Below are 72089 nucleotides of genomic sequence, written 5' to 3'. Positions count from 1 at the left end.
TGTATTTATAGGGAGAATGAAATATAGTTTACTTTTTTTCTTTTATTATAAGGTTGAGATGGATCCTTCCTAATTCGAATAAGTTAGAATTAGATATGATAAGCCCGACTTTTTCTTATTAGTTTCAATTAACATGTGTATTTGCACATTTTTTGCATGTTATTTTTTAATTAAATCTTATTTTCATCCAAACTTATATTCATGAAGGTTGTGTGCCTTTTATGTTTAGTTAAAGTAATTAATAGGTTAGGGTAAAAGCAAAAGAAGTAGGTTTTTGAATTCGGATTTGGTTGGTCAAAAGGCTCCTATTTATTTTGGGCATTAGCTAAGTTCAAAATAATATTTTCTAAAAAAAAGTTCACCATAATCTAAAACTTGAAATAAAATGCTATAGAAAGAAAAAAAGACGAATGGAGTAAAGTTTTGGGTTTTATAAACTCATCTTTCTCAACAAAAAGAAAAAAAAATTTTAGAGATCCTCCATCCACACACACAAACCTTGGAGAGATATAACACCCCAATATCCTTTTCTCATCCAAAAAATTCTAGACAATATACTCTCATACAAAAAAAAAAAAAAATACAGAGAGAATGACGTAAGTTTTAACGTCATGATGTACTTACGTCATGATGATCAACAATATAAATTAAAGTAACATATCTTGATCCATGATGTTGATCTAGTAAAGGATTGTGTTTCCCTCTCTCAGTTTTCCTTTAAAACTTAATTAGGTTTCTTGATGAGGAGAAAAGAACTACTTAATAAATCAGAGAAAGAATCAATCCTTATGATTTTATCTTTATATAGACACTTCTTATTAAGGCGTTTAATTATGGAATCATCTTTTACTTAATTGATTCAATGAGATAATAAATCGAAGAGATAAAATAGTAAATAATGTACATGGGTCACATTAATGATAATATTAAATTTAAATAAAATCTAAGAAATGAGATACACCAAAAGTAGAATGTTGAATACTTTTTTTGCATTTGCCATTGTCCTTATATTCTCTCTGTTTTTATTAAATTTATTTTTCTTTATCAAGTGGTTTTTGTCTTTTGTTGTACGTCTATTGTTATTGTTTTTTATATATTTATTTAACTTTCTTTTCTTTTTCTTCTATGTTCATCTCCTTTTTCTTTATGTTGTCTCTTTTTAGTTCATTTGCAATCTTTCTTGAGAAAAAGTAAAAATGTATTTAGTAAAAAGAAGGTGAGATTAAAGAAAAAGAGTAATATATTTCTTATAGATAATGATATTTTTGTTATATTTATAAATAAATTGATTTATTTTTATTTATTTGAAAATAATTCTAAATATAAATATTAAATAATTAAAAACTATATACATATTAGTATAATCTAAAAATTAGTAAGATAGTGATTTTAAAATAGGTGTGAAATGAGCGTATTTAAATAAGTGATTTTAATATATTTAATCTCAATTTATTTTACCAAACTCCGCTTTTTGGGTTTTATTTTCATTTCTTTCTCCCTCTCCTCTTCTCGTTAGTATTTTATTTAATTTTTGTAATCTGTTTTTTTTTTTCTGTTGCTTTTTCAAAATATTTGTTTTTTCTAGTTATTATTTTATTTATTTCCTTCTTCAAAGGAATCACAATAGATATTAAATTGCATTTTATTTTACATTTATATTTATTTACTAAGATTTGACATATTATATTATAAAATATATTATGTTAATATTCTTAATTCTTATAGCATTTTGTAAAAAATCATACGATGATAGAATCTAAAAATATTTGGATGTGATTTTCAAGAATTCTTGAGATGAGAAATTGATTTTTTGGGAGTTAGAGATCAATTTCAAGTATGTTTTAAAATTTCTAATATACTAGTAAATATACTTATTTGTTTGTTTATTGCTTTAATTATGTTAATTAGATTGCTTATTTTATTAATGTAACTTTATATATTAAATGAATGTTTTTTAAGTAATATTTCTATAATATTTTCAACACTTCTAAGTTTATTTCTAAATCTTTAAAATTTACTCCGTTTGAGTTTTGTTAGAAGAGAGGTTTTATTCTTTTTCTTAAAGATTTGTTTTTAAGTACATTTTCCTTAAAATTTCTTGCCATGAAATCTATAAATATTTGAGAGTCCTATTTTCTAGAATTTTTTAGTTGAGAGATTATAGTCATTTGGAGTCTAAGATACTATGAAGCACAGACACAAGATATAGATACAATATACGAATACTCTAGGATACAACGATATGCCAATTTTTAAAAATCTAGGATACTGATACGTTGAAGATACGTTCTTTTTCTTAAAAAAATGTAGGATATAGATAAATTTAGCATATAAGTCAATGACAATAGTACAAAATACAATACAAACATTGAAATACAATACAAATCAACATCTAAGATGTTGAAGTAAAATAGTCAATAAAATGCAATAGAAAAATGAGTCATATTGATCGAAGAAGAAGAAGAAGATTAGCGGGAGAAGTATGAAGATAATGGAAGAACTTCTTCATTGAATTGTTGAAGATATTCAAGTGTATTATATTTTGGTGGACTTTATGGGAACTCAAATGTGAGGATGAAAATTAGATGATTCTAGGGTTTGGTCTTTTATTTTTTTCTTTTAGTTTTGGACTCGAATCGTGAGCTTTTTAAATAAGCTGCATAGTTTTAGATTGGGAAATACTAGATGAGTTGCTTATTTTTTTGATTAAGAAAAGATAAGGGTAAAAATAGAAATGTCAAATCGTGTGTAAGATATATATCTAGGAAGTATATGGAAATATCAGTATCTAACACGTGTTCACATGAAGTATCTATGTTTCATAGCCAAGATATGATCTAAAAAAAAAAAGTTAATTAAGATTTTATTTTATTTTTTTTTAAAATCTGTATTAAACGTCTATCCTAGGACGAATCTTAGAAATAGTAATATTTTCTCATTTTCTCGAGGTGAATAATTTTCTAAATTCTTATATGACTTAATTGATGGAATTATTCACTTATTTTATGGGATCATGACTTCAAATATTGGAGGAATGCCTGGTAAAATATAAGGCATTATTTTAAAATATTTTTTAAAGAATAATTTCAATTCAAAATTTAAAATTTGGCCATCATTTTCTAAATTGGTGCCGTAGGGTGCTACAATCTTCCTCATACCCAAACAACTCTTAAATTCAACTCTAGCTTTTGTTATTATTTTTATTTTCAATTTTATTTCGGTGTCCAATCATACCATAAAAAGAACCTGTGGTGACTCCTTTTCTTTCTAAATTTTTATCACTTTTCATGGAAGTCAGCCATCTAAGGCTTGTGGCGACAATAACTATTAGAGGTTTTTGGGTGTAAAAGAAATTTGTTTAAAAGGAATCGTAGGAATTAGTAAATAACATGAGTTTCCACCTTAAACTTAATTAGTAACGAGAGGAGTAATTCATCTATTTTATAGTATTAAAAAAGCTCATCTATTTTATAAATAAAACATCACAAGGTCTTTTGATTTTTCAAATGTGAGATCTTGAACATGAATATATACTAATATATATAATTGACGAAATATATGGTAAATTTGTTCAAAGTGGATGAAAATAGGTGTTTGAAAATATATTATCAAAAGGATTTCAATATGTTACAAAATCGACAATTAAAGAATATAAAAGAATCTAAAATAATAGAGAAGATCAACAATATATTTACATGGGTTCACTAACAATATGTTAGCTACGTTTACGAGGCAGAGGGAGAACAATTTTATTAGAGAGAATGTTACAAAAATACAAAACCTACATAATAAGTAACGCCTCTAGGGTTAGAGAGTTTATATAGTACACTTCTCTAAATCCTAAGTGGAGAAGAAAAAATATTAAATAATTAAATATATCAAGTACCAATTGTAATTAGGTTTAGGATTCAAGACATTCCAATAAATCGCAATTCTAATTAGGCCTAGGATTCAAGATATTCTAACAAATCTCCACCTTGACTTGAATTATCTCACACATAATAGATGTACCAAATACAACATAAAACACATTGCTAAACGTACTCATGGGTGAGAGTGACCCAAGTTATCGACTTAATAAGCCTGACATTTTGAGGACTTGACTAAATGGGAAGCTGGGAATATAACTTTACAAGATGAAATTCTCTCCTTCCCGCAGGTAAATAGATGAGTAGTTCCTTTAAGTGTTGATTTCATATCTTGAATATGGGCCCCACTCTCTCACTGGTCCGAGAGGGACTTAGTTTATGGTTGGATCATAAACAAAGGAATAAGTGGAACTTAAGGAAAAGATGTAATTACAAGAGTAAAATAATAATTCGTGAAAGATCGACGTGCTTATATTAATTATATCCATGGACACAACTTTTCCTACAGTGCATAAGAGTTAAGCTATGGTCTATAGTGTTTTTGCCCTTTAATTAATGAATCGAGGTTAATTTAATTCAGTTTTTAATTAGTTAATCTTGGATTATTGCAGCTTATAATCTCTTGTTAGCTTACCACAGACCAACTTACGTTGAAAGAAAATATGAAATGTTTAAATTTATGAGGAAAAATATTAATTGTATTCGATAGAATTAATTACATAATTTATTATAAAGTGTATTTGAATGATATTCAAATTATAACTTTATAATATGGAGAATCAATTTATTTGAACATGATTCAAATAATTAATTATTTATTTGGATGAGATCTATATAAATAAATAAATAATTTAATTTGAAAAAGATTCCAAATTAAATAAATAACGGGAGGATTAGTTTATTTGAATATGATTCAAACAATTAATTATGTGGATGATATCCATATAATTAAGTTATTTAATTTAAATAAGATTTAAATTAAATAATTGGAGAAAGAAGTAATTAATTAATTAGAATTTGATTCAAATAATTAATTATTTAATTTGGATAAAATTCAAATGAAAGATTCTGCATAATTAAATATGATTTAAATATTTTAAACCATTTAATGTGAGATAGTATTTGGATAGATATTTACTAATATTGGATATTATTAAATATTTAATTTAAAATCTCTTTAGTGTTATCACACTAGATTAGGAGTAACTCATAAATAGGGCTCTTCGGAGCCCTCATAAAACACAATCTCGCTATCTAGAAGAATAATTTATATGATTACTCTAAAACTCTCCTAGAAATCTCCCAATTTTTTTTTATAAAAGTTATATGAAATTTCTTCTTCCATATTCCCTTTATTCTTTCAAGTAGTTCCCACAAGTCGGATCCTTACTAGAGTCATAGGAAGGAAGATCTCGTGGAATTAGAAGAATTTCAAGATGGAGATTACCATTTGGAGGAAGGTTTTTTTCTACGTTTGTGGATCGACAAAGGTATGTTGCTTAACCCCTTTCTTGATTATTTGTAATTTTAATTATTTTAAGAATAAAAAAAGGGATCACGCACTTCTGCAGGGAACCAATTCCCTTCAATCGGTATCAGAGGCAATATTTGATTCTTGATTCAAATAAAAATCAAGAACGGTGGGTTGCTTTTAAAATATATGCATAAGATATATGTGATTTTAATTGTGGTTTGCGGGTTGATTGTAAAAGCTTTTGACATTTTGATTTATAGTTTTAATTGATGAGATCAATGTAAAACTAGTGTTTATGGGTATTTTTTTTTACTTAAATCGAGTCGGTAAGTTCGTGTCGTTCGTGGTAAAAAGTTGTTGTGAGAAGAACCCAGAAAAAATAAAGGCAAAACAAGAAAAAAAAACGGAGAGAATAGTGCACTTCGGTTTTTCAGGGGTAACTTTCACAAACTTATTGATTTCTAGAGTTCTAATCGTTGGATGGTGCTGAAATTTAGTTAGTCTATTTAGGACACTTAGGGTTGTTTTGAACGGTTTAATCGTCGTTTTGAGCTCTAGTTTAATCATATTTAAATATTTATTTCCTTTAGAATCTTTAAAATGAAACACATCCAAATTAAATTATTAATTCTTTGAATCCGCTTCAATTTAATTAATTAATTGTTTCTCCAATTATTTAAATTAAATAACTTAATTATATGGATCTCATCCAAATAATTAGTTATTTGAATCATATTAAAATAAATCAATCTTCAGTTATCTATTTAATTCGAATCTTTTTCAAATCAAATAATTTATCTATTTATATGGATCTCATCCAAATAAATAATTAATTATTCAAATCATATTGAAATAAGTCAATTCTCCATATTATAAACTTATAATTTGAATCTCATTCAAATAAACTTTATAACAAATTATGTAATTAAGTTTATCAAATACAATTAATATTTCGAATCATAAATTTGAACATTTCAAATTTTCTTTCAACGTAGTTGATCCTTGTTGGTCCATGCTGAGCTAGCAAGGGGACCTTATGGACCTACAGATTATAAGTTCAAATGGTCTAAGTTTAATTAATTAAACTCTTTAGTTAAATTAAGCTTCATTCATTAACTATAGGGCAAACCACTATAGACCCATAGTTTAACTCTTATGCATTGTAGGACAATTTGTGTCCATGGATATAATCAGTATAAACAAGTCAATCCTTCACGAGTTGTTCATAATTATAGGTGGTATAAATGTCCATTTTACCCCTATAATTACCTCTTTTCCTTAAGTTCCACTGATTCCTCTAATGAATAATTTGTTTATGATCCAACCATAAACTAAGTTCTTCTCGGGTTAGTGAGAGGGTGGGACCCCTTGTTCAAGACCCGAAATCAGTATTTAAGGGAACTACTCATCCACTTACCCTATGCAGAGAGGAGTGAATTCTATTTTGTGAAGTTATGTTCCCAAGGTGGCAGACTTAATAAGTCGGCAACTTGAGCCATTCTCACCCATGCAAATCAAAGGACTGACCTCACAAACAAAAGTTCATATTGTTAGGGTTGATGCTCTAAATCTCGTAGGGTTCTATAGTTTGTAAATATTGTTGAACAAATTCATTGTGTATTTAATAAAATATTTGATATTTTATTCATTGTCTAAAAACTATATGATATTTTAGTTGCATTAACCACAAACCAATAAACTAACATCTAAGGTTATCTTTGTAACTTAAACATGTATATAGAGACATATAGGTGGATCATGTTTAAGCGATAACCTAAATGGTCTGCAATAGATGGATAAAGCTGGGTACCTTATATTGGTAACACTACGAGTATGACCTGCTTTTTAGTTGTTACAATTGTTGTAAAGTGCTATAAATCATCTAATCCTAATCATTCATGTATAGACATACGAGTGGGGATATTCTATACAAAAGAGTTTGTATAAGACTGGACCACGAAATTTTTAGTCTCATTATATAATGTTGTTCATAATAGAGACTTAAATTTCACCAGGATGACCATAAGTAACATGACCTGAATCCTGAGTGAGTTGTGAACTCTTGCCTATGAGGCCGGTTCTTTCATTTGTATGGGTGAGAGTGGCCAGATCGCCGACTCAACAAGTCTACCATTTTGGGGATTTGTCTGATTGGGGAGCTGGAAATACAGCTACACAAGATGGATTTCACTTCTTCCCCGAGACAGGGGTAAACAGATAAATTGCTCCCTTAAGGGCGAATTCTGGGTCTTGAATAATGTGGCGCCACACCTTCTCCTGGCCTGAGAGGGATTTGGTCATAGTTAGACTATGATCTATCGTTCATTAGAGGGATCAGTAGTACTTAAGGAGTTAGTATCCTTCACATAAACCACTTAGGATTAAGATCGAGTCGCACATGATCATCCTCTGAAATATTAATCTCATCAATTAATGGATTTCAAAGAGAAGTTAAATATTTCGCGGTTCGATCTTATACAAACTCTTGTATAAGATATCTCCACTCTCATGTATCCACATGAACGGTTTGGATCAAACCATTTGTAACTATTACAAAGTGGGCTGTATCCATAGTGTCACCAAGATAAGACACCTAACCTTATCCATACACTATAGTCCTTTTAGGTTATCTCTTGAACATGATCTACCTTATATGTCAACTACATATAATTCAAGACTACATATGATAACCTTGGATTTTTCTGGTTAATGGATAAATTAATATTACATAAGTAATAATTAAATTAATAAACAAATAAATTACGAGATTTTAGGACACAAACCTCAATAATCTCCCACTTGCACTAAAGCGAGTAAAAAATCGATGCGACATGTATCCTAGGGCATACTCTATACCTAACATTAAAGCCTCATAGTTAATAAGTTATTTGAAATCTATTTTATATATGATGTTATTCATTAAAGAAAGATCTTAGGCTATTTTATGTAACTTGAATAATATGTGGTAGACATACCATAGAACATGTTTAGGTTCATTACTTTATCCTTCTGACACTACGGATATGATCAACTTTATAAATTTTACAAGACGTGTAAGTGCTACAAATGATTTAATTTAACTCGTTCATGTGGAGACATGCTAGTGAAGGTATTCTATACAAATAATTTGTATAAGACTAGACCACAAAATGATTAATTTTTCTTTATAATACTATTGACTGAAGAGATTAATATTTCATAGGATGACCATAAGTAACTCAACCTTAATCTTGAGTGAGTTATGAACTCCTCTTTATGAAGGCAGCTCTTTGATTTGTATGGGTGAGAATGACCTAAATCGCCAACTCATATGTAAAACCCGAACCCTAATTACTTTAAGTAAGAGTAGGTAATGTGATGTCTTCTAATGAGCTATGATGAAATCATGTCTTAGGAATTATGGAAGAAAGAAGGAAGCTATGATGTGGTAGTTTGCAATCGGGTAGCAAGCCAAGCATGAGGTGGCTGGATGAATGTTGGAAGGTCATGTTTGACATTGGAGTGCATAGTGAGCATATGGATAAGGTCATGCAATTCTTTGAGGTGTAGTGCTGAATTAACACTATGGGTGGAGTTAGGAAAGGAAAATTGGTTGAATCCTAGCCCTTCATCACATTAGTGGGCAAGGTGGCACAAGGAGATTTCATGCAGGATTTTGGACGGTGGTAAGCAGGAAGGCCGATTTCATTTAATTGGTTTGAACAAATTACTTAGGCTATTCGTGTAATTCCAGTGACATTCGAAAGCTCTGTGTGTCTTTTTCTTTGGCTGTGTTACAGGAGAGAAAACTCGTCGGAATAAGGCTGGAAGAGTAAAATAAAGACGAAAGGTTCATTTCTCGAGTGAATCTAGGCCATCAGTGAAGAATTGAAGCTCCAAGATGAATCACGAAGATTTTTGAGCTAAGAATTTGAGGTAATATTTTTAACTCAGTTATAAACAACTTTGTTGTATGAAACTTTTTAAGATGAGGCCTTGAAAGTTATATATTTTTGAAGTTTGAACTGGAAGTTGTTGAACAAGCAGGCAGATGCTTGAATTGGGGCCAATGATGAAGGTTTAAATCTCCATATCAAACGACAGGGAATTTTGAGCTAAAATTTTAAGGTAATGTTTCTAACTTGATTCTAAGCAAGTTTGTGGAAGGAATTTCCATGAGATCAGTTCTAGAAATTTAGTTATGAATTGTTGGAATTGAATCTGTAGTTTGATGCTCTAAAATTTTTCTAAGTGTGGGGAGTGTGGGCGATCAAAGGGTGCATTCTTTTGACACCCAATCCCTCCAAATTGGCTAAGTGTCCGACCCTCAAAGTGAATGGTTGGAGGAACAATGTGATGTTTTGGCATGTGAGCTTGATTTATTGAGTTTGCCTAAAAGGAAGGCTAATGTAAACACCAAGTAGTATGCTTATATATGTAGGTTCAACTCCCATTGGAAAAGCCTATCAAGCCTTAAGGAAGCAAACTTGAAGGATTTGTGAGTGACTATGAATGATTTATAAATGGTTTATAAATATTTTAATAATCCATGCTTTATTGACAGTTACTTTTATGTTGGTTATTTTACAAAAAGTTCCAAGCAACGCATTTGTCTAAATTTTATAAACGCATGCTAGTTACAAAGTTTATGAAATACGCTTTGGTACAATGGTTGAACCATGGTAGTTTTCAAAAGAAGATTCTATGGCATGTTTAAGTTACAAGTATTTGTATTGTGTTTTAAAGCATATGTGCTCTTAATGTTGTTGAGCATGCGTTAGCAAATGATATTCTTATGAAAACTATGTTTTATGAGATCAAGCTTTCAGTAAGCTTGTTTTATGAAAATGTTTTCCTATGAGGTATTTTCAGCTCAATACTGAAGTACAAAGAGAAGGTATCTGACCTGTACTGCCTAGTTTCAGTTATATTATGATTCTGATGCTGAAGTACATAGAGAAGGTATCAGAATAATTCACTCAGTTCAGTGATAAGTAGTAATATCCTGCCTTAGTTATGATTCTTGACGTCAGGATCCAGTTTGTTCTACGTGCACATATGACAGTTAATCAGTTCAGTAGGATTGAACCACGAGGGTTCTTTCCTAGCATTGGCTGAAAAGTATTGAACAAAAGGGTTCTCACCCCAGCCCAGGCTTATGTATGAGAGATCGAACAAAAGGGTTCTCTCTTAAACGTGATACCCGATGATGAGATTGAACCATGAGGGTTCTTTCCTAGCATTGGCTAAAAGGTGTTGAACAAAAGGGTTCTCACCCTAGCCCAGACTTATGTTTGAGAGATTGAACAAAAAGGTTATCTCTTGAACATGATATCCGACGTTGAGATTAAACCATGAGGGTTCTCTCTCAACCGAGAATCAGTTTAGCTATGTTTTCAGATACAATAGTTTTAAAAGTTTTATGTACACGTTTGCTTGGCATGTTTTAGTTCCAGTATTCTGTTTTCTAGCTTTCAGTTTAAGCATGAGATTTATGTTTTTATTAAGTCACTCATTGGGCGAGCAGCTCATTCTTTCAAATGTTTTTCTTTTCCCAGGTAGTGGTCATCTTCTCAGAGGTTAGCTGTCATCTTGCTCTGCCACTCAAGGACTCCAGTTAAAAGTCCAAAGTCTAAGAAGAAGTTTTAGGTATTTATTTTATAAATGTCTGTACATATGTATTGCTCATATTAGGGACTAGTAAAGTATATTGGGACCGTCGAACTCTGTATGTGTTAATATGATGTAATTATGTTGTTGTTGATCCCTGGTGTTCTGAGGTTATTTTTAAAGTTTCCTTAGTTTGGTGAATGTTATATATGTATTCCAGGGATCTAAGCAGTTTAAGGATTTTAGTTAGGCAGTAAGTGCCACAAAAGGGTTGGTAACTACTGTTGTCAAATTCACTTCTGGATTAAGAAGGGTAATCTGGGAGGGGTGTGACATCATAAGCCTACCATTTTCGGGATTTGTTTGAGTAGGGAGCTAGGAACATAGCTATACAAGATGAAATTTAGTCATTTCCGTCTTTAGGGTAAGTAGATGAATTGCTTCATTAAGTGCTGACTTGATAGGATATACTAGCATGCAACGGAAGCAAACAAAATCAATAAGCACTCTAATTACATTTAATTTGAGTTCTAAAGCATGCTATTATAGAAAATCACATGTGGGTTTCTAGTTTCACATACCTTTGATGAATTCTCCCAAATCCAAGCTGTTCTTCACGTCAATTTAGCTCCAAATTATTAGTGAACTACCAAGAGATCTTCTCTATTATTCCCAACCTTGAATTTGAATGATGAAACTCGAATTTCAGTAAATTTGCGAAGTTAGAAATGTGAGTTTTTGTGAAGAAGAAGATGAATTTCATAAAACTTTTTTCTTCAGCTTCAGAATTCTATATTTCTTCACAATTCAGGGGGTTTTAATTACCATCAGTATCCAAGCACTTATGGGGCATCTGAATACCAGCTTCCATTGTTGATTTAAGTGGGATTTGTGTGTTCATATGAGAGGAACACCTCCTCATTGGAGAAAGTGAGTGTGGAGAAAATGTGGGAAAAATCCACTTTCTCCATTTTCCAAATTTTCAATTTTCAATTTCAATTAATTCCAAATTTAAAACTGTTTTAATCAATTCATAATTTTATTAAATCAAAATCCAATTTCTTAAATTGAATTAAAATTGGAATTAATTTTGAATTTATAATTAATTAAACATAATTAATTAATTAATTAATTTAATATCAAATATTAAATTAATCACGCATCTAATTTTCAGTAAGAATCTTATTCATGTAATTAATATGTAAATTATTATTTAAATATTATAAACTCTCCAATTTTGTTTAATTTCAACAAATTAAACGTATAATTATATCATATATAGTTATATAAACCCTAATTTCAATTTGAACTTATTCAAATTCAAACCTCAAATTCAATTTCAACATCTTAAAATTGGAATTCAATTTGATATCACTCCAAATTCACTCAATTTATTAATTCAAGGTGTTCATGTTTTACGAGCTAGTAGAAGGACCTTATGGACCGACAGATAATGAGCCCCAACAATATAAGATTAATTGGTTAAAACTCTTTATTCCAAATTAGTCAGTATTCGTTAACTATCAAGTGACATCACTATAGCTCTATAGTTGCACTCTCCTCACCGTAGTTATATTTATGTCCACATAATTTAACCATAACCAGTAAGTCGACCCTTCATAGATTGTTCATAATAACGGCTAGGTCAATATGTTGTTTTACCCCCGATATTACGTCTTGTTCCTTAAGTTCCTACTGATCCTCTAATGAAAATTTGATTTATGATCCAATCACTAAACAGAATCCCTCTCGAGCCAATGAGAGGGTGGGGACCCTTGTTCAAGACCTGGATTCAGTACTTAAGAGAACAACCTTTCTTCTGTCCCTAAATCAGGTAGGCATGAATTCCGTCCTGCACCCTATGTCCCCAGTTGTCTACTCGGTCTTACCTCTGAAATGGGGGGCAACGTTGCTGAGCCAACCCTCACCTATGCAAATCTAAGGATAATCTCGAATAAACAGGAGTTTATGGTTAGCTCAGAATTAAGATCAAGTTACCTAGGTCATCTAAGTGAAATAGTCAAGTCTTAAACAGTAAATAGCGTTATAAAGTAAGAGTGACTGATTCCTTGGTCCGATCTTATGCAAACTCATTGCATAGGATGCACTCACTCCTCATGTCAATACATGAACGAATCATGATCACTTCATTTATAGCACATTTACAAGAACTTCTAACTGCTATAGAGTAGGCCGCATCCAATAGTGGTGCCAGAATAAGGCACCCAACCTTATTCATACACTATAGACCATTTTGGCTATTTACTCGAACTTGATCCATCTCTATATCTCTATATATGGTTCAAGTATTCATGTAATAGCCATGGATCTTAATTTATTGGATTTAGATTGTATGAATGCAATTTAAAGATTCATAACAACTTTATTGAAGAAATATTCAATAACATCTTTATTGATAATAGAATGTGTTTAACTTTACAAACTACGAGTTTTAGGACACACAACCCAACATGACTCTGGATCTTGACAGTGGGGCCCTTCCCTCTCATTGGCCTAAGAATGTTTTGTTTATGATAGAACTATAAACAAGTTGTTCATTAGAGGATAAGTGGGACTTAATGAGTAAGACGTAACTACTTAGGTAGAATGGTAATTTGATTCGGCTATAGTTACGAGCAATTCGTGAAGGGTTGACTTACTGATAATTAGTTATATCTATGGGTACAAAAATATATCTCTAGTGTGAAGAGTGTAGTTGTAGGTCTTTAGTGGAGTGACCTATAGTTAATGAATGTTGATTAATTTAATTTAAAAGTTTAACGTAACACCCCAATTTTTTTTTGTTAGTAATGTAATTTCAACAATTTCTTTTAGTTGGAGGTGTTTTTGGAATTTTGGACTTAAGTGTAATTGCGAGAATCTAATTATTGACATTCGAAATTATTTATGTTGAAAATGTTTAAAGAATTATGTGGATTAGGAAAAGATTAAAACAAAATAAAATATATTTTATTCTTTTTATTCATTCTTTTTTTTTTCTCTTTCCTTTTCTTTTTCTCTCCCTTCCCTTTCTTCTTCCTCGCACAGACACCCTCTCTCCAGTCTTCTTTTCTTTAGTGTCGCTCGAAACCCAACCCCTCGCCTTTCGGACCTCCAAGTCGTTGCGTCTTCTGTTGAGCCTAGTGCCCATGAACAGTCACCCCGATCCACGAGCAACGCATGCCACTAGCCGCCCCAACCGTTGATCTCCATTCCAACCGCGTCGCTTGTCATTCGTGGGTTTCGGCCAACCAGATCCCGCCGGTCAAACTGTGCCACTCAATCGTCGTGACTCTTTCCCTTAGCCGTTCGTGCCAGAGCCATCCAGCCGTCCGTGGGTTCCAGATCTACAGTCGCGCGGTCCACCTGACGAACGCGTCTTTTCCCGTTCGTGGGTTCTATGCTAGTATAAGATGATATTTGATTCCATGAGGTTGTATCTGATCTGAGGGTGTTAATACGTATATGTATGTTGTAGAGTCATGATGTTAAGATGTATATGTATGTCGTAGAACTATGATGTTGAGGTACATGTATGTTATAGAAGCATGTTGTGATACTTGTGATTTGAGATTATGATAGTATCCTAATTGATTAGTTAGATGCCCAGTAGATGTTGTATTTCCTTGGAGATTTACCAGAGATGTTGTTTCCTTCGAGATTCACTAGAGGTTATGTTTTCTTTAGGATTCACTAGAGATGGTGTGATCCTTCGTGATTCATCAGAGGTTGTGTTTCCTTCGGGATTCCCTAGAGGTGGTGGTTTCCTTCGGGATCCACCAGAGGTTGTGTTTCCTATGGATTCAATAAAGGTGGTGCTTTCCTTCAAGATTCACCAGAGGTTACGGGTCCTACAGGACTTACTAGAGGTAATGGGCATACTTAACTACAGTAGGATAAAAATCAGTTTTTCATGTATGAGTTCCATGAGAACTAGAGGAGTATTTATGTTCCACCAGAGTTAGGCATCTAGAGGGCATAAATGCCTAGACTGACCCTAGTAGTGGAGCCAGCCGCCTCGATCCTTGAGCAAGCGTGCCGCTAGCCGCCCAAGCTGTCGATCTTCACTCCAATCGCACCGCTCGTCGTTCGCAGGTTTCAACTGACCAGATCCCATCGGGCAAACCGTTTCACTCAGCCGTCGTGACTCCTTCCCCTAGTCGTTCGTGCTGGAGCTGTCTAGCCATCCGTGGGTTCCAGATCTACAGTCGCAAGCTCCACCTGACGCGCGCGTCTTTCGCCGTTCGTGCATTCCGTGCTGTTGCCCAGATCTTTCCAACCGTCACCGTCGTTCCTTTGGGTTCGCCGGATCTTGAGTTTTGAAGTAAGATCTAAATTTTTATCATGGGTTTACTAAGTATCTTGAATACCCAATAAATAATGTATTTAATTATCTCTTCAATTAGGATTTTGGATGTTGGACTTGATAGTTTGAAGGAGTTTAAGAGACTTTTAGCGTGTTGGCAAGCAAAGTTAAGGTGATTTTGGCAAGGATTTTGGTGTGATTTGGGGCTTTGTTACTTGTTTGGTTCGAGTGTAATTTATACAAATTAAGTTATTAAGTTTTGTTGTGGATTTTGGTGAGATTTTTCTCTTAGGAGTGTAAACCTAAGTATTGTGGTTTATGCACTAGAATTAAATTCCAAGATTGTGAAGATTATAAGGGTGTTGGTTTCTCGAATAATCGTTTGAGTTTAAATTCAACGTTTGGAAGTGTATTTGAATTGGACAACACCTTATGTAAGTTTATTTGGAAATATTTGGTAATATTTGGGTGTTCGGAATTAGGATTGAGTTATTAATTTTAAAGCTTGGTTTATGTTTAGGCTTGATTAAGGATTCAAGAATTTCACAAAGATTCAATTGCTTTTGGTTCGACCTAATATACAGGTAAATAATCTTACTACTAGAAACTGCCAACGGGCCAGACACTAGATGTATGCTAGCATGATAGATGGATATTATGACAGAACGATAGCATGATAGACTAATAGTATAGTATAACCGATGTTGTTCTTGTTTGAGGATCTGAAATATTAATTGTGCTCATAGATACTTGAATGCTAACATGAGATGATATTTGATTCCATAAGGTTGTATTTGATCTGAGGTTGTTGAGACGTATATGTATGTTGTAGAGCCATGATGTTAAGATGTATATGTATGTTGTAGAACTATGATGTTGAGGTATATGTATGTTATAGAACCATATTGTGATACTTATGATGTTGAGATTGTGATAGTGTCCTCATTGATTAGTTAGATGCCCACTAGATGTTGTGTTTCCTTCGGGAGTCATTAGAGGTCGTGTTATCGTTCGAGATTCACCAGAGGTTATGTTTCCTTTGGGATTCACTAGAGGTTATGTTTCCTTCGGGATTCTCTAGAGGTGGTGTGGTCCGTCGGGATTCACCAGAGGTTGTGTTTCCTTTGGGATTCACTAGAGGTGGCGGTTTCCTTCGGGATCCACCAGAGGTTATGTTTCCTTCAGGATTCAATAGAGGTGATACTTTCTTCTGAGATTCGCCAGAAGTTGTGGGTCCTATGGGACTTACTAGAGGTAGTGGGCATACTCAACTACAGTAGGATAAAAATCAGTTTTTCACGTATGAGTTCCATGAGGACTAGAGGAGTATTTATGTTCCACCAGAGGTTAGCATCTAGAGGACATAGATGTCTAACCTGACCCTAGTAGTGGAGTTACTTACTGAGTATTTTTATACTCATTCTTTCTCATATTATTGTTTCAAGTAAGGGTAGAGATGCATCAGCGACTGACAAGAGGAATCCTTGATCGAGCCACCGGAGACTAGTTTACGTGCTTCAGCTCATATTTTAACACTTCTATTATGTTTTACATTTTCAGTTTTAAGATTTAAGACTATCGCTTCAGTTTTGTTTTCAGACTTATTTATTTCTTTTCATGATTTATGGGTACCCTATCATTTGACCTTAAGTATTTGAAATTAATGCAAATATTTTTAGTTATCTCATTTATTTTTAGCATTTATTTCATTATAAAAGAATGTCGTTTTAACTTACAAGCATTCGTACGTCAGTAACGGCCTAGCTTCAGTCCTAGGCGGTCGGGTCGTTACATTTAATTAGTCAATCTCATATCATTAGATCTTCTAATTTGTAGGTTCATTAGGTCCCTTGCTAGCTCACTAAGAGTAAAACAAGGAATAATTAGTTTTGGAAGAAATTTAGTTGTTCAAATTATAAGGGAATTTAAGTTATTTTATATGATACAATTAATATAATATATACAGATACATTATATTATAAAGGTAATTTTGAATGAGATTCAAAATTAAAGTAAACAATATGAGAGAATAATGTATTTGAATAAGATTTAAATATTAAAATAACATAAATGAGATTCATATTCTAACTATAGGATAAATTTAATCTGAATGAGATTCATATTAAAACTACATATTAAATTTAATATGAATGGGATATATATTAAAACTATAAGTTAATTTAATATGAATGAGATTTATATTAAAACTGTAGTATATGAGAGAAAAATACATTTGAATATGATTCAAAGTAATATCTATTAAATATATGAAATTTAATTAATTAGTATTAGGTAATTAGATCAATTAATATTAATTTAATTTAATTTAGTTAAAAATGAACTCTCTTGCAGTTACATGGAAGTATATATGAGTTAATGAGAGAGGAGTTATCTCCCTCATGGAAAATATAGGAGTGTTCTATAGTATCAAGAACACAAAAGAAGTTGTTCTTCTGGCTCTTTGAACTTCGCTAAAGAATTCTCTTCAACTTTCACTATCTCTTATCACTCAAAATTCACAGAGAAAACAGTTCTCTATAATTTCTTCTCGTTCTTTTCTTGTAAAAAGGTTCGAACAAACTTGTTCCTTGGTGGAGAATAACGGGAAAGACGTAGTGGTGGTCTCTTATTCATGAGACCGGACAAGAATTTCTGAGATGGTTATCACAGCGGGAATTTGGAGAAGATTGAGGAATTGTCTTTAAAGGTAGCTATCTTCTCCTTGAATTCTTCAAGGTATAAAATATGCTTAATAGAATATGTTAAAGTTCTCTATGTTTTTCTATAAATTCGAAACGCAGATTAAAAACAGACGCATTCATGCGTTTTCACTTGGGTTTCGACCCCTTGAAACTGGTCTAACCAAAATTGGACTGACTAAAACTAAACCAGTCTTGAAATTGAAAACCGTGATTGAATCTTAAAGCGTGGCAGGCTGAACAACGAAATCTACGACGGTGAGCTGGGAGCGGTGATGGTAAACAGTGAATGTTTAGCTGGCAAGGAGCGGTGAACATCTGGCCAGCGAAGGGTATTGGTTTTTGAGTTGTTACAGATTTGTATCAGGTCAGTGAGGAGATACACGGATATGTCCGTATGCACATAGAGCTAAGCGAAGAGGTAGAGGTTAGTGGCATGCGTGAAAACAGATTTAGGTAGGGAGGTCCGTGCAAACGGAGTAATGGAGGTGATTTAAGTTTTGGGCAAAGGAAAGACCCACAAACAAAGACCCTCTAATTGCAAATCTAAAAAACAAATACAGACAAACCACTAAACCACAGATGAGCAAATCTGTGCGAAACTTCAGATGAATCACAAACAACATGATTCACAAATGACGGTTGTGAACCACGAATAGCAAACACGTACGATGATTGGAGCCACGAATGATGCTAGTGAACACACACGACAGACTCCAAAATGAACAAAGAACAGACTTCCAACAGTCACGAACCACTAGCAGCGAACACCCACTGGGTATGTGCAGATGAAAAAACCATGAACGAAAGTAAAGGTTGAAACCCATGATGGAAAACACACCATAGCAGCGGTGGATGTGGCTGGGTGTATCTGGGCAAAATTTCGACGAAGGCGGACTGAGAGAAGCGTAATGAGGAACCCACGAGCGATGCGGATATGGGGTAGTTAGCTATCAACTGGCTGGTGTCTAATCTGGGTTGTAGGTAACCCACAAACGATTCTGACATACAACATCCATGAACAGAAGGTATATGACAATAGGTCTGGTACAAGCGGTGCCCACAACCTTGCTGCTTCAATTGGAATTACATCTTGATCTGCCATAATTTAAATTGTTCCTCTCACTGAATTTGTCGATTGGCCAGACATTTTGAATTGTCAAACAAATGCACAATTTCAAAACTCAAATGATCAGACTCTGATACCAGTTTATTACGAAATCGACAAGTAAAGAATTCAAAAGAATTAAAATAATAGAGAATATCGACAAATAAATTTACGTAGTTTAAGATTCAAGACATTCCAACACAATATATATGATTATAATATAAGACAACAGTCTTGAAAACTACCAAATGAAAAAGAAGGATGAAACTTATGTTATACAATTTTGAGAGCATTAATACGAGAAAATTTGTAGTATTATAGTAGTATGGAATATCTTCAGTACTACATCCATTCATTGCTTGTGATAAAAATAGTATTTATTATATGAAGTTTATGAAATAAAATAAATAATAAATTAATAAATTATTTAATGATATGTCAAATAATAAAGGAAAGTAGTATGTGTTAGAAAATTTTCGGCATTCATACACCAGAAGTAACCACAACCTTGGTTATTTCATTGAAAAAAAAAAGGACAAGATTTTTTTTTTTCAATTTCATCAATGCAATTATTAATTTTTGAGATAGTAATAGATTTTTATTTATTAAATCACTAAAACTAAAGTGTTTCAAAAATTAAAGTTGACCGAATTCAAGTAAATAAAGATTTCAAAGATCAAAGGAAGCATGTGATTTAAAGAATACTAACTTTTAGTAAATGATAAATACCCGATTGAAAGACCTAAATTCTAAAAACAATAATATGGAAATAAAATTTTCTTCCATCGATTTTCTTTTTCCTAGAAAGAAGATTCTTTCTTCCATCAAGAAACTATATTGTTCAAATTTTACGAAAAAATATAACATTATTGATTCTATTGAGAAATCAACCATTAAAGATGAACCAAAAACCATAAACAGCAGAAAAATCGACATAGAAATTTAGTGGTTTACTAATAGTGTATTAACTTCATTCACGGACAGAGAATGTGAGCAGTTTTTCATTTAAAAAAAACATTAAATTGATTCAGAGGTGCTAGTACAGTTAGAGAATTTATACAGTGCACCCCTCCAAACCCTAGAACAAAAATCATAACTCATATAAATAATATAAATATAAATACAACAAAAATTTGGTGGCATTATCCTGAACCTTACAAGGGCGAGATCCCACACTTAATCATTCAAAGTGTCAGATAACAAATTCAAACATTTCAACATTGTTGAGAGATTTAACTAACATGAAAATTTTGAACTTATATCATTGTAAATCATGATGAACCACCATTAATCTCATCATGCTTTAAAGTTCAAATTTCCATCCAACATTTTAATCGTACTGAAATAACATTATAGTAAATCTTAAGAAGCAAAAGAAAAAAGAAACATGGTGGAAAGTAGGCTGTTGTTCAATAGTTTCTATCCAGAGGAAAATCCCATGGTCCATCTTGTGGTGATTGAGGAGGATTAGGCACAGCAACACTTGTATTATTCATCTCATCATGCTTCAAGTCTGTTCAAAATTTAACAACAAAATTCCTCATTTGCTAACACAATTATATATTGTGACAAATTACATATCAATCCAACTAGTTCTAAAACTAAAATTAAGTAATTATTATAACTAATAATGTTTTGTTCCATGATCCATCTTCTTTTTTTTGAAAGAGAGACTACTTAATTGCATCATGATCATATCTTCAACTAAATATATATTTGCACACGCCAATCAACTAACATAAAAATTTATATTACCGACTTTCAGGTTAGATGTCGATTTTTCATACCACAAATTTAAAAAGAAAAAAAGTTTATTTGCAAGTTTTCTAATTGATTAATTTCATTTTGATTATTAACAAATCACTGACGTATGAGTCTTATACTTTTAATTAACTAGTTAAAACCTATTCTATCATAAAAACTATCATTAAACAACTCATTAACAGATTAATAGATCACTTCGAAATGATATATACATCACACAACCTTGATGTATAAAACAAATTAAATTAAAAACCATATATTGACTCATTAAATAGTGACAACATTTTAATTGAGTACACCTTATAAATAGTAAAAAAACTAATGTGACCTTGTGATGTTGTGACCTAAAAAACATATACTTAAAAAAGATGATATTTTTATATTAGTTTAGATTTGAATCCTATTTCGAGCCTAAATTTCCATAGTTAATATTTTTTCGTTATTTATATTTCTAAATATTATTTTCTACATCTACGTCCTAAAATTAATTTTTTAGCGTCTACTCGATAGATATTTGGTTTTGAGTTTTTAATTTGTGAAATTTTACTTTAAAAATATTACTTTCATTTCTAAATTTATTTTGTTATCTACTTTCACTAATATTTTCAAATATTTTCATACTACAGGTGAAAAACATAGTAATTAAATTAGGAAAAACAAGTAAAATTTCAAAAACAAAAAATTAAAAACAAAATAGTTATCACAAACATATTTAATCTCATTTTATGATGAAATTTTATGTCACTTTGTTATTGAACTATAATATTAGATTCGATATAATATGCATTTAACTAAAAATATCACTTCATATGATCTTCACAGCTTTCAATGTGGTTTTAATATGAAGTGCAATAAAGATAGAAAAACGAAACTATAACTACTAATATATTATTGAATCAAGCATGAAAGTTAAGAGGTAAATGGCCAATTTGGACTTAAAAATACTTTTTTAAGCACTTTAGAAAGTAATCTCGAAACGATGGAAAAGATATGAGACTTAAAGTACATCAAGATGTAACGAACTTACGAGCAAAATGAGGCAGAGAAAGCAAGTTCCTTGTGGTGACATTATTGGAGGCAAAGATGACGGTAACTAAGATGAGCATTATTAGTCTGCATACAACATTGGAAGCCATATAGTTGTTGTGTGCAGCACCAAGCACAGATTGCAATGGCTATATATCATGAGAAATAATAATATAATATACTGCTTGTCTAAGCTTCTTAACTTTCTTAGCTTCCTCCTTCAATTGACTTGACTCAAAATTGTATTCAAAAGTAGATGTTAATTTTGTCAATGCACATGCATGTGTTACCTCTATATAAGAATCTTGGCTTTCAATTTTGGCTGCTTTCAGACCATTCTCTTTGGAGCCCAACTTGAGTGGGAACACTGATCCCTTACCAATAATTTTAAACTATATTATAAAAGGAAAAAAATATATATATTTCCATCCTTAAATATTTTTCGGTCAAGTTTCCATTTCGTCTCTAACACATTTAATACTTAAGTTTTGAGCTTAGTTTCTATTTAGTTTCATATTACAATTTTATCTTTGAGATTTTAGTTTTATTTCAATATAGTCTTTAGAGATTTCAAAATTTTAATTTTAACCTTGTTTTTCATTAAATACTCACTTTCACTCATTGACGTCAATGTCTATTAATTTATTTAAAATAATTATGAAGTGAAATTTTAAATTTAATTTGAATAGTAATAATAAATAGTGAAACTTAATTCATTATAATTATATTATAATTATTTTAAATTAATTAAAAAATATTAACTCTAAATATGGAAAATGAGTATTTTGTAAAAGTGAAAATATTGTTAACCTTATAATTTAAAATAATTATTTAAAATATGGAAAGTGAGTATTTAGAAAAGAAATTGAAACATAATTCAAATCTCAAGGGTAAGATTGTTAACCTTTTGAAATCTAGGGATTAAATTGAAATTGAAGCTAAAATCTAGGATTAAATGTATAATATTTTAAAATTTAAGGACCCAAATAAAAATTAGATCCATATTTTTATTTTTCAAAAAGGGTTTTGTAACACGCTTTGAAATCATCTTTTAGGGTAATTTCCAAAATCTAATATAACATGTAGGGGGCAATTGCAAATGGGTTTGATTAACTCAATGAATTCTAGTTAGCATTTTTAGAACTATATATATTCCTTCTAATACTACAACAAGTATGATAGGGAGAAGAATTATACTATTTTCTATTATGAATTTGACACTAATTTTTAATTGTTAACATGGAAGGAAAGTCGTATGAATTTGTGTTATACTGCATAATGTTTTTTTCCCTCAGTTTTTGAAGAATAAAAAATGCATTATACTTTTTTTTTTACCCTAATCCGTTGGAAATAATTTAATAATTAATTCATATGTGGATAACAAACTAAATAGTAATTACATTTGGGCTATTTAATGGACATATGAGCCCAAAACTTTCCATATAAATGTATGCCTAGCTGGCAGAGAAGAAACCATTCTATTGGTTCTAGAGAACTAAGTGAACCCTAGGATCAACTTATTTCTTCAATGTCAAGTATCATTACACTTGATGGTTTTCCACTGTAAAGTATAATGGTATAATTTGATCTCAAAAAGCATCAAATTATATGTTTTTTTATATAATTTTTATGTCAAGAAACATAATACACTTGACACTGGTGACATGTCAAGTTTATTGATTCTTGACATTGATTACGTATCATATGTGGTTACTCTTGACATTTTTTATTTGTCAAATATATTGTTATCTTGATACTAAATAAAGGAGAAGTTATTTAGTTCTTGACATAATTTCAATGTAATATATGTATCTTTTTTTTTTTTTTTTTTCAAATTAAATATCTCAATTGATATTTTGATCCTTCCTTGTATTCCAAGGATACATTTTTATCAACTAAATAAACAATATTACACATTTAAAATCTATCAAATCAATATATTCACTTAAAATTTAATATACTAAACTATCACTTTTCATACGAATAATCCTAAAATTACAATAATATTTTTCTTTCATATGTACATGAACAAAATAAAATCTCAACTATTGCTTAAGTATACACAACTAAACTGTCAACAAATACAAAAATTAATTAATTTACCCTAACAACACAACAAAGAAAGTGACAAATTGTTTAATAAGTAACCTATCAACAAAAGTACATTACTTAACATATACATAGAGCTTTGAAGTAAAAGATCGAGAACTAGTTGCTTACTTGGACAGTCATATAGTTATTGATCCAGAGAACCAGCAAAAATGATTTGCTTGCTTAAGTATAAAATAGAGAATATCAAAATAAATGATTTTGAAATCCTAAATTGAAACTTGCCAACCATATAAAGCAGAACATCCACTTAAGGTTTCAATGAGCATCTGGATGCTCACCATGACAGAATGAACCGGTGAAGGTCCAGTGCGAAAGCAGGGATTAGTCCCAAATTCCAATTTTTACAGAACATAGAATTTTCAAGAAACAAAAAACCTAGATCATGCATACATCATGCATAAAAATAAATTAAACAGAAGGAAGAAGGAAAATAAGGGTTTCTAGAAAACCTTACCCTCGAAGAACAAAAATTTCACGTGTATCCTCTTCTCCAAAACATCCACGAACCAAAAACAAACAAAAAAGACCACATCCACAAAAAGAACCTCCCGTATTCTCTATTGGGATGAGAATAACTAAGGAGTTTTGTGGGCTCTTAGTTTTAGAAGAGAAGGATAGAAGAGAAGGAGGGGGGGAGTGGGGAAGAGAGTTTTGGGAAATCTTTTGGTGTGAGAGTTCAACCAAGAATATAGAGATCCTAGAGCTTCTGTAAAATCTCAATGAAGAAGAAGCAAAAACCATCCATATCTCAACCCCACTATCACAAACGTTTAAGAGAGAAAAGAGGGGACTCCCTCCCCTATTAATTTTTAAAAATTAATATAAAAAATAATTCAATAAAATTATTTTAATAAAAATTTTAATATATATTTATATGATAACTACCTTATCGTATATGTATATATAATAAATTATATGTTATATCAAATATAACATGTAACCTATAGTTTAATATTGTATCAAATACAATATAATCTATAGTTTTAATTCGCATATTAATGGTATTTAATATAAATCACATTTATATTAAATTCAATTATATAAGTTCAAATTCACATAATTAATATTTGAATCATATTCAAATATTTATTTTCTCTCAACTAAACTTTGTATTATAATGTATCAAATACATTATAGTAATTATATCATATATAATTAAATTAAATTAATTATATCACATATAATTAATTCTCTCAATTAATAAAATTCAAATAATCCAAAATCCATTCTCATTAAATCTCGGTTGAGCTACAGAGGGGACCTCATGGACCTATAGCTTGAAGCTTCAATGGTACTTAAATAGTTAATTAAATTCCTTTCATTAGATTATTCAACAACCATTAATTGTCGGACACTCCACTAAAGATCAACAGCTACACTCTTCGCACTACAGATATATTTCTGTGTCAATTGGATATAACTAGTCAATAGTTCGATGACCCTTCACAAATTGCTCGTAAGTACAGCTAGGCCAAAGTTACTGTTTTACCCCCGTAGTTACATCTAACTCCTTAAGTACCACTCATCTTTCTAATGAACAACAAGTCATAGTACAACTATGACCAAAGCCCTCTTGGGCCAAGAGATGGTGTGGCGCCAAATTGTTCAAGCCTCGAAATCAATTCTTAAGGGAGAAATTTATCTACTTATCCCGACGTCGGGAAAGGTGTCAATTTCATTTTGTGTAGATGTGTTCCTAGTTCCCCAATCAAAAGAATCCCCAAAATCGTAGGCTTATTGAGTCGGTAATCTAGCTACTCTCACCCATATAAATCAAAGAACCACCCTCATAGGCAGAAGTTCACAACTTACTTATGATTCAGGTCATGTCACCTATGGTCATTCTAGTGAAATGTAAGTCTCTATTATGAATGACGTTATATAATGAGACTGGTCATTTCGTGACCCGATCTTATGCGAACTCCTTTGTATAGAATACTCCCGCTCACATGTCTCCACATGAATGATCAGAATCAGATCATTTGTAGTATTTTACAAAAATTGTAACATCTATAAAGCGAACCATATTCGTATTGTCACCAGGATAAGGTATCCAACCTAATTCATCTACTACAGACCATTTAGGTTATCACTTAAACATGATCCACATGTTGTTATGACTGGTGTCCTAATTCTCCCGAAGTCTCGTAGTTTGTAAACACGTGCACACATTGTTATGAATAAAATAAGAGTTATTTTATTTTTCATTTACTCATATCCATTAAACAAAACTCCATGGTTATTGTATGAAAACTTAAGCATGTATATGAGATATACAAGTGGATCATGCCTTAAGTGATAACCTAAAAAGGTCTGTAATATAAGGATTAAGGAGGGATACTTGATTTTGGTAACACTACGGATACAACCCGCTTTGTAGAGGTGTACAAGTGTTGTGACTACTACAGATAGTTGATCTTGACCATTCATGTGGAGACATGTGAGCGGGGGTGTCCTATACAAAAAGTTTGTATAAGACCAGACCACGAGATGAATAGTCTCTTTATATAACGTCGTTGATACTTGAGACTTACATCTCACCTAAATAACCATAGGTGATATGGCCTTAATCCTGAGTGTTTTGGGAACTCCTACCTTTAAGGGCGGTCCTTTGATTAGTATAGGTGAGAGTGGCCAGATTGCCAACTCAACAAACCTACCTTTTTTGGGATTTGTATTATTAGGGAGTTGGGAACTCAGTTACACAAGATGGAATTCACTCCTTTCCCAAAGCAGGGGTAAGTAGATAGATTGTTTCCTTAAGAGCTGATTCCGGGTCTTGAACATAGTGACCACAACTTCTCTTTGGAAGAGAGGACTCAATTAGAGATGTCCACGGGGCGGGGTGGGGCCGGGGATGCCAATACCCATCCCCGTCCCCGCTCCCTATTTCATTCTCCATCCCCGTGAAATTTTCCACGGGGATCGGGGCGGAGATTTCCCGTGGTGAATTCGTGGGGATCGGGTTCCCCGGGGAATTTTTCCCCGTTAACTTTTTTTTTTTTTTTTTTTGTAAAAAGCTAATTAATTTAAATCACTAATGTGAGCAAATTTTAATTAAATAATTAACTATATCACTAAATTGTTTATTATGGTTAGTTTTATATGACAATTTGAATTTAAAGATAAATTACTCAAATTTTGGCCTAAAAAAGCTAATTAATTTTTTTAGTAGAAAGAAATAAATATAAATCAAATTATTCATATATATAATCTAAATTTAAACATTCAATTTAAACATATTCATTATGTTTCCCAATAAATAATCAAATTTCAAATTTAAATGTAATATTTATATAATAATAATAATAACAGAACATTAGATAACTATACTAAATAAATATGTAAAAGCTAATCGGGGCGAGGGTGGGGACGGGGAATGCATTCCCCGTCCCTGTCCCTGTTTAGCTCATGGGGAATTGTTTTCCCCACTCCCTCCCCCATTCCCAACCCCGTGGGAAAATTAGACATCTCTAGACTCAATCATAGTAGGACTATGACTTATTTTCATTAGACAAATCAATGATACTTAAGAAGGTAGTAACTGTAGGGGCCAAACGTTTAAATTGGCCCAGGTGTACTTACGAGCGATATGTGAATGGATATCGCACTGTTGATTGGTTGATATGGACACAAAATATATCTGTAGTGAGGAGGATGCAGTTCTCAGTCTTTAGTAGAGTGCTCAACAGTTAAGGATGGTGGATCCCATGACTAAAGAGTTTAGTCAATTATTCACGAACCGTTGGAGCTTCAAGCTACAGATCCATAAGGTCCCCTTGGTAGCTCAATGGAGTCAAGTTGAGAATCAGTTCTTGAGGTTGATTTGAAATGTTCAAATTGATAAGAGGAAATTGAGTTATATATTATATAATTGGTGTGATGTATGAGATACATCAAGTAGAGGATTAATGTAAATATGATTTACATTAAGTACCATAAAATAGAAAAAGAACTATGATTTATATATTTCATGAGATGAAATATTAAAACTATAGGTTACAAATATAATATGGCAAGTTGGTTATCATATTTATTTATAATAATATTTATTATTTGATAATTATCTCTTTTTCTCTAATAACAAATTGAGTGGGAGGTTATTGGTGGTTTTATGGTAACCGTGAGATAATAGAAAAAATATTTTCCTAATTTTAGAGAGTTGCTACTTTCAGAAATAAACTCACAGAGAATACTATCAAGTGAAATTGTTTCACTAAACAATAGCTCATAGGAGGTAAACGATCGTGGAGTGTCATTATACAATAGTTCACTCAGTTGGTCGTAGCTAAATGATCGCGTGACATTGTCTATACAATAGGTTGCCATCTTCTACACGATTAAGCACATCGTCTATACGATATACTGTGTCATCTCCCACTTGCTCAATGTCTACACGATTTTTGTTCTTCTAGTCTCTTCCTCTAACCAAGATCATACAGAGCCCACAACTTCTGAATTCTCACATCGAGAATACCAAGGAATCATTGTGGTGGTGTCCTCACTTAACTCGATTGAGTTCGAGGTTTTGGAGGCCATTCGTTGGGTTCGTGATCGTTGTATTCATTGTGCTTGTATTGTACGGTCGTTGTGTTCGAGCGTTCGTGTATTACTGTCTTGGAGACTGATCAAGCGTTCGTGATCGAGGGAGTTTGAAGAATTAGTCTTCAAAGGTACGTATATTCTATCCCTTGATTATCTTGTTAGCATGTTGTAATTTCTAGTTGTTGCATGACCTGTTAGCTTCCATTTTGTACTGTAATTGTGTATGTTCAATATCGAATGGAATTTGGAATGATCATTCCGCTGCTCATGAAAATCCTCATGTCTGATTTTCATCACATCTATGTCTCTACATACATGTTTAAGCTTAAGATGACGACCTTGGATGTCAGTTTATTAGTTTGTGGGTTTAATGCTACTAAATATCAAATAAAATATCTCATATTTTATTAAATAATTAAAATATTTGTACAGTATAATTACAAACTATAGGCCTCTACGAGAGTTAGGATATCAACCCCAACACATCTCACCTATGGTAGGGTGGGTAAAATTGTTGACTCAGATGACAACTCATGTTCAGCTTGAGTACTTTAGATTAGGTCCCACTAGTTCAGAATATTCAGTACATGTTGTATGTGTTCGAATAGCTTGACCCCGATAGTGAGGTTTCAACTTATTGAGTATTTTAAATACTCATCCTTTTCTTAAAGTGTTTTTCAGGTAAAGGCAAGACCATACTGGACGCTTGATGAGGAGGTCTGCTGAAGGTGTCATACAGGATGAGAGTCACTTCTGCTCAGTGTCATGTTTTTAAGATCTTTTGAATGTATTTTCATTTTAAACTATTGAATTTAGTAATTTTAAATTTAAATGTTTCATTTTATTAAAGTTTTTTTTTTCTGGGATCCCGAATTAGATCTTACTTTTGTTATTTCTATGTTTTGAAACTTATTATTTTACAATAAAATGTCAACTGCTTTTCGTTTTGAATTTGTATGCATAGTAGTAATGACCTTAGTTAGAGATCTCGAAAAGTTGCATCATTACAAGTTGTCTCATATTATAAGTTTCACATGATATAATGGTCGAACAAAATTTGGAAGAATGTGTTAATTAATACACTTATGAAAGTTTAAGATTTTAATTGATACAACCCTAAAGTTTAAGGATATAAATTGATATTGTTCAGCAACAATGATGATTAAGCCAAAAAAATATGACACTTGGCATTTTTAAAAAGTGTTTAGAAACTAGTAAATACTATTAATTAACTATGACTTTATTGTTTGTTCAGCCCTGCAATTTTGACAATTATCATTTCCATTGTTCATATTAACTGAATTAAATATCCAATATAATTATAACATGGCTCACTTTTCTTCTTTCTCATTAGTATCAAATTGATGGTGGCACTTTAAAAGGCTTATGATTAAGGTCAGGGGAGAACGACTCTCCATTCTTTGTAATAATTAATACAAGCAATTTGATTTATTATTACTATTTTCTAAAGTTTAGGGCATGTGATGTAAAATGATTTGAATTGTTATGGTCTTATGTTTGATGAATATTTTATTTTTCAAATTTATGTTTGTTTTCAACAAATAGGGTTTCACATTTTTTTACTTTTAAAATTTGGTTTGATTTTTGATAGTGTTGGTTAGATTGTGAAAACAAAACAAATACAGTAGATTGTATATGGAAAAATATCTTTTTATTGCTGAGTTTTGAAGAATAAATGTATTTGGTCTCTCATATTTTAAATTGGCCAATTTAATATCTAAATTTTCAAAAATAAGTTTAAAAGATCATGATTAAAAGAAAAATAAGGAAAATTTTTATAAACAAAAAATTTCTAAAACTATTTACATTTTATAGCAAAAAGTTCTAAAAGTATTTGTACTTTTGGAACTTTTTATTATAAAGTGTAGATATTTTAAAATTTATTTTTATATTTAAAAAGACCCCGGGGAGAGGCTTTTTTAAATATAAAAAATATTTAAATATAGATTTATATATTCTTACTTAATTATTAACACCTTATTTGGTAACCATTTTCTTTTTTGTTTTTATTTTTGAAAATTAAGCCTATGAATATTACTTCCACGTCAAAATTTTTTTTTTTATTATTTATTTCTTACCAATAGTTTAAAAAACAAAGCTAAATTTTGAGAATAAAAAAAAGTAACTTTCAAAAAGTGATTTTGTTTTTAGAATTTGGCTAAGAATTCAATTATTGTACTTAAAAAATGAAAATAATTTGTTGAAATAAGTTTAATTTTTTTTAAAAAAAAAAAGAAAAAAAAAAAGAAAGAGGGAGAACAAATAGGAGAGGAACGAGAAAAAAAGAGAGATAAGAAAAAAATGATTTTTCAGAATTTATTTAATTTTTTTATTTAAATTTAATAATCTTCTTTAATAGAGAGACTTTAAAACGGGAAAATTAAAAGGATATTGTCCTTTTAGAAACTATTTACGAAAATATTGTTGTTTTCAAACTATTTGTAAAAATATTGTTGTTTTATTTTTTAAAATAAGTCGAGAGTTGAAAATTCGACTTAGATAGGTCGAATTTTGAATCCTTAACCTTCCTTTCATTCGTACGTCGAACTTTGAACCCTCGATCTTGCCCTTCCTAACATTATTATTGAGTCTGTTTAATTATCATTCCGTAGACATTCCTCTATCAAAAGATTGTATTTCTAAATTTTCATAAGGTCCCATTGGAATTCCTTCCAAAGCTTGTTGAATAATTTTTACTGATTTTGTCATCTCAGCAAGTCTGACTAAATAACGAGCTAATGAATCTTCTTCTTTTTGCCACTGAACTTCCCAATCAAATTCGAGAGCGAGATTATGAGAGAGAGCGAGAGTTTGAGAGCGAGAGCGAGATTTTGAGCGTGAGCGTGAGTGAGAGCAAGAGCGAGAATACCATACAAATTTTCCTTTTTTTTCTTTTTTAATTATTACACATTCCACCTTCTTCTTTCTTTCTCCATTTCTTTTTTTTTTTTAATTTTCTATTTTATAAAAAAAATTTCTTTTTAGTCCTTAAGTTTTGTGTCTAGTTTCTACTTAGTCTATTTATTTTAAAATATTACACATTTAATTTTTAAGTTTTGAGTTTAGTTTCAACTTACTCCTTAGATTTCAAAATGCTACTATTTTATCCTTGACATATGAGTTTTGATTCAATTTGATCCTTATGTTTCAAAATTTATATTTTTACATTCGATTTTTCAATAAATATTTACTTTTCGTCGCCGATTTCAAGCTGGTTGTCGTCGTCGACTTCGAACTTGAGGTTGCTCGGGTTCTTCTTGATGTTGCTCTGGTACCTCTGCAGGCGATTCATAATATAAATATTCATTATGCTTTCCACGACCTTGACCATGTCCATGCACATATGAAGACGAAGGACTAACCTCTGAGTCATAATGTTCTGAACCAAATGCTGGCATCATCATCATCGGACTAACATAATCAGTTTGACTCTACGTCTGCATCATAGAGGGCAACTCTTCCACATTATGTGCAACCTCATCAAACTCATCCTCTTCCTGAACTGGTCCTCTACGTCTAGGAGCTAGTGGAGGAACAATAAGTATATCGTACATATAATGAATTTCCTCTATATAGCTTTGGTTGTCACTACATATAGCAAGAACCTGGTTCGGATCATTCGTAACCTCACCGAGTCTACTGTTGTTCGATCTCTGTGAATTATAAAACAATTAGACAATATTTAAAATAAAATAAAATTAAAAATAATTAGATAATATTCATTCATTTACCAGATGACCCACAGCTGCTCTCAGACGAGTGACGTAGAGCCTTGTGATATTATTATACCAATGAATATATTCTGGAGTGACATCTGTGTCAAACTGTTCAAGAGAAACCCCCAATGCAATAAACCTTGCACGATAGTGCCATCGCACTACCAAATGTGCAACTTTTTCGAACCAATCTCCAGTCCTTAGGTCAATATCATGCAGTACGGGTTCAGTATTACAAGGCGATGGGACATCCTGCTGAAAACCGAATTGTCTCATCACCCTGTCAGGAAGATGCTACTCACCAATGTGAAAACATATGAGAGGACTCATCGTCCTCCATATGTTTTGACCATTCATACAAAAATTAGGCAAAATATGCATAATAATTTTGTACGACTCCCAAATAACCTGAAACACAAAATATTATATTAGAGAATATTAAAGACAAATACAATAAAAATGTGAATAAAATAATCAATTAGGTTTAGTGTAATGTATCTGTTCAGGTTGAAGCAGATCAAACATGTATCTATACTGGTTGACTACATGTGTGGCTGTCCTAGTCACACAAAATTTGTCTCTCCACCTAAATTTTTAAATTGATAATTTAGAATTTAAATTAACTAGATTAGTGATATAAAAATTAAATTGAATTAAAACAACATACCGAGAACCATAGGCTCGTTCAACTAACTGAGCGTTATTAACATGATATAGCTGTGGAGCCATTGTTGGAAATTGCTCCCAAGCCCATAGTTGCAAAAGTATGAGAGGCCCAGCTATCTCTCGAATATCAGGTCTTGTTGCTTTGCATAGTTGTCTATACAACCATGCCAAGCATGCTCCACCCGACGAATACCGCCCCGCATCATGGAGGTTAGCTAACAGTGGCAGGAATATCAAATGAACAAAATGACTTGATTTATCTGAAAACAGACTTCCACCCATCATTTGTAGTATATATGCTCGCGCATATCTTATGACAGTTTCCTCGTCTGCATCATCTGTGAGCTCACGAAATTGTATTCCTAACCATATTAAACTTAAACCTCGATCCTTTAATCTTTTCGGCAGGTGGGGTCGCACCGAGGCACAGTTTCCAAACTTCTAACCAATCATCGTACATCACTCCGGTGACCGGCTCACCGTCAACAGGTAACCCTAACAACACTTCTCTGTCTTGTAGAGTGATAGTGTACTCTCCAACAGACATATGGAATGTATGCATCCCAAGCCTCCATCTCTCGACCAAGGCTGTGATCAGTTGCCAGTCCAACTGAATAAATCATAATCTGGCAACCCCATAAAATCCAGATGTGCGCAATAGTGGTAGTATTCGAGAGTAGAGCGGGATAGTGCGTTGGAAAATTGCCTCTCGACGTCTGCAAGATATTTCTCCAGTAGTACGATCTCGCCATACAACATATGATCAATGAATGGACTGGTCGTACAAAACATCGGGATCAACAGGTCTTGGGTTTAAACCCATGATCTGAAAAAAAAAAATATAGTAAAATTGACTATGATTGAATAGTAGAGAAAAGTGTGAGGGTAAAAAATAATGTAAAACTTTATTGATTACAATAAAAAAAAAATTGAATATACAATAGATTATTATAAAAAAAAATTGAATATACAATAAATTATAATAAAAAAAATTGAATATACAATAAATTATAATAAAAAATTTGAATATACAGTAAAATGAATATATAATAACAAAATTATTTATTTTTCAATCCCTAACTATCTGGAGCCTGTCTTAGTAATGAAGGACACTTCCTTCGATTATGTCCTAACTGGTTACAAAATCCACATCGTTGTCGAGTGGCTGGTTCTGTCCAATCCATCTCGTTGTGATAACGTGAACTTTTCGGTCTACCGGGTTTTCTTAACAACGATGGATCAGGATGTAAGACAGACATATTAGGGTGCATGATCCAGTAATCTTCATGCGGTACAGGTTGAAATTGAGGAGAGTAACATTCAACATACGTTGACAATTTGTAGTAGTCTCAATAAAATCTTCGTAGTTCATGTTAAAATGTGAGCAAACGGCCATAAAATGCGAGCATGGAATGTCGAATGCTTGCCTCTTGTTACATGAACAATACCACTTGGACCTGTTTAGCCTCAATATTTGAACGTTTCCTCCTTTGGCATTGAGACTATGACGTCCAATCTTCACATGAAACACACCTTCATACCGATTGTATGATTGTACATCATGTTTACTAGATCGTGCAGCCCATTTATTTATTTTGTCGTGTGCATACCTGGATTTTTACTCCACTTAGTATTATAAAATATGTTTGAAATAAATTATTAATAAGATATATATAAATAATATTACCGGGTGTATTTATCTTGACACTCTAATGCATCCCTTATTTCATCTCTTCTTTTCTCGAAATAGTTCATGCATTTGAAGAATGTTATCTGAGCAAGAGCATTTATAGGCAACATTCGAGCTCCTTTGAGGACTCCATTTATGCACTCTGATAGATTTGTCGTCATCCACTCATATCTGAATCCTCCATCATGTGCTTGAATCCATTGCTCTAAACTAATGTTGTCAAAAAAACTCAGACAGCTCCGATTTATTCCTTTGATATCTTCAATTACTTTGTTGAACTTTCGAATTTGAAACTGACACCCGGCACGATAAACATAATTTTTCAATGAATTAAATTTATACTTTTTATTGAAGTTGCTGACAATATGTCGTAAGCAGAAACTATGGTGACATTTTGGTCCCATCCAACCATTTACTGGGTTGTTCACTGTTGCAATTATACCAGCATGTCGATATGAAATTAAACACACCTCTTCGTGTGTTACAATTTCTCTCAGGTGTTTCAGGAACCATCCCCATGAGTCTGCGGACTGTTCATCAGCAACGACAAACACAAGTGGAAGTAGATGGCCATTCGAGTTAACTGATGTAGCAATCAATAGTTTTCCTCTATATTTGCCATACAAGTGTGTACCATCTATCTGAATGATCTGCTGACATTTATTAAAAGCTTCTATACAAGGAACAAATGCCCAAAATACAGAAGTGACAACGTTCACCATTTTTTCCTGTTATTTGTTATCTGACAACAATTACAAAAAATTAAAACAAAAACTAGAATCTATAATAATAATAATAATATGAAAAAAAAAATAAAATTTATAATTATTCTTAAAAAATAAAAATTTAGTAGAGTAACGAACCAATATAGTTGTGTGAGAATAATTTGTATTAAATGAAATACAAGAAGAGAAATGGAAATGGAAATGGGAGGAGAGGAAGATGATTTCGAAGGCTTATTTTCGAAGGCAGTGAGGGGGCAGTGAGCTATGAAAGGGCAGTGAGCAAATCAAGGGGAGAGGAGTGAGCAAAATTAAGGGCAGTGAGTCTTCAAAAATTATCGAGGGAGTGATTGAGGAAAAATGAAGAGGATGATGGTTTAAAAGGATGTAGGTCGAGTGTTGAACACTCGACCCATGGGTTTAAGGTGGTTGAAAAGGCATTAAGGCTATGGTAGAGGGACATGAATGCGTCAATGAATGCATGGAATCGGAGCAGGGGAATCGGATAACGTCAATGCACATAGGGAATCGTGCAGGGGAATTGGAGCAGGGACAACTTGGTGATATATATGCACTTTTTCAGACTTATGGAAAGTAAATAAAGTGAAGATGATTTCCATGTGGCAGACCACGTCAGCTGACTGGTTGACCGTTTAATCCATGTGGTAGACGCAATCTCGCTCTCGCTCAAAATCTCGCTTTCTCAATCTCGCTCTCGTTCACAATCTCGCTTTTGCTCACAATCTCGCTCTCTCCTACAATCTCGCTCTCTCAATCTCGCTCTCTCTTACAATTTCGCTCTTTCAATCTCGTTCTCTCCTACAATCTCGCTTTCAATCTCGCTCTCTCCTACAATCTCGCTTTTCATCTCGCTCTCTCTTCTACAATCTTGCTTTCAAACTCGCTCTCTCCTAGAATCTCGCTTTCTCCTACAATCTCGCTCTCTCTTACAATCTGCTTCACCCACTTATCTTCCTTGTCGAGGGTTGAAGTTTCGACTTATGTATGCCAGAACTTCAACCTTCGACAACCTAATATACAAAATTAGCAAGATTCCCTTCTAGAGCGAGATCCTCATCACAAAATTAGCGAGATTTCCTTTTCCTTGTCGAGGGTTGAAATTTCGACTTATGTATGTCGAAACTTCAACCCGCGACAACCCTAATTTATGTATTGTTTCCATGTTTTTTTTTGTTTGTCGAGTTCTCAACGTTCGACCTCTACATTAGTCGAAACCTCAACCCTCGACTTCTAGCCTCGAAATCCCAAAACAACAATATTTCTCTAATAAGTTTCAAAACAACAATATTTCTCTAATAAGTTTTGAAAACAACAATATTAATATTAAAGGTTCCTTTAAAACTTATTCTTGAAAACTTAGGGACTAATAAATTAATCAATTTAAAACATGAGGGACTAAATATACCTATTTTTCAAAATTAAGAGACAAAATGTATTTTTCCCTACTCTATACCAATAGAGATATATAATTGTTCTTATTTCTATTCTATATTTATTTCCCTTGGTTAATTGCATTTTTAGCCGTTCAAATTAAGTTATACCTGTAATGTACCCAACACAATCCAAACCTATGCTCAAATATATCAAGAGATACGTCAATATATTATTATTATTATTATTATTATTATTATTATTATTATTTTAAAATATTTCCTTATTCAGTAAATATATTATTATTATTATTATTATATTTCAAAAAAAAAAAGAGACATACGTCATGAAAGCTCCATACAAGTAATTGTATGAAACTGATTTATTAATAGCTTTAGATGCATATGGCAGGCATTTGACGATGCACCTTCATGTTATTTTTTTGAGGGTAAGAGAACAATTTATGTGTTAGCTTCATTACAGAAAATCGTCTCAACTCCGTTCTTTATCATTAAGAACAACTCAACGTATCTCTATATTGATAGTAAATTTCCGTAACTTTGTTTTTTATTTCATTTAAAAGATCTCATTCTACTGAAATAGTTGTCCAGATCACATATATACCATCATATCTGTCCGAACTGACTTTAAAAAAGGGGTATCATTTCGCTTTCCTTTTAGTTCAACATGATTTTTTTAGTAGAAAGTATATTCGATCGTAAATCAATTCATGATGTATGTCTAGTAAACACTTGGTATATATACTAGAATATATATAAATTCTTAATTAAGATGTATAAAGGAAGCACCCTAGATCTAATATTCTCTCTGTTTTTTTTTTTTTTTTACAACACAAAGGTCGAATAAATCTACATTAATTATTTGTTACATGACAACAACCAAATTGATAGCAGGAATTACAAATATAATAATGTATTATTAAAAATCAAAAGTTGCCATTCCAAGGAGCATCTTCTCTTGGGCCTTTAGGTGGAGGAGGAGCAATCGTATAGTTTTGTGCCTCTCCATATTTCATTCCTGAGATGATGATGTAAAAAATGAAGAACCAAAATAAAGAAGGAAAGGAGGATATGATTATATGAATTAATAACAACATAATGGAAGACAATCTAAACATACAATATTTGAGCCTTTTTCTCAGCTCTTCTTCTTCAATTACTTGCTCACAATGAAATATTTAGGCTAAAGTTCTATTTTTGTTCCTATAATTCTTGAGTGTTTAAATAAAAATGAGTTTTTTTAAAAACATTTTTTTATTAAGTCAATCTAAATAAAAAAATCTGTTTATAATCTATTAGCATTTTTAGTATAAATTTTAGAAATATATTCACATATTATATATTTTGGATGAAAATTATTATTATTATTATTATTATTATTATTATTATTATTATTATTGAACTAATTTTGATAAAAATTGACTAAAATTGCACATTTAAAAGTATAAGAACTAAAATTGAACATACATCAGGGTTTACGAACTAAAATGATAATTTAACCGAACATTTACTGTACCATCAGACTGAGTACGAGTGTCTTTAGCAGCTAATACATGCATATTATCCAATATATATATATATTTACAGCCCGTTTGATTATTATTTGATTTTTTTTTATTTTTTTTAACTTTTAAATTAAATCTATTTCATCCATATTTTTTTACAATGATTTGTATTTTTCTTAATTACAATAGTAGAATTCTTAGCCAATTTTAAAAAACAAAAACAATTTTTTGGAAGTAATTTTTTTAGTTCTCAAAATTCGACTTTGTTTTTAAAATTACCGGTGAAAAGTAGATATAACAGAGGAAGAAACTTGGAGGTAGAAGTAGTGTCTATACCGTTAATTTTCAAAATAAAAAAAAATGGTTATCAAACGGGATCTAAATATTTTATTTTTAAAATTGAAACATCAGTTGAGTTTCATTGATAATAACATAGTACAAACGAGAGCTAGAGAAAAGCCTTTCAATTGATAAAAAAATACTAGAATGAGTTTTTAAGTGCTTAAAAGTTCATTCTACGAAGTATTTAAAAAACTATTTCAAACAATACGTTAGACAATTATAAGGTAAATAATACAAAATAAGTCGTATACCATGAATATTTGGAATGGGATTATGCAATCTCCTTGCATGAACATTGGAAGCTAAGATGAGTGTGACAACCAACAAGAATTTCCAAACAATTGAAGCAATATTGGATGCCATTTTATGTGAAATAAATATTTGTTTGAGATGTGATTTTAATTTTGGAGTGCATTTGTTTGAGCTCTCCACAACTTTATTTATATGCATGAGCCAAGCCGCGTACATATAAGGTCAATTCAAAAGAAACGAGAAAATTCAAATAAGGCTAAGTAAAAGGCTAGGGCTTTGGTCCACTTGAATTATTTGACTTTTTTTTTTTCTCCCACTTAAAATAAGAACTCTTTAGTTTCTTTATTAAAAAAAAAAAAAAAAAAAGAGAGAGAGAGAGAGAAAATCTACCAACCAAATATCAAAATATTTATCCCTAATTTTTTCTATTAGGTATATATTTGAAAAGTTGGAGACTAAGAATTATTTTACTCATTAAAGTTTATTCACAAAATAGAAAAATTATTTCAAATGGTAAAATATTGAAAATATTTACAAAATATAGCAGCATTTTAGACAATCATTGACAGACACTGATATTCTATCGGTGTTTATCAACGTCTATCATTGATAGTTTTAAAATTTTGCTATATTTTATAAAAATTTTAATTCATTTTTCTATATTTAAAAACAATCCCACCAAATATTGTGATTCCTTGAAAAAGAATTAGTTGCTATATTCTTTGAAACTTTTGGTTGGAAGGGAATAGGAGGACTTTTAAACAACATTTGAAAAGATTTTCGGGTCGTGACTAATATTTCACGTTATGAGATGCTGCTATTAAAATATTTCTTATAACTTCTTTTATCTTTTGGTTGTATGTTTCTCACATATGCCATTCAATAAAGAATCATCTTTAGAAAATCGATTATTATAATTTTTGTTAAAGATAAGTAGTCACTATTCTTATGATTTCGAGTAAGGTGAATGTCTGAAATTTTGACAATTTAATTGAAAAATATAATAATGTTTCTTAATTAGCTAAATTATGTTTATGAATCGAAGTTGAGAAGATAGTAATGTTTTAAAATATATGATGTATTTATGGAAATTTTTCACTATTGTAAAGTCATAATAATATGTAAATTAATTAAGTAGAATCAACTCTTTCAATAATAATAATAATAATAATAAGTAGAATCAAATTAATGAAATAGTCGTATGACAAAATATATATATATACATATATACATATAGAGAGAGAGAGAGAGAGAGAGAGTGGGTAACTATAAAGAGTTCAGATTTTGTAATTGGCTTGTTGCATTATTGAATTAGAGGAGTTTTAAGTGTGGACGCATATATCACTCTTTCAAAATTAAACCCTTCTTAATTTAGTACATATAACACTTTGAATATATTTGGATTACGACCCCTTTTTTTTGGGGGGGTTCATTTCTTGAAGCACTACAACTTTGACGATTTGTTGTCTTTTTGAAATAAAGTCCAAGAAAACAAAAGGTTTTCATACTTATTTTATTTTTAGATGGATTAAGATCTATGAAGCACATATACTTTTTTTGAGGTAAAGAATCCGTATCAGACACATATAAGATATTGATATTTTCAGATACTTCTCATATATGTATCTGATATACGATTTGACTTATCTATTTTTTACGCTGATATTTTTTAAAGAAAATAAATAAGCAACTCATCTAATTTTTCCAATTTGAAACTAAGCAACCTATTTTAAAAAGCTCATTACTCGAGTCTAAAACTAAAAGGAAAAAAAAAAATAAAAGGTCAAACCCTAGAATTATCTAATCTTCATCTTCACATTTAAGTCCCTACAAAGTCCATTAAAATATAACCCACTTGAATATCTTCAACAATTCAACGAATAAGTTTTTCGTTTATCTTCATATTTCTCTATTTAATCTTCTTCTTCTTTTCTGATCAATACAAGTCACTTTTTTATAGCATTTTCTCGACTATTTCATATCATCTTAGATATTGCTTTTTGTAGTCTTTCAGTATTTGTATTGTATTTTGTACTACAATCCTTAATTTGTATGCTAAAGTTATCTATATCCTAGACTTTTCTTAAGAAAAAAAAAACGTATCGATATCCTAGTTATTTAGAAATTGACGTATCGTCGTATCCTATCGTATCCATATCTCGTATCTGTATCCGTGTCTGTGTTTCATAGATTAAGGTAAACTTAATATTATATCATCTCTGTAGCAACTAACATCAAAATTTGGAATTTTTGAAAAATTCTATTAATGGTGAGAGCTTTATGCTTTGTCCATTAATCTAATTGATGCTAATGGAGATAGAGAGAGTATTTTATAATTATTATTTTTATAATTCAATTATAATGATGCAACGCCTCGAGTTTAGGAGAGGGACATGAATGAACCATGATCACATTTGAATGAGAAAGATCCTGATGACATGAAAGTATGGTCAAGAAGGACTTGAAAGAATTGAAAGTCACTGCCTATACCAACAAGATGCACATTTTTTTTTCATTGGCTAAACCATAAGAACTCTAAAATTAACCATACTTAGTGGGGAAAATCTTCACTCATAGAAGTAGTTCAAGAAAAGCAAGGATGACATAGTGTAAGAGGTGCAAAGGAATGTTGGGGTAATTAGATGCCAAATCGAGATTGCAAAAATTGAAAATTTTAGAAGTTTTTTTTCCATCATAATTTTTTTAGAAGTTTGGACAACGAGATTCGACCTTACGACATGGATGGATCACTATAATTATATTAACTATATATTGTAGGACATATCTTATAATTATTATAAATATGTCTAATTAGGTGTAATGTAGACGCCCATTATTAGTGTCCATTGATCATGTGTCACTTATCTATTACCCCATGTGTTGTTCATGTGTCTCAAGATTACATAGTATTAGTGTCCATGTAATCCACCTTCTACTTGCCAAATTGCCTATAAATAATAACATTTAGTGGGTTTGTAAGACACACATTTATTGATGATCAATCCAAAAAGATTGGAGAAAGTGGAGAAATTCCTCTTTTCTTGTTTTATTTATTTTATTATATATTATTATTATATCATAATTATTTTAATATTATATTTTATTGGTATCCGTGTTCCCTTTGTGCTTTTCAAGTTCACAACACGTTATCAGCACGAGCTCCTATCGTTTTCCTCACTAAAGGTAGGTCATAAAGGTATGTTAATTTTTTTCCTCTTCATTATAATTAATAAATTTAGTGTTATTTTTCATATTTAATATCTATTAAATTTTTAATATAAATACAATATTTTATGATAGTGTTGCCTTGTCAAATCTCACAAAATTAGAATTTGTCGCCCTTAATATTAACGACAATATTATTTGTCATAGGTGTTTGATGTCGAAATCCACTTGGATGTTATGAATCTTGGAGAGACTAATAAAGAAGAAAATACGACATCTAGTCCGGACAAAGCAAAAGTTATGATTTTCCTTCGTTATCATCTCCACAAGAGACTGAAAATAGAGTATTTTACAATAAAAAATCCCCGTATCTTGTAGAAAATTTGAAAGAGAGGTAAAATTATATATATAAAAAAAATTATTCTTCTTAAAGCTCGTTATGAGTGGATGCACCTGAGGCTACAAGATTTCAAATTAATAAGTGATTACAACTTCGCATTATTTAAAATAAGCTCAAATTGTTGTTATGTGGAGAGAAAGTTACTGATCTTGATATGTTAGAAAAGACAATTTTTACATTTCATGTCTTGAATATGTTCCTACAGCAGCAATATCAAGAGAAAGATTTTAAAAAGATTTTAAACAATATTCTAACTAATTTCATGTCTTCTCGTGGCCAAACAAAATGACAAATTATTGATGAAAAATCATGAAACTTGATCAATCGGAATGACACCATTCTCTGAAGTGAATATTGTGAATTTTAATAATAATTGTGATCGAGGTCGTGACTATGGTAGAGGAAGAAATAATTATTATTTTGTGGTGGTCGTTTTAATCATTCAAATTTCAAAAGAACTACACAAAATGATGATCAAAAGAAAAATCTCTATAAGATAAGAGTTCAAAAAGTGTTGAATATAAATACTTCCGATGCAAAATGACTGGGCATTGGTCACATACCTATTATACATCAAAACACTTAGTTGATCTCTGTCAAGCATTCTTGAAGGAAAAAGAGAAAAATGTAGAAGCAAATTTTACATACCAGAATAATGACATATTTGACACATCTCCCATGACAAATTTGGATGTGGCGGACTTCTTTGAATCTCTTGAAAAGAAAATCGATGGAATTGATGGAACATCAAGTGTTTCCTTTGACTTTGAAAATATCTAGACTTAATGTTGTTTTTTGTTTTTAATCCATCTCCATGTTTCTTTTTCCTCTTAGTAGATGTTAACCTTTATATATTCCAAATGTTGTTTTTCTCATTATAATTATTTTCTTAATGAAGAAACCTAGATCATTTTCATATATTGGGTGACTAAAAAATGAGTAAAGAATATCTATGTCTAGCAGACAGTAGAACTATATATACAATACTTAAAAGTAGAAAATATTTTCCCAACTGACAATGCTAGAAGCAGAAGTCAATACAATATCAGGTTTTACAAAACCTAATTGAATATTATTTTACCTAGAAGAACAAAATTTTACAATTGACAATGCATTGTTCTCTATTCAATTAAAGAGAAATCTAATTAGTTTTAAAGATATACGTTGCAATATTTATCATATTGAGATTGGTAGAAAGAATAATATGGAGTACTTTTATATCATATCTAATGTCTCATGTGAAAAAAGTATACTTGAAGAGTTGCCTGCTTTATCTTCTAGATTATATTATATTCATATACAAGTAATTGAAGCATATGCAACAATGAACTTGAAGTTCATGAATCCAGATATATTTATAATTTTGCATGACAGATTAGGTCATCATGATGAAAAGAATTATTGAGAATTCAAATGGACATCCACTGAAATGTCAAAAGATTCTTCAATCTAATGAATTATCATGTGATGCTTAAGGCAAAATAATCATTAGACTATCACTAGTTAATGTGGGGATTGAATCACCTGCATTTTTAGAACGAATTTATGGTGATATATGTGGACCTATTAACCCGCAAAATGGACCTTTTAGATATTTTATAGTATTAATAGGCTGATTTAGCATATGGTCACACATGTGCTTATTATCAAGTTGAAATCTTGCAGTTGCAAGATTACTTGTTCAAATAATTAAGTTAAGAGTACAATTTCCTGATTATACAATTAAGATGATTCGTTTTTATAATGCTGGTGAATTTACAACCCAAACTTTTGATAATTATTGTATATCAATTGAGATAAGTGTTGAACATCTTGTAGCACATGTTCCAAAATGATTTAGCAAAATCATTCATACAACGCTTGTAGTTAATTGCTAGACTATTGCTTATGAGAGCTAAGCTTTCTACATCTGTATCAGGACATGCTATTTTGCATGCAACGTAATTTGTATGCATTAGATAAATAGCTTATCATAAGTACTCACCATTACAGTTAGCTATGCCCATGAGCCAAATATTTCCCATATGAGAATTTCTGGATATGTAGTATATGTTCTAAATGCTTCACGACAACTTACTAAGATGGATCCTCAAATGAGATTAGGAATATATATTGGATATGATTCCTCATCAATTATTAAATATCTTGAACCCCTGACGGGTGATGTATTTTCTACACGATTTATTGATTGTCATTTTAATGAAACAAATTTTCCAACATTAGGGGGAGGAATTAAGAAATCGGAAAAACAACGGACCCTTACAATGATCGGACCAAAGTTAATTGCAATTAATCTAATGGTAAAACTCGGAAAACATCTTTTATACAAAACCAATTTTCAATAACATGTATCATACATGTACACAAAATTGAACCCACCAATTCTATTCTAATTTTCAATCTAAACCAAAATTCAAAGCAATAACCTAGCTCTATCACCAATTAAAGGGATTAGATCCCACAATGGAAGTGCATGAACGATTTTGTTTCGATTTTGGAAGATAAAATTATAGACAATTAAAAATTAAAACACACGTAAACATGCTATGATTAATTTAAGGTTAAACATACAATTGAGTTAAAGAACATATTAACTTTGAAGAACCATACTTCAAGCTTCTCTGGAATCGTGTGCCGTGTGAAACGTAGATCATCGCCGTTCTTAACCGAGAAATCCTTCTTCTTTCCCACTGAATAGATCTCACGAGTAGTGACGCCTTCATAGTGTCTTCTCTGTTATGTCTTTGGTAAGGAGTTGGTTTGTGACAACCCCTTTTGAAAGAGAAGAGTTTTTTTTTTTTTTTTTTTTTTTTTTTTTTTTTTAAAAAAAAAAAAAAGTTTTGATGAACTTTTTGACTGAGAACACCTTTTCTATGAAGATTTTGAGAGAGATATGGATTGGGAGTTAGGTGGGGGAATTAGAACATATATATACAATAAGCAACTCTTGAAAAAACAAATTCCCATTCCCTTGATACATAAAGTGGAAGAATAACTTCCACTTTCTTTTATTTAATTAAATTAAAAAAAATTAATTTAACTAAATTAATTATTTATTAAAATAAAATAAAATTTATTTATTTAAATTAAACAATTTACTAATGAAATTAATTAATTGATTTTTCTTTTAATTAAATATATCATATTTAATTACATGTATATTTAAAACATATTGAAATGTACATTTCTCATAGGCTTGACAATACATTTTCTCAAAGAATAATAAATAAAACAGATAAAATTTTTATTTAATTTAAATAATGCTTAAATAAGCAAAGGTGAGAAAACCTAAAAAAAAATACCGTTTGGGTTACCACTAACCCAACTTTAAAATGAATAACAATTAAATAAATCAATAAATAAAATCAATGAATATTTCATAAGATTCTAAAATGCCTACCTAAGTGCGAAAGCAGTAAATCGTCCAAATGTCCAGGTCACGGATCTCTCTTGTCATGCGTCGGTCTATTGTTACCCTTACCTGAAAAACATGAAAAGAAAAGGATGAGTATAAAAGTATACTCAGTAAGCGGCCCACTACTGGGCCCACTCAGTGATCAGTTAATCTTTTCATTGGACAAAAGTGCACAAGGTCATAAATCATGCCAAGGTCACCCAACATTTCACAGTTTATCCATCCATCAAACTTTGCAATAAAATACAACATCTGACCAGCATGCATATCAAAATATTTTATTCCAACTTAGGAACCAATACGTAACACATGCTTGGGTTCAAGGGCAAACTGGTAGTAAACCACTTACCTAGGGATATCGAACTGTCCCAAAACGAACATTCACTCTGCTTGGAAACTTCCTTCACCACCACAAGTTCCTGAAACCAACCACAAAATTCCATGGATAATTTAGCTTTGGCCCAAGAATACTAAATGAGATAGGCTGTCAAAAGGAACGAAAACTTAACCCCCAAACAGAAAGATCGGACGAAACAACCGAGATTCGACGGCAACTAGAACTAGCCGCGCCAAGACTGACGGATAAGACTTGGGCTTAGGCCAGCGGCTGGCGGACGGGGAGGACATTGGCCCGGGGAGAAGGATGTGGCTTCGATTCGTCGATCGCTACTTCGGGTCGACGGACAGGTCTGGGCGCAGCTGGTCTCGATCGACGGTGGCTTCAGGTCGACGGACAGGTCTAGGCACAGCTGGGGTTCACCACGGAACAAACGAAAGCGGACAGGAAAGAACGGTTGCTGGCAAACGCGGTCTCGGTCGACGGCGAAGATGACAGTGGCGCGACTGGGAGAAGAAGGAGAATGGTTTTCCTTTTTCTTTTCTCTTTTTTTTTTCTACTGCACGCTTATCGAGGACTCTATTTAAAAGAAATACCAAACCCTTAAACGTACCTCTTTTTAGGAAAAGTAAAACAACCAAAAGTAAATAGATATAAATAAATAAATAGATATATAACCCTCAACTCCTTTTCCCAAAAATAAATAAATAAATAAATAAAAAATCCAACCACTAATATAATATTTAAAAATCCTAAACTTTGGCCTTTAAATAAAAGAAACGATCAATTGCACTAAATAATTTAAATCTTACTTAGATTTCAGGGTATTACACTTTGTTTACCCGTTGTGAACTTGCTGAAGAACTTAATGGACCTACAGATTTAAAACTCCAATGATTCGACATTAACTAATTAAACTCCTTTAATTATGTTAATGAACATTCATTGATTGTGGGTCACTCCACTAAGGACCCATAGCTGCACTCTTTACACTATAGAATATTTGTCCATGGATTTAACCAATATAGTAAGTTGATCCTTCACGAGTAGTGCGTAATTACAACTAGGTCAAATTATCGTTTTACCCCTGTAATTGCCTCTTACTTCTTAAGTATTACTGATCCTTCTAATGAATAATCTATTTATGATCCTACCGTAAACCAAGTCTCTCTCGGGCCAATGAGAGGGCAAATATCCTTTGTTCAAGACCTGAAATCAACACTTAAGAGAACTACTCATCTACTTACCCTAAAGGTGGAGGAGTGAATTTCATCTTGTGTATTAGTGTTTCCAACTCCCTACTCTGATGATTCTCCAAAATGTGACGCTTACTAAGTCAGCGACTCAGTCACCCTCATTCATAAAAATAAAAAAACTGCCCTCGACAGAAGTCCATAACTCACTCAGGATTGAAAACGAGTTACATGGTTATACTACAACAAATATTAGTTTCAGTGATACAATGGTATAACTAAATTGATACTGGAGAGTGAAAAATGTGTGACAAATATGAAAAATGCACGTTTTTGAGAGAAAATACGCAGATTTTCAAACATTAGTATTTTATGACAGCTTTTTAATTTCACAAATTTATGACATTTATTAACTGTCATTAAATGAAATAATTATTATAATATTTTAAATAAAATATATGAGATTGAAATAAAAAAAGAAATCCTACAAAACCATGCAACCCACACCCTTTTCCTCTTCCTCCCCCCAACCTCTCTCCCACCTTCTTCTCTCTTCCTCCACTTTCTTCCTCAAACTAACTTTTACCGCCGTCTCCACCACCACTGACGTGGCGTTCGACTTGTTCTCTCTCTTTGTCGCAGGCACCTCGCCATTTCTTTTGACAAGCTCGATCGCTTCCTCGCCGCAAAAAACTTCTGACAAGCCAACGACGAGACTCGACGGCTTTCGATCGCCCTCGCCAGCAATGGTGCCTATAAACGAGGTATATCAATTCATCACCATCGACGACCTGAAAGCCATTGATGATCTTTGGCTGAAATAGAGACACCTTAAACACTTTTACCCACTCTCAAATCGACTTAAAATTAGTATTAGGCCCACCTTAAATGCTTTAAAACTATAGATTTAAGCTTGTTCGAACACGAATCAACAAGCGCTCAAGCCCTTTTTGTGAACTTCAATGATAATCCTTAAAACCTTTCAAAATTCAATTAATTGTAGTTTAGCTTCTAATGTTTATAACTTTTCTATTTGTATCTTTGGATTGAGAATGAAATAAATTGAACACTTTTTAGTCCGTACCATATTTGTTTTGGTGAGTTTTAGGTAGTAGAGTTTTGTTTAGGCCTTTCCGAACTCAGTTCAAGTAATATAGATTGGTCTCTATCCATTGATACTCTCTTTATTTGAGGATTCCTGTAGTTTGAATAATGTTTTCAAACTAAATTTTGATTCTAAAATATTTTTCATTGTTGTTTAGGAGCAATTAGACACTTTTAGGAGTAATTTAAGTAAGTATATAATTCTACTTGTTGGGTCTGTTTGTTGTGTGCTTGCAAATTTTGCAATTCAATTGTTCAACGTAATATAGATTGGTCTCTATCCATTGATACTCTCTTTATTTGAGGATTCCTGTAGTTTGAATAATGTTTTCAAACTAAATTTTGATTCTAAAATATTTTTCATTGTTGTTTAGGAGCAATTAGACACTTTTAGGAGTAATTTAAGTAAGTATATAATTCTACTTGTTGGGTCTGTTTGTTGTGTGCTTGCAAATTTTGCAATTCAATTGTTATGATTTAAACATGTAGCATTTAACTTCTCTAATGTATGCCATAAGATTGAAGTCCTCACCAATAGGTACTTCTTCTATCTTCTACATTATGTTTTCCCTCTCCATCGATTTATGTGTTGATATTGCAGATTAATATAGTGTTTTTCGAATTATTGGATGCCTAAGTAACACTAAAGAAATTTGTGTGTTTTTTTATTGTTAGCTTTTAAGAAAAACTACTAGTTTGTAATGATGAAAAATTAAGAAAAATAGAGAGTTGCAAAGCACAATCGTGTTTGTCCTGATATATGAAGTCGAGTCTCATATGATTGATGATGTTGTGTTGACTTTTTGGGACGATAAATTATTGTTTATGACTTCTACTGAGTTATTATCTGGAATAATTTTCATTACATTATTTAGTTTAGTTGCTTGAGTGGCAAAGTGAGACGTAGGTACTTTTTAGTTTACTTTGAGAGTGAAAGTATTTCTTAGACATTTTTAAGGACTTTTTACATTATTTTCTTAGTTAAAGTGTCCCTTAGGCATTTTTTAGGAACTTTTTGTGTTGTTTTAAAAGTCAAAATGTGACTTAGACACTCATTTAGAAAATTTTACATGGTCTTAAGAGTCAAAATGATACTTAAGCACTTCTATGGAACTTATTAGGTGTCAAAAGTGACACTTAGACACTTTTTAGTTCGTTTAGAGAGTGAAAGTGTCATTTTTTATATTTTTTACGGACATTTTAATTGGTTTTGTGGCACTTAGGAATCTTTAGTTTATTCCGATTACCTTTTTCTCTAAGTACATAATGTTATATTATTTCTTCTCGAAACTGTTGTTTAGGTTTCCTCGACATATTTATCAACCCTTGCTTCTGTAACTTCGTAAACCAAGGATTATGGAAATTCTATATTTTTAGTCTTGTCATTCTCATGTATTTATGTACTTTTTTTAGTGGAGGGGGGAGGGGAATTCAAGGATTTAAAGTGAGTTATATATTTTACTTTGTTAAAATATATTGAGTTACACATATGCACTAATAATTAGTTAAAGTAAATCAGGTTTCTCTCTTTTTTGGCTAGGGATAAAAGAACCTTGAGGTATGTTCTCTTACATAAATTTAAGTAATTGTTTATAGTTATTTTTCATGAAAGAAATAGTTTGTACCATGTAGAAATAAGCTATTTCTCGTTTCAGTTTGTTTCTAAATTGAAAGTTTCATTAAGATATTTATTTCCATTGTATACTGCTGAATTTTTGCGACTTTTGTTTGATTTTTATTTTCCATTATAGAATTATGTGAAGGGATGATTGGTCGTGTATTTGTTCAGTTTCGCAGTTGCTAAAAATGGAAGGAAGAAAGTACACTCTCTACTGTTAATCTTATTTGGAATGACTTCCAAAGTTGGGGGAAAAGCTAGAATATGTTTTTTTACTAAATTTGTATACGTTTTCATTTATGTAGGAACAATCTTTCTTGGAAAGAAGGTGGTATCTTAGTGCATCTGAGACTGTAGGCTTCGATCTAGGTAAGTGTTCATACATCCCTATCAAAACATAGAGTTTACTACTGTTTCGAGATTGAAAGTGAGGCTTCTTGGTTCTTTTTAGTTTGTTTCGAGATTGAAAGTGTCATTTTGACATTTCTTAGAAAATTTTTACATAGCTTTCTGTTGTTTGTCAAGACAAATGCCTATCACTTCTGCAAACTATCATTGGCGAAGTAGCTTTCTTCTGTTCTTTCAAGCTATGATGCGGGTATTGTCTAACTTAAAAGATAAAAGACAAACAAGCTTACAATTATATTAACAAATTAATATAACTATGCAGACATGGTTTGGGGAACCATCAAGGTAGGTAATACATATATGCATTCACAAGTCCTTCAACATTGTAAAGAAGAAGAAGCCAATTTTGGAAGGTGGTCAAGGTAGGTGAAGCTTCTTTCCTTAACGTTGTAAATTACCTTTAAGCTCCTTTCAAAACACTTTTAAGTTCTATATTTTAATTTCAAATCTTAAAACACTAGAAGAAATTCGGGCTTTAATCGACATTAAAGGGCTTTAATGTCGGTTGGCAACCGACATTAAACACAATGTTATTAAAGCCCTTTAATGTCAGTTTTAAACCAACATTACAGGGTTTCAATAACACCAATAACACAGCCTTCAATATCGGTTGCAACCGACATTAAGGACCTCAACCGACATTGAAGGTCTTTAATGTCGGTTGCAACCGACATTAAAGGTCTTTAGTGATTAAAGCCTGTCGGTTGCAACCGACATTAAAGCCTGTTTTTTTTTTTTTAATTCTTAACCGACATTGAAGCCTGAATCTGTCCGTTTTTTAAAAATTCCATTGCCAAATCCATTTTTTTGGTCAAATAAGTTAAAAACGACATTATATGTCTCGTGTTGGGTCAGGAAATGTCCGTCATTGTTTTATATTAAAAAGTATAAAAAAATTTGCATGGCGAGCCCATCAATATTTGTCTTCCATCTATGAATTTATCCATAAACAAGAATCAATATTTCCAATCCATTACATATACTCATCAATATTTGTCTTCCACCTATGAATTTATCCAGCAAAATTTGTAAAACAATACCAGAACCAGACTTTCATAGAATACAGCTTACACCAAAGCCATCATTTCTCTCATTCACAAATATCAATTAGTACTAATTCCATGAATACTTAACACCAAATACCCCATGAACACAAAAAATATATTATACATAAATCTTCCAATAATAAACAGATCATGTCTTCCACCTATGAATTTATCCACAAACAAGAATCACAATACCAAAACCAGACTTTCATAGAATACTTACACCAAGCCATCATTTCTCTCATTCACAAATATCATATTAGTACTAATTCCATTCACAAAGATCATGGTTAGATAAATTTACATTCATTCTAAGCTAGCATTTACATTCTATTGAGACAAAAAACAAGAATTACATCCTTACACAAATCGGCCAACAAAACTTGTCTATTGGGTCCGAATTACGTCGATCTCTCCTTGCATATATGCATCTTTTGTATTGAACTACAAAAAGGGAAAAAAAAAGATAAATTCAACATAAGTTTACGTCCATTTATTAAATTAAAGCTAGTACTATAAAAATAATAATTTATGTACGAGACTAGTAATGGGAATAGTAGGATTATGCACTATTTCGTGTATATACTGTTGCACATAGTACCCGCATCCTACAGAATCTAATTGATGAGGGCACTGCATATAAAGAAGTTGAAAACAATTGTTAAATTGTTATAAAGAAGTCGAATGAACATAAATTGTTAAAAAATGAATGCAAATTTACCTTTACAGGTTTCCATTTTGGAGAAGACCGATAGTGTTGGAGATTGTGTTTTGCTTGTCATGTTTTCAATCCACTAAATAGTTTAAAAACATTAGTTAAACATAAATACTTCAATTAAGAGCTAAGAAAGTTCAATTATAATTATATATTTATAACACCATGAAAATCCTCTTGAACCTTACTTCGAAGAGAGTCCAAAACATAAACACAATTTTCTTGTAGATTGATTACAATCAATATCCAATGATAACTATAATAAGCAACAATTTTGAAATATTAATACGTGTATAATGCAAATTAAAAATAACTTAAGAACTTGTATCTACTTGCCCTGTGTTATATGGAATGAGGACTAATTGGTCTAAATTAGCCAATTCTAGTTGATTGGCTAAATTTCTGGATTGGATATCTTAAGACTTTACATGTGGCGATATTCTTGCTTGATCAATTATAAAAAAATTCTTCGTAATATCACGACCACATTCATCCCAAAGATACCTAAATAAAGTAAAAGTTATTATTTATCAACTTGAAACAAAGTTTACATGAGTGAATCTAGATGAGTAATACTTACGCAATGTATGTCAAAATATACATGTAGCTTATTTCAACCATATTGCAATATTGGATCAGATCATGGCGGCCTAAATAAATAAATTTGTCTCTTCCAAATATATGCTCGTCCAAAGTGATACGGATCATGCCTACATCGTTCATGTTATGGATGGCATGTCTGTTCAATAGTTTGATAGTACCATTAGCGTTAGGCTAAAGCTCTTAATTGGTGAATGGCCCTACCATAACCAAAGTTACAAAAATTGAAAGTAGGAAAAATAATAAATAACCAAACTCATATACTGAAAAGAAGACATACTTTTTTCTCGTCAATCATAACTACAAGTTCACGAGGCCTTTTTACGAAGTTGCCCATTGCTTACTTTAAGAACTCTATTTTACCCTTCATAGGAATTGGTATAGGCAAATCTTCTCCAATGACAATGTCAATCAGAACTTTAACAGTTAAGCATGACACGTCATCATCAAATGTTGTGGCTACTGTAACAATATTATCTACAGTTTCTATAGCCAAGTGGCATGGTGTCCCCTTAATAAATTTAAATTAACTTATGTCATGCATGGTTAAGCACGTACAATATGATTAAAATTTAAAAGTCACAACAAATAAATTACCTCCAAATCTTCTTTAGACATCTTCTCAGTATCTTCTTCTTTAGACATCTTCTTAGTATCTTCTTCAGATGCACTTAGCGCAACACTTCCAACAGATGATTTGGACTGATAAGATTGTCTGATGTGAGTTCTTTCTCTTGACACTTTACCATGTCGAACATTTTTTTATTAGAGTCTCCTTCAATTTCTTGGCTCATAGAGGACTTTGGTTTTACTAATTTGAAATATTCAGAATGAGAAACAAAATCACCCATTCCTCTAACACGTCCCCAATGTTCTTCCGTACCCAATGCTTCGGTGAGAACATCTCCACCTTCATGAACTTCAGCCAATTTATCCTGTAAAACATATTAAAATTTTCACACAATATCTATATCATCTTAAACTTATATATATGTCATCTTAAATTTTGCATAATATATACTTACAATCCGATTGGCACATTCTCAAGTAACTTCATCAAAGTATTCATTATTCTTTCCTTTTCTTACTTCTTTCCATAAAGTCGCTTGATAAGAAGGGTCATTCGATAGGTTCTACATGAACATACATATTTAATTAACATAAACATATTAGAATAAAAGATTTAATTTAAGTTGAATAACTCACTAATTGTCAGACCCCGCCTCAGATTACTCTTCTAATCCGGATGGAGTGGTGACTGTAGTAGTTACCAACCCTTTTGCTGGCACTTACTGCCTAAATAACCTGTTAAATAGTTTCAAACCCTAAAAAAATATATATCATCAATACACTGTACAATTAATTCAGAACTTAACACATTTATATTACAGGGTTTTGTAGCATTGTTCATACATGACTCTTACAATTTAGTAAGCCCCAACTAGAATACTAGTCACTAGACAGACACATGTTTACTAACTAAATACAGGTTTTCAATTAAGCTTCCTTCAACCTGACTCTTTAAGTGGCAGAGTAGCATTAGCAAACTCTTTTAGGAACTGACCGCTACCTAGGAAAATATTTGAAAACATGAGCTAGATGCCCAGTGAGTGACTAACATTTAAGCATAACATTTATATATTAATTTCATATTTAATCTAAAAGCTTTTCCTGAAATATAAACTTGTAACTATTATTCATGACATCATTGACATCACATAGCATTTTCTAGCTTTGCTAGACTATCCTTGGTCTATTTGTCTAGAGTGGCCCTTTTGCTCACTCCTTATCATTCTTTACCACATTACTACTTAACTGGGAAGGAACTCTTTTTGTTCACTTCCTACAATCATAATTTGCATTCTTAGTTGAGAGAGAACCTTTACTCAATCCCTCAACATCAATTCATAGCTAAAGTGGAGTGATCTGGATACTACCAATAATAACTTTTCATTTATTTGTATAATTCTAGTTTAAGTACCGTCGTACCTTAGTTACTATTGTTCAGATACCTTCTCCGTGTACTTCAATATCGAGCTGCTCAGATACCTTTTCCATGTCCTTCAGTATCGAGCTTTTCAAATTCTAAGACAAAGCTTCAGTACCTTCTCCATGTACTTTAGTACTGAGCTATTCACTTTTTAGTCCATGCTTCTGTACTTTCTTCGTGCACCTCAGTACTGAGCTATTTATACTTACTTGCATATTCTTATCTCTTAATAACTTAGTTGCCCAAATACAATCCATACTAACGCATCCTCATGGTCATTGTAAAGCATAGCATAAATATAACAATCATGTGAGATGCGTTGCTACATAGCTATTTGAGAATAATTGTCATACATAGCTTTCAGTAAACATACATTGCTAAACATTCATAAGCTTAAGCAATTTACTTCAAACATTTAAAGCATTTAGAGTCACTCACAGTCTTTGGCAATCTCTTTCAAGTATATGCTTACTGTGTGTTGAGCACTTAGCCAAATTCTTAGGCCTTAACTTGACTAGGCAACAACTTCCTTACCATGCATCCATGCCTTGCGTCCAAACATTGCATTAGACGTTTAAGCCTTCTATGTGTCCAAGCCTTCAGTTCGTGCCTACTACCCATCGCATGGCCTAACGCATAGCAATCTTTGCGCCCATCGCTTGGCTTATGCACCCGTCTGGTGGCACATCGACGCATGCCCCATGCGTTCATCCTATTGCGTTTAACACTAGACTTATGCACCCATCTGGTGGCACATCGACGCATGCCCCATGCGTTCATCCGATTGCGTTTAACACTCGACTTATGCGCCCATCTGGTGGCACATCGACGCATGCTCTATGCGTTCATTCGATTGCGCCTATCGTCCAACGCAACCTTGTGCTTATGGCTAATATGTGTTGCATGGTCTGATGCTTCTTAGCACATCCTTGCGCCCATTCAACCTCCAACGCATGTGCTCATCATCCTTGTCAAGCCCTTAAAGCTGCTTGCTTGCTCAACCCAAGCAGCTGCCTGCTTGCTCAAGATTCCGGATTTAAATTATAATTTTAATAACTAATTTTCTAGGCCTTTCCTCAAGAAATTTCCTTCTACAAACATTCTCTAAATTATCTTAGCAAGTTTAACTTAAAATTTTAGCTTAGAATTCCTCCTGTTTGTGCCGAAATCCTCAAATTATCAAGACTGGCCCAATTTACTCGAGAATTCGACCTCCAGCCAGATTCTTCATACTCCAGCTCGGTTCTGCTAGAATCTCCTTCTGGCATATCAACCTCAACAACTAGACATACTTAGGGTTTGAATGGCTCTGAAATTACTTCATTTTCTCGAGTGAATTTCTCTAACCTTTTGCTTGAAGTCGTTCTTCTTCTTTTAAACTAACAGCTGCATGCTTTCCTTTTAACAATAGGCTGCCACCTCATGCTTAGAGAATAATGTCAGACCTGAGTATGACAGCTGGCTTAACTGATCAATCTCCAAGATAATCTTTTCTTCTTGGCTATTAACGCAAGGGTTAGCTCCCAGGCCAACGCTTGCAACCACATGGTCGTATACCTCCTTCTTAACGCATTGCCAAATCTAGCTAACGCATAGCTCATCTAGAGGCTTTTGCGTCCCTCCTTTGGTCGCCCACTTCTAAGCCAACGCATGTCCTAGCCCACGCATAGCTCTTGTCATATTAACCATGCGTTAAGCCTTCCTCGCTTCGTAGCATAACACCAATGCATAGGCTGCATAGCACCAACGCATAGCACTTTACCAACGCATAGTACCTTACCAACGCATAGAATAGCACTGCCGCGTCCATCGCATCCATCGCAGCATATCATCGCATAGCACTGCCGCGTCTAATGCTGCATGCATCCCTCACCGCATGCCATCCCTCGCCGCATGCCTCGCACCGCGTCAAAGCATGCCCTCACCTCACCGCATGCCTTTGCACTGCATGCCTTCAGCTACTTACCAATGCATCATAACTTTCGCACATGTGTTCACCTTTGGTACCAACACATAGCTTATCCTTGCCTTCAACACTTAGCCTTTATAAGCCTTGGTTGCTTCACAGGCAACCTCATGCGTCCACACTTCTCCATCAATGCATGTTTACACTTTGCTTTCATACTTAGCCAAATTTCCTCTTGTTATATTATCTAAAATTCACACATCTAAGTATTTCTAATACTTAGAATTTTCTTCTACCATCTTCCCACTTTCTTTATCTCCTTTCATAATTTTACTTAACACGTTTGTTACTTACTTTTGTAGGAAAAATAGAGTACGGGGTTGACACTAATTCTTGGGCAAGATTCACATAGCCCTTCCGAGAAATGTGGTGATTATATACACATTTCGCAAGTCTTTCTGTATGAACACGACTGATTTTTTGTACAGCAAATCTAGTTGAAGTTACCTATCAAAACAATGATAATGTTGACATGTAATTTATTGTGAATAACTTACCTTCCATTTTTCACTCAATCGTTCATTGACGAACGATGTCCAATGATCTTGCTCTATATGAGAATATTGTTGGGGTGGAAATTGCAAGACCGAGGGTTTACCCTTAAATGGAAGTATGAACTTTTGAGTCAACGTTGTTTTGAAAGTCCGAAACTTCCTAGATGCAGACATTAGTATACAATGTTTGGACTTAGAGTCCACATTGAACGACATCTGCATAATGAAAAAAGTAGTTAAACAATAAACTAATAAACTACTATGCACATGAATTAAAAGTTTAGAAAACATACCACTACACAATAAAAAAGTTTGTCTTTTAAATGGTTTGGAACTTTTTTTCCAAGAATCATACGTTATAGGAATTTGTTGTCGAACACAAACTCCTATAACTCTGCATCTTCTTTGCTCCAGATCCAATCGGTTGTCCATGTTCATTATAATCGATGGTCAACCGTTGCCCAAATGTCTTTATTTGTGCTAACTCAGACATTGTAGTTGGGCCACGTGGTATACTTATTCTGCTATATTTTTGTGGGATCATATTTTTATCATCCTCGCTGCTACTTGTTGAAGTTTCCATGTCAATCTAGGAAAGAAAAAAAAAACATTACTCACACAAAAAACATATATTCTTAATATTTAAATACATATAACCATAGTAAATGACATACCATGTTTAATACATTATTTATCAACCCATCGACCCTCACAATCATGTCTAATGTATGTGGATGTTATATCATCAATCTCAGTAAATGTATCAACATTGGGCATTCTTTGCACACCTCCATAACCACACTCTTGTAGCATATCTCCTATTTCATCTTCATAAAAATCATCCTCAATTTTTCGTTGTGGAGATGTTAAAACAATTGACCAACCCGAATTTGCGGGGTCTTTTACATTGAACACGTTTTGCTTGAGAGACTAAAATAAATGGGTCTGATTTATGTCCAATACGATTGAGGTCCACAATAGTAAACCCAAACTCGTCTGTTTTGACTCCAGTTCTATTCTCAACCCAATTACATTTGAATAAAATAAATGATAATCCATGATAGTCAAGCTCCCATATTTCTTGTATTACACCATAAAAGGTCATATCTGACATGATGGGCCTTTTATCCTTAGCACTAGAGACTTGCATTGTGGAAGCCGTTATACTAACTCCACTATTCTGAACCCTCCTAACATCATCGCGATTCTTTGTGTGATAGTAGTAACCATTGACCACATAACCAGAATATTTTGCCACAGTTAGACAAGGTTCATTAGCTATCCATCTCAAAAAAGAAGATATGAAATTTTTGAGAAATTTGAGAGCTAGTGCAACCTACGATATATTTCATAATATTTTAGTAGTTAACATTTAATTATACATGTAATAATAGGTCTCTAGAGATTACCCGTGTGGACAACCACCGACTAAATGTACGATTATGCTCTTCTTGAAGCCACTTTCTACTTTTATTTTTACCAGAATTGAGCTTAGACAAAATATCATATGTTGCCTATTATAAATGACAAAGTTAGTAGATTATTGAATAATCAAGTAACCTAAAACAAAAATAAGATAGAGATCTACATACTTGACGTAAGGAAGCACATCATTTACATTTTGAATGACATAAAGATGAGCTTGATCCAACTCATCCTTAGTCGATCTGATAAAAGAAGCAGCTTACAATGCTCTATCAATGTTTGAATTCACTTTTTTTGTTGATGAGTTTAGCCCAATAGAATTAACACCAGATACGAATTCAGAACAAAACTCTATAGTCTTTTCAACAATATAATTTTCTCCAACAAATCCTTCTGGTCGATTTCTATTTCGTACATAAGTTTTCAACACTTTCATGTATCGTTCAAAAGGATACATCCACCTCAAATAAACAGGTCCACAAACTCAACTTCTCTTACGAGATGCACTACAAGTTGTAACATTATTGTGAAGAATGATGGAGGAAAATACTTCTCTAAGAGGCATAAAGTGACAACGATATCCTTTTGCATACCCTTTAACTGAGATGAATCAATCGCCTTGCAACATATAGTATTAAAGAAGAAGCATAGGCGAGTAATTGCAAGTCTTGCATGTTTGGGTAAAATATCACAAATGGCTACCAGTAATAATCGTTGCATAATAACGTGATGGTCATGCGACTTAAGTCCGTAAAGTTTCAAATCTGTGAGCGACACTAAACTTTGAATGTTTGATGAATAGCCTTCAGGTACTTTAATTTCTGATAGTACCTTACAAAAGCTCAATTTCTCAGCTCGTGTTAATGTATAACATGTGGGAGGTAAAAAGACTTTTTTCTCTCCTACTTGAGGGGCTAACTCTATCTAATATTCAGTTCCACTAAATCTAATCGAGTCTTTATTCCATCCTTTGTTTTACCAGGAATATCAAGCAATGTGCCAATAAGATTTGTACATACATTCTTTTCAATGTGCATCACATCTAAACAATGTCGCATGTCAAAATACTTCCAGTATTCTAACTCGAAAAGAATAGATTTTTTCTTCCAATAAGTTGAAGTGCTATCTCCACTATTCTTTTCTTTAATACTTTTCTTACCAAATGAATATTGATACTTATTTTTTCTGCAAGAATTTCTTCCCCACTCAATGGTTTTGGACTAAATTCTAATTCTTGTGACCATTAAAAGCTTTCTTTTGTTTCCTATATGGATGATGGCGGGGTAGAAACTTGTGATGCCCGAGATATACCATCCTTTTCCCTTTTGGTAAATAAGTGGATGAAGTATTCTCTCCACATATTGGACATGCATGATATCCTTTAATCGTACAACCATACAAGTTACCATACGTAGGAAAATCATTAATGGTCCATAATAAAATGGCCTTAAGCATGAAACATTGTTCTTCATATGCATCCTAACATTTTACCCCATCTTTCCAAAGTTTTTTCAAATCATCTACTAGTTATAAACATCTATGTCCTTTTCTGGTTGTTTAGGACCAGATATTAGTGCAGTCAACATAAAAAATTTTCACTTTATGCACAACCATGGAGGTAGATTATACGTCACTAACATCACTGACCAACAACTCTATCTACTACTAAGATATCCATGTGGATTTACCCCATCTGTCGAAAGAGAAAGACGAAGATTTCTAGGTCCTGACCCAAACTCTGGCCATAAATTGTCTATTTTTTTCCATGATAGGGCATCTTTGGGATGTTTTAATAAACCATCTATTTCTTTATTTTTTTTTAGCATGCCACATCAATAAACTTGTTGTTTCTTTACTTCGAAATATTCTTTCAAATCTTGGAATTGGGGGAAATACCACATGACTTTTGCTGGGATATTCTTAGCCCTTTCGTTTAAATTTTTTTTAAGCTTCCATCTTGACATATGATAACTTGTAGAAATACAAGTTATTGTGGATCTTAAGTTGGAACAATTAGGGCTTTTAATGATAAAATCTCATCATTTTTAGAAGAAACACATGGAATTACTCAAACATTATCAAACTCATGCAAAAGAATGTTTATTACTAAAGTACTGCGACACTAATGCATTATATTGCAGGATTTCAACAAGAGCTAACGCATGATTAAGAAGTGTCGCAGGAAAAGTCTAACGCATGGGCCATGCGTCGAAGTGATTCAACACAAGGAAGATTCATTGATTCAGGCTGTTTGTATCAAATCACCATTTACAAGTATGGGCACCTGCAGCAGGCGGCGTCTGAAAAGCATCTGAGTGTCAGGCGGCTGACCAGGGCATGGACTTTAATGCTGTCCATCATCAAGCTGGAGAACACCAATGCCTATAAATAGAAAAAATCTCTCCAGAGTTCAAAGTTCATAAATTCCAAGTTCTCACTCTTAGTTTTAGTCTCAGTGTTAGCTTAGTCTTAGTTTTTGATCTTTAGAGTTGTGCTGTGGTGCCGAGAAGAGGAAGAGGGAAGAGAACTACCATCACCGCCGATCAAGGAGCGGAGGAAGCCGAGCTCGAGAGAGACACTTCGTCCAACTCTTACACAAGTAGTTGTACACAACTAGAATTGAGCCAAAGAGGACAAGACATTGTACTCTGCAACTTGACTCAGTTCATTTCATCTTATTTATCGCTTTCATCCATTCATCTGATTAAGTATTGCTTTTGTAAAGACAATCTGCTTCTTTATAAATTCACATATTTGATCTATCACACTTTGTCATTGTTTATTTCTTGTTTATGTTGGATGCATCTATACTTCATGAAAATTCTTAAGCCAACTAAAATTGGTAAAAGCATCTTTAGCTTAGACTATTCGAGAGAATAAATAAGTCAGCATCAAGTTAGAATGCCTAGCACATCTAGAGATAGATTAATTGGTGTTTTATTGCATCTCGTGTTTGACTTATACATCCTAGAGATAGGTTTTATATATTATTCGCATTAAGAAGTGTTGAATAGAGCCTAACGCATAAACAAAGATAAATAAACCATCTCATTCATCACATTCTAGTTCGTGTGCATCCATCTTAGATCGACACATACCACTTGCATTAAAATCCATTTCCACACGACCCATCATTCTTTACTCAACCCTTTTGTATCTTCTTGCACACACACAACACCTTAGCATAAATAACACATTTCTCAATACATTTAGGATATCCCTATAACAGCTACAACGCAAGGTCTGCCTTAGCTTAATCTGAATCCCTGAGTTCAATCCTGGACTTACCAGGAACCTAAATTGTATTTATACTTGGATCTAATTTAGGAAAACTTGAACGTCAATAGAGGAGTGTCATGCGATTTGTTGCACATCTCTAACGCATCAATGCGTTACGAATACATCAACGCATCATTCATACTTTTTCAAATTATTTTATACAATACACTCATAGCTCGAATCACGATAGCAACGAACAATGTACCACAAATGGGGCATACATTTGCATTAAAGAGTTCTTTTCTAAACAAGCAACAATCTTTTATACATGCATGAATCTTCTCGTACTTCATTCCAAGAGTACCCAACATCTTTTTGGCTTCATAAGTAGAAGTTGGAATTTCATTAGGACTAGGTAATATGTCATGAATTAATTCCAATAACTCAGTGAAATTCTTATCGCTCCATCCAAATTTAGCTTTTAAATTATATAACTTTACCAATATAGATATTTTGGAAAAAGTTTTACAATTTGAGTACAATGGTTTCTTCGCATCATCTAATAATTCTTCAAAATTATAGGATTTTCTACTAAAATAGTTTTTGTATGCAACCTCAAACATTCCAATTGTGTCATCAACATCAACATCATCCTCATCAACTTCGTATCTTTCACTAGTGGACAAATTTTCGTTGTTTCTCTTAATCGGTAATGATTCACCGTGAAAAATCCATGTCTGATAACTATGATCTATACCATTAAAAAATAAGTGTTCTCTTATTTTGTTCACATCTAGAGTCTTTGCATTAACACACTTCAAATATCGACCCCTAAACCATACTCAGGCTACATTCTATTCATTTTCATCCATGATTTATCCATGATTGTAAAATATGCAACTTAATCTACAATAAAATAAAATAACAAGGGAAAATTTAAAAGCATAAAATTATGATTATAAAATATGCAATATCAACAAATTTAGAACAAATAGACTTTTATGATAAGCATCTTATAAATATTACCTTGTCCTTGTTATTAATGTTGTTATGAAGTCCTTTTTGTGTTGGGTGCACCTTCTCCACTTGTCAACCTTTAACACGTCCAATGCAATCATCCTATCTTCCTTCCAAATCCCCAAGAATCAAAATTTAGCCTTACACGTCAAACTTGAACCTAACAAATGAAAAACTTCACTCAAAATCAAGTTTTGAATCCAAACAAATATCACAATAAACCGTGTCTTTAGACCGTGTTTTGTATGAGTCAATATCAAGGACTCAGTTCATATCAATGAAAAGAAAAGCCAAAAAAACAAAAACTCAGCAAAGTTCAAAATTCCATCAATCCAAACAAATATCACAATAAACCGTGTCCTTAGAGTTAGACTCTTTCTATAAATACTTCAAGAAAAGCTAACAATGAATACAAAACAACGATAACTAGCATGAGAAGCAACATGATGTAGTCCCTAAACATCACAATGTATTAGTTCAAAAACATAACCAACAACATGTTTATTTGATGCAAAATACAAATGCTTTTGGTCTAGCCAGTGGGCATACATCACAAGTAGTTGGCAAATATGAAACATTGTCCAAAACATACCATCCATGAGATAAGCTAGCCTTGCCAATTGCGGTCAAAGACGACTTGTTCTAAAGAACACAATTGTTACCATAAAATTTAATAGTAATAGTAATTGTTGTGTTAATGCACTAATGAAGCTGAGATTGAAAACAAAAGCAAGAATATACAAAACATCAGTCAAGAAAATATGTGTAATGAGACAAACATCCCCAACAAAATCCACGTGACATGAGAAACATTAGGCAGAGAAACAGAAACCCCAACAAAATCCACCTGAGATTGAAACCACCGGACGGACGGTGAAATTTATTTTGTACCAAACGGATAGAGTTCGACGGACGGACGATGGAATTTGACCCACTAGCAGTTTTGTACCCACAGAGACCGACGACAAATTTGATGGAGATCAATGGAGATCGACGGACGGACGGACAGTGAAGTTTATTTTGAACCAAACAGATGGAGTTTTATGGACGGATGGTAGAGTTCGACCCACTGGCAGATTTATACCCACAGAGATCGACAGCGAACTTAATGGAGATCGACGGACGGACAGACGGTGAAGGAGATCGACAGACGGGCGAGCGATCGATAGGGTTTGCGTAAGAGAGAAGGAGGCGGCGCACAAAGAAGGGTTAGCGTAAGGATATCGAATTCGGATATAGGGTTTAATTTTTTAATAAAATAAGAAAAAAAATTACACCTTTAATGTCGGTTTAAAACCGACATTAAAGCCCATCTTCAATTTCGGTTTAAAACCAACATTAAAGATCCGTTTTTTAAAAAAACCGACATTATACATCCGATTTCACTTTTTTCAACCGACATTAAAGCCCGAATTTCTTCTAGTGGAACTATTATGTTTGTAGCCTTGTTTTGGTATTAGACTCATTTAAACACTTTTCAGTGGGGTTGAAGCAGTGGCAACATGAAAATGTGAGTTGAGAGATTTACTTACCTCGTTTTGTTATGAGCACCGATTAAGATGCATATCATGCACTAAAAATTTGTTAAAATAGATTATATTGATCTCTGTTTTACTAGGGTTGGAAGAACTCGAGGTATGTTTTGTTATATGATTATCTCATTTTTGTTGATTTCTAATTTTTCTTGTTTATTTCAACACTTAACTTTTTTCTTCCCCTTAACCCAGTGAAGACAATTCAAAGTTCATTGAATTTCTTCGACTTGAGTTGGCAACTAGATCGTTTTCACATTTAATCTGTAAGTACCAAATATGACTACCAAATATTTTGATCTTTATGTTCTCTTTATTCCATCGATATTTTTCTTAGATGAGAAGCAAAAGGGTATTGACATAAAGCTATGTGAGTTACTGGATCTTGTTTTAGTATCTCAGTTTCATCCTCAAGTCAATGCATTTGTTGAATACTTGAAGGTGAGTGTCACCTCATATTTTTTCGTGTTTTAATTGAGCAACATTTACATTTACGTGCATGGTTTATTTGACACTATAGTTAACTCCAACACTGCTTTAGAGTACTTCTAGGTGTTTAATAGTAGCAGTAGCACTTCGTCTAAGAGAGTTACATTCTTGAGTTATAGCCTTTCTTTACCATACCTAATAGACCACACTGCCTAGTGTTGATAACTGGACTTAACCATATTATTAGTTGTTATTAGTTGTAACAAGTTTTTGCTATTTTTTGTTAGTTGTTATTAGTTGTAGCAAGTTTTTGTTATTTTTTGTTATTTTTGTTAATATCCTCATTAGTAGGTAACTTCTCCTTTTTCTCCTTTATTGTACATCTATATAATGTATCTTTACTGTCATTAAATAAATGAGAGAGAAAAGTATTATTTACTTTTGACTTTTCAACTTACAATATGGTATCAGAGCGAAAAAGTTCCCCAAATCCCTAAATTTTTCCCCATTTCCCCTTCCCGCACGAAGTCAAAATGGTTTTTCCCGAGACATCTCTTCGTCCTCTGGCCGATCCATCTTCCTCAGCTGATTTTCCGACTACCGGGCTTCCTCTTTCTCATCCCGATCAGTACACTCCCTACGCTCTTCATTACAATGACACTTCCAATTTTGTTCTTGTTTATGAATTTCTCACCGATGACAACTACGTTTCTTAGAGAAGATCGATGGTTCTTGCCCTCTCCATCCGAAACAAACTTAGTTTCATTGATGGTTCTCTCCCTCGAGCCACAAGTGATCTTCTTCCCTTATGGATTTGCAACAATAATGTTATTGTTGCTTGGATTCTGAACTCTGTTTCTAAGAGCATTTCTTCAAGTATTCTCTTCACCGAATCGATTCGAGCAATCTGGCTTGACCTTCAAGATCGTTTCCAAAGACACAATGGACCTCACATTTTTCATCTCAAACACGAGTTATTCAGCCTCAAGCAAGATCAAGACTCTATCACTATTTATTTTACTAAAATGAAGAGTTTCTGGGATGAGTATGTTTCCTATCGCCCTGGTTGTACATATGGGCAGTGTACCTGCGGTGGCATCAAATCCATGGAAGAATTTCTTCAATTCGAGTATCTCCTCTATTTTCTGATGGGGCTAAACGACAGCTTCAACCATACTCGTTCTCAGCTTCTTCTCATGGATTCGCCTCCACCTATTAATAAGGCTTTTTCATTTGTTGTTTAACAAGAACAACATCAATCCCTTGCTAATCCCCTTTCTTCTACTGTTACATTGGCTATGTAGAAGAATGATAACCCTTTGCAATAGAGTCATCACCAGCCCTCTTCAAAGAAGACTAAAAGTCTCCCTGTTTGCACCTATTGCAACATCACCAGTCATACTGCTGATAAATGCTACAAACTTCATAGATATCCACCAGGCTATAAGCATAAAGGACGCTCAAATCAGGTTCATAAGCAACATCCTTCCTCCAATTAATCGCTAATCCTATTGATTCTGCCTCTTCCTCGTCCCTTGCTCTATCTGGGAATATGATTACCAATGACACTCTTCGGCAACTTCTCACTATGCTGCAATCCAAGCTTAATATGGCCAAGGCTGAAACTGATTCAGTCACACATGTAGCAGGTAATTGTTCTCAAATTCTCTCTAATCATGAATGGATCATTGATTCTGGGGCTTCTACACATATATGTTTCCAAAGGCATTTATTTCACGATCTCCTGCCGACTAGTACTACTGTTGTTCTGCCTAATAACACAAGAATTTCAGTCTATTTTATTGGCATCATCATACTTTTTGGGTCACTGGATCTTCATCATGTTCTATATGTTCTAGAATTTCAATACAACTTACTTTCTATAAGTGCTTTAACATCTGATGGTAATGTCTTTGTCCATTTCTCCACTGATTCTTGTGATATTCAGGCAAAGTCCACTTTGAAGACGATTGGCAAGGGTAGGTTGCGTGATGGTTTGTATATTGTTGAGCAACCTCACATCAGTATAGTACCTTCTCATGTTATTACTGCTGCTTCTTCAAATAATTCTTCCTTATGGCATGCTAGGCTTGGACATCCATCCCTATCTCGATTATCTGTTTTGAGACATGTTTTACATCTTGATTCTGTTTCTCTGCATAGCACATTCCCTTGTGATATTTTTCCTTTAGCAAAACAAAAGAAATTGTCTTTTGATCGCATAATAATAGATCATCTGTTATTTTTGACTTGATTCATGCTGATATTTGGGGTCTTTTTTCTGCACTACTCATGCTGGACATAAATTTTTCCTTACTATAGTAGATGATCACAGTCGTTTTACTTGGGTATTCATGTTAAAATCCAAGTCTGATGTTTTGAAGATTATACCTCAGTTCTTTTCTTATGTTGAGACTCAGTATAATAAGAAAATCAAAGTGTTTCATTCTGATAATGCTCCTGAACTTTCCTTTGTTGAGTTTTTCCTACAAATAGGGGTTTTACATCAATATTCTTGTGTGGACAGACTAGAACAAAATTCTGTAGTTGAATGTAAGCATCAACATTTGTTAAATGTTTTCAGAGCATTGTTCTTTCAATCCAGAGTTCCTCTCAAATTTTGGAATGAATGTGTTTTGACTGCAGTATATCTTATTAACATAACACCTTCACCTATTCTGGGTTGGAAAACACCTTATGAGTTGTTGCAGGGTACTTTGGCTGATTATTCTCTTATTAGAACTTTTGGGTGCCTATGTTTTGCTTCTACTTTGTCTCATGGTCGATCCAAGTTTACTCCACGAGCTGTCCCTGCTGTCTTTATTGGTTATCCACCAAGTATGAATGCTTACAAACTTTTTGATATCATTAGTAACAAGTTCTTTGTTTCCCCCGATGTTGTTTTCTATGAACATTTATTCTCTTTTCATAAAGTGACCTTGGAGACTGAGCAACCCTACCCTTTTCAGCATATTGTTCTTCTTATAGCCCCAGACATTGATTTTTCAACCCACCCTACCACTGCACCCTCTTTACCTTCCACTCCCATTGATCCTTTTTCGTCTACAAATTCTTCCCATCCATTCCCTGTTCGGCCTCCTACAACTACATCTTCAGTTTCTTCACCTATCACATCCCCCTCCCTTTCCATTGATCTTTCATCTCAGCAGCCTTCCCCTTCTTCCAACCTAAATACTCAACCCTTTGCTGCACCTAGAAGGACATCCAGACCAATCAAACCCCCTTCCTACCTTAAAGACTATCAATGCAGCCTCACATCCCAAACTTCTCTTTCCAATTTTTCTACGCATCATCCTATACACTCATCTCTTTCTTATGATCACCTCTCCCCTGTTTTTCGTACTTTTTCCATTGCCATCTCTTCTAATTATCAACCGCAATTTCATCATCAAGCCATACCTTATGACCATTGGAAGACAGCTATGAAGCTTGAATTGCAAGCTATGGAAGACAAAGACACTTGGGAGGTTCTTCCTTTCCCTCCATCCAAATATAGCATCGGTTGCAAGTGGGTGTATAAAATCAAACATCGTGCTGATAGTTCCATCAAGAGATACAAAGTCCGGTTTGTTACTAAAGGATATACTCAACAGGAGGGTCTGGATTTTCTTGAGACATTTTCTCCTGTGGCCAAATTACTCACTGTTCGAGTTCTTCTTGTTTTAGCTATAACTTATCAATGGCCTCTGATTCAACTCGATGTGAACAACGCCTTTCTTCATGGAGATTTGTTTGAAGAGGTTTATATGGACCTCCCACTTGGCTATACACCTAAGGTTCATCACAAAGGCAAGCTTGTTTGTAGATTAAAGAAGTCAATATATGGTCTTAAGCAGGCTTCAAGGCAATGGTTTGCTAAATTTTCTGATGTTTTGGTTTCTCTTGATTTTCAACAGTCTAAAGCCGATTACTCTCTGTTTGTTCGTGGTTCTGGCTCTAGTTTTATTGCTTTATTGGTGTATATTGATGACAATGTCATTACTGGTGCAGATATCAAACTTATTGTGAACTTAAATAGGTTTTACATGTTTCTTTTAAGCTCAAAGACCTTGGACCGTTCAAGTATTTTCTGGGCCTTGAGCTTGCTCGTTCATCTCAAGGTATTTCCATTTCTCAACGGTATTATACACTTCAAATCCTTAAGGATACTGGTCTTCTTGGCGCTAAGCCGACCAATCTCCCCATGGATCCGAATTTTAAGCTTCAAAATTCTGATCATGAAGTTCTTGATGATCCTTCTCCCTATAGAAGACTGGTTGGTTGCCTTCTTTACTTGACTATTCAATGGCCAAACATTGTATTTTTTGTTAATAAACTTAGTCAATTTGTGGCCCAACCATGCAAAGCTCATTTATCTACAACATATCATCTCTTGTGTTATCTGAAATCAGCCCCTGGCCAAGGTGTTTTGATCACCCTGCTAATTCTTTTCAGCTACACGCCTTTGCTGACTCTGATTAGGCATCTTGCCTTGATACACGGAAGTCTACCATAGGTTATTGTATTTTTTTGGGTAGGTCTCTTGTTTCATGGAAGTCTAAGAAACAAAATGTAGTTTCAAGATCTTCTACAGAGGCTGAATATCGAGTTGTTGCTTCCACAACCTGTGAACTTGTATGGCTTCAGTCTTTTCTTTATGATTTACTCATTCATATTCATCAACCTTCTTTGCTTTATTGTGATAATCAAGCTGCTATCCACCTTGCCAACAATCCTATTTTTCATGAGCAGACCAAACATATTGAGCTTGACTGTCATTTTGTTCGAGATAAAGTTGCTGATAGTTCTGTTAAGCTGCTGCCCATCCGTTCTATACATCAACTTGCTGATAGCTTCACTAAAGCTCTTCCCTTTCCACTATTTTCTACTATCAAATCGAAGTTGGGCTTGTCTAATATTTTCAGTCCAACACTAGGGGGGATATTAGTTGTTATTAGTTGTAACAAGTTTTTGTTATTTTTTGTTATTTTTGTTAATATCCTCATTAGTAGGTAACTACTCCTTTTTTTCCTTTATTGTACGTCTATATATATCTTTACTGTCATTAAATAAATTAGAGAGAAAAGTATTAGTTACTTTTGGCTTTTCCACTTCTCATACATATTATTATTGGTTATTCTGCAAAAGACATGTTCCAGAGTAACAAATTTTCTTGCACAAGATTTCAACTCTTTGCATTATTGATTGATTAAACCCATGTTTGTTGTCTTCCCCCTCATCAAGATGGTAGAATGAAAATTTCGTATTAGCTTGTATTATGTATGTAGATTCAAAGTGATTATAAGGTTATCAACCTGGATCGATGGATGGGCTTCTTTTGGTTCTACAATGAGGTACTTTCATCATCTCTCAAAACACATTAATATGAGATTGGGTGAAATTATCTTGACTGAAAATTGATGATCTTATGTGTGAAGATTCGATTTTTTTATGAGTTAAGAAACTTTTGTGTACTATACTTCCTTTTCTTATAATGAATTGTACTAAAAGGTCATGCTTTTGCATTTTTGTATATATGTACTCAATCCAAGTAAAGGTAGAGAATGTCCACAAAGATAACTCTCAAAGTCTCAAGCACAAAGAACCAACACTCAAAACTTTGTTTCTGGATTGAACGTATCTCTAAGGTACTTTTTAGGAATTGTTTTATGTTATTAATTGTTCGAATTAGTAGACTGAGTGGGTATTTAACCTTTGTTCTATGGATGACGTATGAGAGTGATATTTAGATTTACATGAATATTGTTATTATCGTTGACATTAATGCTTCGAGTTGAACTCTAAAATGAATGTGGTGTTTTTACTGGTATTGCACAAACTCATTGAAGGATGAAGCTATCGAGCAAGTGATTGATGTTTGGTGAGTGATAAAACTTGTTGTAATGTAATTACTTGTGACAATATCTTGTTATATTAGTTTGTTAAAAATTAACCTAGTTTGGTTATTAGTTTCTTGTTTTTATTCCTCCAGGGACATTCAATTAGTTTCCTTGTATTTAATTCATTTTTTTAAAATGCTATCAACTTTATTCTTATATATGAAAGTTCTTATTTATGTTGCTATCAATTTTGTGTTAAAATTTGATTAGTTGTCGATGGAAATCATATGTGTAATGATAAGGTTTAAAGAAACAATAAACTATCAAGACATGTATTATATTGACAATATAAAAATAATGTCATAACTTTGATATTCCATGACAATAAAAAAAATATGTCGTGATACAATCTTTCTTGACATAAAATATTTGACATGGTTTAAATATTCTTGATATTAAAGTGTCACAATCTAGATATTTTTGACAAGAAAAAAATGTCACCGAATATTCGTTTTTGACATTTTATAGCTGTTGTCAATACCTCTAATTCTACAACAATTAGTCTATTTAGAGTCAATTGATAACAATGATAACATTTCATACTAAACTTGACAATGACAGTTTACATTATAATCAATAATTGTTTATTGTTGAAAACTATTTATTATCATTAAAATTCTAATTATGACATTTTAAAAAAACTAACATTGATGTTCATATACTTTTACAGGTGATACAACAACATAAAATAAGTGTTATGAATTTTAATTGTGACTGTTTTTAAATGTCATGAAATCCTAGTTTTGTTTTAGTGTTAACTTATGAAATAATCAATTATTATATAAATCAACTACGAAGCTTTTAAGGCATAAGTCCCAACATACTTAACATTTTGTAGAATGCTAGGACATTGTTGTTAACAACTTTGGCCGTGTAGTAGGCATCCCCTATTTATTTTCATCTTTAATCTAATTTCAAGTGTAATAAAAAATTAAAAATTGAAAATAATAAATAAATATATATTGTTAAAAATTAGAAAATCAAATGACAACAATACATCCTTTAGGTTTTTTTTTTTTTTTTTTTCCGGTAAAATAAAGTGCATCAACCTGTAATAAATACATATTGAAAAATTAAAATAACATTTAGATGGTAAATAAACAGATAAGAAATGAAATTAAAGAAATACTCCCGAATCATTTGAGAGGTGTACGTTCCCCTTTGATTCTAAGTTGCTAAGTAGTATAATCAAACCATGTTTTAATTTAAAATAAATTTTCATTATCTTAAATCGTAACTAAAAGTGTAAACTAAAATATTAAATTACTTTAGAATGATTGATGACATATTTTAATGTA

The 72089-nt window shown here is 32.5% G+C and overlaps 1 protein-coding gene and 3 long non-coding RNA genes across 4 annotated transcripts; 1 reads left to right on the top strand and 3 right to left on the bottom strand.

Moving 5' to 3' along the window:
* Nucleotides 1-20145: 20145 nt before the first annotated feature.
* Nucleotides 20146-21970, bottom strand: LOC150038670 (uncharacterized). The gene is made up of 2 exons (XR_016527228.1): nt 21837-21970; nt 20146-20558 (listed from the first exon to the last, which is right to left on the bottom strand). It is a non-coding gene; the product is annotated as an uncharacterized LOC150038670 (long non-coding RNA).
* A 15524-nt stretch (nt 21971-37494) lies between these two features.
* Nucleotides 37495-38964, bottom strand: LOC150038669 (uncharacterized). The gene is made up of 2 exons (XR_016528374.1): nt 38818-38964; nt 37495-37737 (listed from the first exon to the last, which is right to left on the bottom strand). It is a non-coding gene; the product is annotated as an uncharacterized LOC150038669 (long non-coding RNA).
* A 5936-nt stretch (nt 38965-44900) lies between these two features.
* On the bottom strand, nt 44901-46683 carry LOC120067333 (uncharacterized). The gene is made up of 3 exons (XR_005478972.2): nt 46308-46683; nt 46148-46217; nt 44901-45864 (listed from the first exon to the last, which is right to left on the bottom strand). It is a non-coding gene; the product is annotated as an uncharacterized LOC120067333 (long non-coding RNA).
* A 17280-nt stretch (nt 46684-63963) lies between these two features.
* LOC150038668 (uncharacterized) lies at nt 63964-66135 on the top strand. Its single transcript, XM_090314094.1, has 3 exons — nt 63964-64084; nt 64800-64903; nt 65608-66135. Exons 1-3 carry the CDS (start codon nt 63964-63966, stop codon nt 66133-66135), a joined length of 753 nt encoding a protein of 250 aa, XP_090170220.1.
* Nucleotides 66136-72089: the final 5954 nt, after the last annotated feature.

The sequence above is a fragment of the Benincasa hispida genome, chromosome 1 (genome assembly GCF_027475165.1).
Source record: "Benincasa hispida cultivar pf3 chromosome 1, pf3_genome.v1.1, whole genome shotgun sequence".
NCBI classification, from domain to species: domain Eukaryota; kingdom Viridiplantae; phylum Streptophyta; class Magnoliopsida; order Cucurbitales; family Cucurbitaceae; genus Benincasa; species Benincasa hispida.
This window is presented reverse-complemented; position numbering and strand designations above follow the sequence as displayed.

What these genes read in the sequence shown, in the direction of transcription:
- LOC150038668 (XM_090314094.1), top strand. Translation starts at nt 63,964, where the DNA reads ATGGAGTTTTATGGACGGATGGTAGAGTTCGACCCACTGGCAGATTTA. An exon ending in TGAAGGAGATCGACAGACGG is followed by an intron (nt 64,085 to 64,799) that starts GCGAGCGATCGA and finishes TATTTTTCTTAG; the next exon opens with ATGAGAAGCAAAAGGGTATT. An exon ending in CATTTGTTGAATACTTGAAG is followed by an intron (nt 64,904 to 65,607) that starts GTGAGTGTCACC and finishes TACGTTTCTTAG; the next exon opens with AGAAGATCGATGGTTCTTGC.